Raw genomic sequence first — 62031 nt, 5'->3', positions numbered from 1 at the left:
AACTGTCAGGGTGGTCAAACACTGGAATAAGTTGCCAGGGGAGGTTGTGGAATCTCCATCACTGAAGATATTTAAGAGCAGGTTAGATAAATGTCTATCAGGGATGGTCTAGACAGTGCTTGGTCCTGCCAGGAGGGCAGGAGACTGGACTCGGTGACCTCTCAAGGTCTCTTCTAGTGTTCTATGATTCTAAGTGCCAGCCCTGGACAAGAAAGCTTTTCCAAGGCATAAAGGGCCATTTAATACCCAGCTCTAAGGGTTAGCATAACGGCATTGCTCAGGGGCAAGAAACCTTCTGTCCTCTTGCAGAAGGGGAGTGTGCATACCAAGGGCAGAACCCCTCCAGAAGGTGGTGTCTGCACTGACACATGAGAACGGAGCAGCTGTAGCATTTCAAATGCAGATGAGCCCTCACTGGTATTCCCTGAGCAATGGCCTCCTCATTTGTTTGCAGCTCCCCTTTTTGCAGCAAAGGAGGGGGTTTCCTCTGGGGACTCAGTGGTTTTCAACAGCTCTTTTGGCCTAGGGGAAGTTCCACCAGCAGTAGCTGCAGCTTCAGGAGGCATCGTAGTAGAGCAGCCTGCAGAGTTCCACGCCCCGCACAAGAGTACAGTGTGCTTTGGCTCATGTGAAAGCAACGGAGCGCAAGCCTGGGCCAGCCTGGATCTACTTCCAGACCAGAGACACCATTTCCCTTCAGGCTTTACAATTTTGACAAGTGCTGAAACTTGTGCTGAAGACCCTAGATTGACACTTACTTTGCTTTGCCTTGGCAGTTCAGACCCACAGAGCATGTGTGACAGGCACATGGTTAACAACTGTCTGGCAGCCATGAGGTTCTGGGTTTGACAAAGGGGTTTTCCTTCTCCTGGGACCCCAAAGCAGCCAAGGCACAATAAATGCGTCCAAGAGCTAAGAGAGAACAGGCACTTGTAAAGTTTTCCACAGCAACTGGAAACGTCACAAACAAAGGATTATTGGAGATGCCAGGTGTGGGGAAAGCCCTAGGAGTGGATTTTGAATAGGCAGAAGCAACCTCAGCCAGTGTTCCTGGAAGTGGGGTGTTTAGCTCTCTCCTGCTGTGGACGGTAAGATGAACAGAGAATCTTAGAAAAAAAAAACTTGCCAAAAATCCTGCATCCTCCAACAAGGCAAGTGTGGGGAGTGGGGAGTTACTGCCGGATTTGCCGGGGGAAAGGGAGGGGGGGTGAACCTGTCTTGAAATGCAATTACCTTGTGACCAGTAAGGATCCTTGTCATACAAATGTTCCTCTCAATTCATCAGCACTGGGAGAGAAATCCACAACAGAGATGGAGAAGGGGCAGATCTGCATAGAGGTTCTTTAGCACATTGCTTCTAGCAGGCACTTAGAGGGCATGACCAGGACTTTTTTGAGCCTTTGTCATTCACAGCATTGTTGTTGGTACCTTCCACAGGATTTAGTGTCGTCTTCATGTCCACCAAGCATAGGCCAAGAAGCAATTGGCTTAAAAGGAGACTGGGGTGACGTGAAGAAAATCTTGCTGACTCTAAAGATAATTCAGTGCTGTAATCGGTGACTGATGGAGGTTTTAGAATCCCCATCACTGAAAATTGTTAAAAACAGGTGAGACCAACACTTGTCAGGGATGGGCTAGGTATACTTGGTCCTGCCTCCCTGCATGGAGCTCAATTAGCTGACTTCTTGAGGTTCCAGCCCTATGTTTTTATGATTCTCTAGTTGCTGCAGGCCACTGAACAAGCAATGTCTGGCCAATTAAGAGCAATGGAGAAATTCCCAGTGCCACCTACTGGCACAAAGGAAGAACAGCATCACACCAAATGCAGGAGTCTTATCAGAGAGCCTGCTGGGATCAGACCATGTCTCTGTCTAATGTGGACAATGATGAGTTTTTTAACTGATATTTTCTTTCTTGGCAGATTTTATTTTTAATATTTTGGAAGACTGAAATTGGCACACAACAAATACAAAGCAGCTGAACAATAGGTTCAGTGTTATTGTTGTGTTTAACTTCAAACATTCAGAATCACCTGCTTTTTCCTTTACTTATTTCACTAGGTCTTCATGGGGTGTTATTGACTCTAACCTTTACTGACTCACTTAGAAACAGCTGCTAATAATTTAGCCTAAAGTCCAAACAACTGATCATAAACTTCAGAAAGTGAGAAACCTTGCTGGTTTTTTATGGGCTTAATACTCAAACTGTGTCAGTCAATGTCACCCCACTGAAAGCAATGAGATGTTGAGGATCTGAACCTTTGACAATGGTAATAATAAAGCTTCTTTGCAAGTCCCCAAAAGGATCAAACCAGTCCCAGTGAGTTTCTGCCATCCATAGGGGAAGGCTGGGAAAGCTCTTTCAAGACATAGGTGAAATCAATTACCTGCAATGTGTGTCAATTCAGTTTATTATTTATTATAATAGAGAAGTTCTAGATATCCTAGAAGCTACTACTGTTGGGACCTGATCCCAAGCCCAGGGAAGTCAGTGGGAAGAGTACCAGTGACTTCAGTAGCAGGCCCCTGTGTCATTACAAACCTTTAGGCATAGGCTTAACTTGATGTGCTCTGACCAGTTCCATTGACTTCAGTGGAATGATTTGGCTGGGTGAACTTAGCATGTGCGTAAGTATTTGTGGGAGTTTGCCTCAGTTCCTAATCAGAGAATACCTGTTGAGTGGCTGATGTGGGGGGGGTTTTAAATCTCCACTTTTAATTAATGTTTGCTAATTATCCATCACCACTATGATGTGAGGAGAATCTCCTTTGGCCTTCAATAGGTGCACTAGAGAAAGGGATGGGTTAGGATTAGGGTTGAAGTACATATGGTTAATGTCACCCATAGACATGTGGGCTCACAAAGGGTGTGTCTTTCATCTGCATTTCCTGTTTCCCTTTATCTGTCTCATCTACCATTCCTTTGTAATTGGCCCAGGTCAGCTTGGCTTCCTCCTGCCTTACAGCTTAGGTTGGGACTTAGGTTGTTTGTGAGCCTATTGCTGGAGTAAGCCTTTTACAAATTCTGGGGTTAAAAGATGATTTCACTGATAATTTTGACTTATTGCCAGGGAATGAAATCCATGTGGTTGTGTGGTTGTGATAGTCTCTAATTGTCCTTGGTTTTTCTCCCAGATCCTTGAACTGGCCTTTCCCACCTCCTGAATTATTGTAACTAGTTAGGACTAGCACCACTTTGGGAAGGTGTAAGATGTAGTGTGAATGATGAGCAGTATTCTAGAGGCTTCAGAAACATTGCTAGACTCTAGGCAGTTAGAATTAGTTTGTGTTCAGAGAGTGAGCCTAACCTGTTAAATCTGTAGTCTTCAGTTCTCCTGAAAATGTCAATTGCCAGTCTGGTTTGGCAAAGGGGAGGAGTTTTCCTTTGGGGGTTCCTTACTTTTTAGATCTCCCCACTGTGTTCAGGTTTGTAACGTCATTGTGAAAACTTTACTAGCCCAAGCAGTGTCAATTACTTCTTGATCTGGGCTGACAGGGAGGGGTAAAGGGAGAAGATGTGCCTCTTCTCATTCTCCCTTGCCAAATATAAAATGGCAAGAATAGTGTCTCAAGCTGAGCCTTCATTACAGGTGCATACGTAAACTCCCTTTATAAAGGCTGTAATATGAAGGGGGGTGGAAAAAACCCTTTGTGCTAATCTTCTCTGGCTCTGTGACTTCAATTCCCCTGTAGTGTACTCAAGGTGTTCAGTCACTTAGTTTTCTTCTTGCTTTCTCTCTCCTGTTCTTGGCTGGGTAAAAAGAACACATTTGGCTCTCCATGACGTTTAGTCCCTAGGATCTGTCTGAGGCTCAGGTTGAGTCACTTCTGGAGCAGGATCCGTTTGCAGTGGTTCTGGAGCAGAATGAGTTCCCCTCTCCTGCTATCTAGTGCCGGCTCTGAAGAAGAGAAACCCATCGCTGTCTTGTGGGGTAAGGCTACAACTGCTAAGGGGTGAGCAGAGAGGACGTGTTACTTGCGTTGGCAAGACAGTTTGTGTGGCTGGTAACCCCTAGCAAAAGGGGACAGAGGTTGATGGGCAGCAGATGGTGTTCCTTGTGAAGGGGTTGCAGAAACATAACTACTGACTGAACCTCTCTAATCCAGCACTGTCTCATCTGGCAACAGCTGTAATCTGGTATGATTTTGGTTCGCCGATAACCTCTTATCATGGCTATGATCAAGTTTCCTGGGGTCCCATGAAGTTTGTTTCCAGCCCCCAGTCCCGGCTCCCAGTGTTCTGTGCTACTATTTAGCTGTAATTTATCCCAAACAGTCTTCTAAGAGCCTACTAAGCAGTGGAAGTGTTGGCAATGTGCTAGATGATGCTGACTCCCCACCCCCCCCGTGGTGTACCACCCCCTGTGATTAGGCATGAGCATTGCACGTGCAGTCATGCTACCAAAAGAACTCCCCGCCTTGCCTTTCTTCCTGTCTCCAAGCAGTGTGCAATATTGGTTCAGTGTCTCTTGTTGACTTATGTTTAAGTACATGCTTGGCGGCTCCTTGAACTGTACTGGTCTCCTGAGGGTTGGGATTTAGCCTGGGCTTTAACTGCTGCTCAGTGCTGCTGGCACGTGACACACTTAGCTTCCCAGGATCCATGCTGCTAATTCCATTCCAGCTTCACAAATCCAGCCTTTCAATCCTCCTTGTTTGCTTTGGCTTGGACTGAATGAAGTGAGGCAAACCAAGGCACCAGATGCCGGTGTCATCTGTATGCCCTGGCCTGTCGTTTCTATGTATGTGGAGAGATCCGTGAGGAGCACAAGCAGTAGAGATGGGAATTAAACTAGCTGTAGGATATCTCCCATTCCTCAGCTTGTGTTTTGCAAGTTGGTGTGTGGGCAGGACAGCCCATAAGGTGGGGTGGGCAAGAATTTTTGATGTTGGGGGGCGGGGCACTCCAAGAACTGGAAAGTGGTCAAGTGCCACACTCTTCTATGATGATAATGGAGGAGGTGTGGGGTCTGGGATGGAGTTGAATGCAGAAGGGAGCTTGGGCTGGGGGTGGGGGTGCAGGGTGTGAGAGAGGGCGGTGGCCTTTGGCCAAGGGCCACATTTTTCTGTGGAGTCTGTGTGGGGTCTGGGATGGAGGATGGAGTGCAAAAGGGAGCTCACGTAGGAGATTTGGGTGCAGGAATGTGTATGGGGTCTGGGAGGGAGTTTGGGTGAAGGAGCGCGTTGTGACCTGGAGGAGGAGGGGGCAGAGTCTGGGGAAGAGTTATGACCTTGGCACCCAAGTCCTCTGTCACCCAACCTCCACCCCAGATCCCACACTCCACCATTAACAGCATAGAAAAGTGCAGCTCTTCGTCAGTTACCCCACCCCTGAACTAGATACTCACAGTGGTTCTTTCTGCCTTGATGTTTCTGCCTCTGGGAAATGCCTGTCTATACCTCCGACCGGGGCATGTGCATGTTCTGGGACTAGAGGCATTTCTTAGCTCTAGAATTTCCATTAGCACCTGCCGTTTTCCCTCTTGCCACTTGCAGGGTTTGTTCAGGTCAGTAATACCCCCACAAATCCAGCTGTGTTCTCCCCATAGGCTGCGAGCTGAACACCAGAACCAGGAGGTGTGTGGTGGTAGAAGATGAGGACTTCTTGGAACACCTGGTCTTACTGAAAACAGTAGGTGGTGTCCCCATGTGCAGGGGTCCCCTCGGCCAGGCAGGGCCTTGTTTGCGCACTGACTCGCACCTGTTTGGTGGAATCCTTAAACCGGCGCATGAGTGGATACTCCAGTTTTTGTTTGAGGGACTTCTCTTGGTTTAACTTAAGCTGATTCCCAGCCAATTTAGTTAAGCCAAAATGTTGCCCCTCATACTGTGGCTGGAGATGCCACCTGGGAAAGGTTCCCTCTAATGTTTTCCATCTATGGGCAGAATAAATTTTATGTACACTGAGGGATGTGCAGATGTGCACCATCAGTAGAAACACAGGCTGACAGCTGTTGGCGATCTGTTAATCGGCTGGGTGGCCCCTGATTCTCTCCTGGGAGGCTGCGCAAGTGCTCAGCTGAGAGGGAATGCTGCAGCTCTGGCTTGGTTGCTAACAACACTGGTTGAAATCCTGCTGCTCCCCCTAGGGTTAAACTGGTTCCACTCTTTCATGTAGGTGAGGCTTTAGGGTCATTCTGAGAGGGTGCTCGGCTGACATCTCAAGCATTCCCAGCCTTGACCCCAAGCCCAGCAAAGGTGCTGTGCTTGGATGAATACAGATCATATTTTCATTTCATCCTGAGAGGCAGTGTTTCCTCAGGTCAAGATAAAGCGCCTTGGGGAGGGAGATCCTTTGCTCCCACCGCCCAGCTTAACATGAAGGTGGCCAGTCCTCTGGATTGTTGACTGGTGTCTTTAATCAGCACCAGATCCCAAGACAACATTTAAACACCCCTAAAGGCTGCCTGGGACTGGATCACTGAACATGGGGACTGGGCAGCCTTTGCCAGTTGGCAGCTGGGGCTGACCCTGCCCAGGGCACGCTGAAGTGGGCAGGGAGGCAGGCTGGCTGTGAGGGACTCAGCCTGCAGAAAAGGCAGCTTTCTGAGCATCTCTTTTGTTTGGCCATTGCAGATCTGCCTCGGTGAGGAGGCCAAGGACGAACTGCACGTGGTGGCAGTAGCTTCAAAAAACACCTACGGTGACAACAGGCCAGTCCCCATTGCCTCACTGAGACTCTCCGTCCTACCCATGGTAACTCCGACAGGAACTCTGCTGCATAAAGCCCAGAGAGTCACAAGGCTGCCCCAGAACAGGCTGTGCCTGGCAAGCAGCTACTCCTGGGGAGTTAGTGTGTGCGTGTGTTCTGTCGGGTGCACGAGTGGATTGTTTCTCTCTGTTGCCTGGCAGAGCATTCCACTGTACACTTTGACACCTCCAACCTGGGACAAAAGGTTAACACCTGGCTATGGTGACAGACGGGGCATAGTGGGAAGCTCTCTGGCGAGGAGCCAGGTGCATCGCATGATTCTCTGTAGCCCCGGTCAAGTCTCTTAATCCACATTTGGAACTGAGCATTCTATGGGAGGTGCCGGCCTAGGCAAGCTTTCTCCAAGTACAAAGAAAGGCATACGCACTGCCAACAGAGACACAGGCTGCTGGCTGTGGGCACTCTGCTAATCAGCTGGGCAGCACCTGAATCTCTCCTGGGTGGGGGCAGCTGCAGCTGCCCAAGCACTCAGCAGACAGGAAATCCTGCAGCTGAGAGCTGGTTGCTAACCTCTATGTGCCAAGCAAAAAGGTGGCTTGTCTCACAAAGTTGCTGGAGGAGGGAGAAAAATTGTTCCCCTTGGCCTCTGAGAATAGGACAAGAAGCAATGAGCTTAAACTGCAGCAAGGGAGGTTTAGGTTGGACATTAGGAAAAACTTCCTAACTGTCAGGGCGGTTAAACACTGGAACACATTGCCTGGGGAGGTTGTGAAATCTCCATCGCAGGAGGTATTTAAGAGCAGGTTAGACAGATATTTGTCAGGGATGGTCTAGATGGTGCTTGGCCCTGCCACAAGTGCAGGGGACTGACTCCATGACCTCTCAACATCCCTTTCAGTTCTAGTGTTCTAGGAAGCTTAAAACTAAAAAGCACGTTGCTATATAGGACACAATTTAATCTGGCCTAGAAACACCTGTTTTATTTTTCCCTCTTGGACTCAATGGTATTGCTGGTCCCAATAGAATAAAGGCATAGGCCAACTTTCAGCAAAAGTAACTGCTCTTCTTTGGGATGAAATCCCACTCCCTGTACTGCTTCAATTTTCTGGCCAGCCATGGAAATCTGATGTGTTGTAGCTGGCTGAGTTGTACTTGTAAAACAGTAGAAATCTTCCAAGGTGAGGAAGGGGCTGTGGTTACTTTCCTGTTGAACGAGACCCAAGGTATGAAGCATAGGCTTGGAGCTAAGCACAAAGCTCATAGGAAGGTAATATGCATGAACCTCTGTAATTTGGCTACTCTGGGGAAATAAGGATGCTAGGTTATGGAGGGTGGTGGGAGTGGGTCTGGGCATCAGGAGGATGGGAGAGGGATGTTTACTGGGCTCCCTGCTCTGGGAGCGCACAGGGCTGCACGCCTCTAGCCACTATGGGAGTGGTGGGGGAAAAACCTCCAGAGAAGTGCAGTGCTGTGTTGCCACTACCCATCTGGGGGGCAAGGGGATGCAGCAGTACATAGAGCCATTTCCTCCTCTCCCTGTTCCTGGATTAGGGACCCCTGGATTACAGAGGTTCAAGTGTATTGTCTTTGTAATTAAAATATTTTGGTGCACTCAGTAGCTTAAGTCACACTGAATACACACCTGCTGCAAACACCATCTGAGGAAAGTGTCCTTGTGCTAATAATTAACTGAGAGATGCACTGGATTTCAGAGAACACATTGTAGTGTGGCTTCCCCAGCCAGGAGAAAAAGTGAGCCTGAAATTGTGCCCTGCTCCTCAGATCTGCCAGTGATGAGTCAAAACAGTGCGGTTTATCAGTCTGCTTAGGAAGGCACAAATTAACAATTCTACTAACTCAGCATTAGTTTTCCTGGCAATGTAAGTGTGTGGGGGCTGGGAGACTGTCTCCAAACTTTGTCCTTGGTCACACCTGAATGACCCCACTGATGTCAATGCAGTGAGGGGTGTAACTGAGGGCAGAGTTTGGCTTGGGCATTTGCCAGCTTTTCTGAAAACAGGTAATGAACAAAGGAATCCTTGTAAAGCCCATCCTCCAGGGAATGCCCCCCAGCAGGCTCTGCTTCAGCTGTACGCCTCATGTTCCTGCCCTTTCTCTTGAGCTACCGGCCGCCTTTTCAGTATTTCAGTGATTTTTCTGTTTTAATGTAAAATGTTTTTGTTCCAGATCAGTCTGGATGGCTTTGAACTTATCCCTCCTGTTGCCTTTGAATTAAAGTCTGGAACTGGGCCAGTTTATCTCAATGGACAACATCTGATCTGTGAGTAAAACTGGTCCCCTGCTATCTGTGGTGAACTGAACCGACAGTACCGCTTAAACAGAAGGAATGTTTGGTGGTCAAATCATAGCCAAGGAGGCAAACCACCAGAAATCTAGTCACACGTCTGATGCTGGCTTGGCCTGTGGGCTTGGACAAGTCCCTGCATCTCTCTCCGAGCTCCTTCACTGGAGAATAATAATGGCCAAGCTGAGGTGTTGACTTGGTTTGTTCATCGCTGTGAAGTGCTCTGGACGTACCATAAGGGAAATGATCCATGAAAGTCAGCAGCTCTCCATGCTCTCGTCTGCTGCTGTCCTGTGTTTGCTGGTAGATTTCCCTTTTCCGCTTCATGGCACAGAATTCTTGGTGCGATTCTCTACCAGGAGCACTCTGTACTGGTCCGCAAATGTTGCAACCAAACCTATGTTGCCCATGAGGCAACTTGAGGGGATTCGCAGCTCTTTGTAGTGTTTTGGATGCTAACATGCACAGCTCCTTTACGAAACAACTGCTATCAGTGGGTGCAGCTTTTGTTGCCTATGACTTTGCTCTTGCCTCTTTCCAGTGGAAGATGATGCAGCATATGAAGCAAGAAGAGGATGCCTAGCAGAGGAGTCATCATCCTCTTCGGCTGCAGTGGAAGAAGACACAGTAACTAAACTTTTAATGATAGCTGACTTACATGTGGTTTGTAGTTAGTGAAAATAAGAGGGGGAAAATAACCATCTCCTAGTTTTTCAAAGTATTTTAACCCCTTTCTAAGAACTTTAGTTTTTGTTGTTTCAGTCCAACGCTCTGTGCAGTGCTAAGGAGAAGCTGTAGATACCTTGACTCCATGGATAGCTATCTAAAAGCAACATTCCTGCCCAGTGTTACTGCTGCTCCAGCAACAGCCTGTATCTCATTTTGATTACCTGAGGTCTGTGGTCTCTCTCCCACTTGGTTGCCTGCTGTTGGGCTCTGAAATGTTTGTTCCAGGTGGAGAGATCCAGTCAAATATCTCTCTGGTGTTTTTAATGCTTCTCTGCTATGGCAGCAACAGATCTTGGAGCGAGGATGTGCCAGTGGTTCATAGAGATCTGAAGCTGGAAAAAGGCCAGCTCAGTTCCCTCTCACACAGGCTATTCCTACAACACAGCTTCTCATGGTATGTCCAGTCCAGTTCCCACCTCTCCTAAATGAATGGGCTTCCAGCACTTCCCTTGGGAGAGTACAACAATTCCAGGGCATAGCAAGATTACCCTCTAGCTTCACTTCCTTGTCTCGTACTCCTGCCCCTTCCCATACCCTCATGCCTCCCAAGTTGCTCCATTGGAACTTTGCCCCATTTTGGAACCCTCCAGCTCCTTCATCCTACCAGCCACTGGCTTCCTTTAGATGCTCCTTGGAATATTCATGCTCAACTTTTCCAAAGCTCCTGGTTATTCATCAAAATAAGTGGCTGACTTGTCAGGAGGACTCAGCGGAACTGGCTCTGAGCTCTTCCTGAAAATCTGGCACTTAAGTCAGGGCAGTGTCAAGGAGGAGGTGTTGGTGGGCTGAGGGATGCTCCCATATTGGTCTGAGCAGGCTGGAGTTGGTGACCCCTGATTCAGTGGTTCTCTTCTGGTGCTCTTGTTTTAGAGGGTGTACAGCAGGAGGCCTTGATGCATCATTGTCCTTCACCTGCCTTGCTTTCAGAGCTGGCTCATGTTGTGGCCCTGAGGGTGAGCTAGTTCTACCTTAATGCTCTGCTTTCCTTTCAGGACACATTGGCGGAAGCTGTCCAGCCCCCTGCTGCAGCATGTGTGGAAGGTACCTGCAGGTCTCTGCCCCTGGAAAATGTCCACCTCTAAGCCAGGCTGTACCACCCTGGGGTGGGGTTAAGTCTACTGTGATAAAACTGATGTATCTCCTCACCTCCAGTGGCGGCTTCTTTGCTGTATCAAATTGTACTTCATTCCCCAGATGCCAGAACAGAACCATGCATCCAGCTATGCTACCACCCTGCAGCTTCTGCCTGGGCTTTTCCTTAGTCCATCAAATGCACTGCACCCATCCAAAAGCCTGTAGAGGAGGATGGGGGGGACTGTGTGGCACTAGGTGCAGTGGGATTGGGGTAGGATAGTTCCTGAACTGGGCAACTCTTGTCCCACCATTCCACTGCCTGGAAGAGCTTTAGGCTGGTAGCAGGAGGACCTGGGTCTTTCCCACATTAATGTATTAAAGGAGACAACCTCCCCCCGCCCCCAATGCTTGGTGTAGCCACCCCTTCTGTTCCATGAGCACTCCTCTCTCTGCCTTTAGGGGCCTTCCTGCATGGCCACAGCCAGTTTCCATTGTTACCTCAGCTGCTGTGCCTGAAATGCAGCATCAGTACTTCAGCTGTCTAACGCCTCTCCACCAAACTTGTACTGTTCTGCTTGCCTCCCCATTCAGGGTATTCTAGGGGCAAGTCCTTGGAACACTCACCTGAAAGGCAGCAGAGCCTGTTCAATGCCCTTCTCCCCCTCAGGAGGGGGAGGGAGGATGTCTCACAGCAGGGGGAGCTCCTAGCCACTAGGCTAATGGTTACAATGGAGGTGGACAACCTCCTTCCCCTGGCTCTTTTGCATGTGTACATATCTAAAGGCTCTGAACAAGGAGGTGACCTCTGCTCATGCTGGCTGGAGTGGGCCCCTATATGTAACACAAGCAGAGGAAGACCCAGCTTTCCTGGCTTGTAAATCACTGTGGGGTTTGGCTGGGAGTCTGGGCACCTAGCAATATATCCCCTCTTTTCCCTTACATGTAGAATAATTTTTCCATGTGCACTGATGCAAGTGGAATGCACACCACCTGTAGAAACAAAACATCTAGCTGTGGTTGCTCTGCTAAAAAGCTAGGCCGTATTGGAGTTTCATGAGCAGCCACCCATGCACCCAGCTTACAAAGAACGTGGGTGTACGTGTGCTCTGAAGACCTTAGGTGCCTAGTGAGTTTATGTCCCTGCAGGGTTAGGCAGCAGCCCAGCAGGAAATCTGTGGGTCACAGAGGTACCGAATAAGACTGTCGGTCCCCTTGCAGCATGCCCCCACACTGCTTGCTGCTTCAGGCCAGGGAACGTTTGTTCGGCTGTTCAGAACACTCAGCCGGAAGCTGTTTCCTGGCAACTCCTGTCCTAACATTCCACAGCCTGGCAGAGCCTGGGGCAGTTGCAGAGTTGCCTTTCTCCCAGCAGTGGCTGAGTGAGTCTTTGGATGCAGGCAAAGGACCAGAGCAAACACTGCAGGATCCTGTTGCCTCTTTCTAGCCCATGGCTGCTCTGTCTCTCTTTCTTGATGTCCCGCTCACCAGTGAAGCAGACTGGCTCCTGGATGCTTACCAGCAGGATCCATCCCCTCACAAGGTGTACCTCAACCACTGGGGTAGGACTGGCTGGTTAGGGGCCGTGCCCTTGGGATAGCACTCTTTCCCCCACCTGATTCTATCTGACTGAGGCTGGCGGGAGAAGCCTAAAATGTGGGTCTGTGGTCAGTAATCACAACTTCTAAGGGTGTGGTACATTCCAGCTCAAGGAAGCATAATCATGCAAGCACTGCTCATGCAACTGTGCACAACAGTGTGACATGCAGCAGGACTAAGCCACGCCCAGGACATACCTAGCACCTTGGGTGGGTTTCGTATGCAAGGCAGCTAGCCCTTCGGCTGCTTTGGCCCCACTGTCTTGTTAGTACACTAGCTTGCGAGCCAGGAATGACGGTCCCGGCTGGCAGTGTGGATGTACCCTAAATGAGATTTCCAGCTGTAACTGGAAGGGCCAAGTCCTGCCAAGGGGCTTCTCTTTGCTGTGGCTAGATCATGTCTGCTCGCTTTCCCAAAAAGCAGTGAAAGCCTGGCCCTGTTGAAATCAAGGTGAGTTTGCTGTTGATTTCAAGGGGATGCAGGACTTCATGCTTAGTATTTTAACAGTCAAGATGACAAATCTCCCTTCTGACTGGGACACCATCAGCAGGAGTGATGGCAATCAGGAGGAGGCATGAAGTCCAACTGACCCTATTGCATCAGGGCAGGGGGAAGTCACGTGTGGTGAAGCAAAGGTACAAATGGGACAGAGAAATAATGTAGGGAGGTGACTTCCTGTACAGGCCGTTGTCTGACTCTGGCCTTCTGGCACATCTTGCCCATGTCTCTGGCAGGTAGGGTGGTCACGGATGGTATTCTCCTGTTAAAGAATGCCCCCCCCTACGTAAAAATGCAATGAAACAAAAGTTATTTCTGGTAGAGTTGGGGAGTCCTGCAAGTGGGGAGCTACCAAGCACCTGCAGTGCACAGCCTCTGCTGTGGGTACCTTGTCCTGCTACTGCTGCAGCCACTGGTAGCTGGCGACTACAGGTTGAACCTCTCTACTCCAGCACCATTGGGACTTGACTGGTGCCAAACCAGAGAATTTGCCAGATCATAGGAGGTCAATTTTATCTACCAGCATTACCTATATTTCCACTGCTTACGGTTCTCTTAGTATATAGGGATAACTTAGAGGTAAATTATAGCACTTCATGGGACCATGGAAACTTAGCCATCTCCATGATAAGTGACAAGTATCAGAGACAGCAACGGAGGGTCCTGTGGCACCTTGTAGACTAACAGAAAAGATCTGATCAGAAGCGGGTCTTTGCCCATGAAAGCTTATGCTCCAAAATATGTTAGTCTGTAAGGTGCCACAAGACTTCTTGTTCTCCATGATAAGTGGACATCCAGCTAATTAAAATTATGCTGGACCACAGATGTTGCTTGAGCAGTGTGTTGGACTAGAGAGGTTCAACCTGTAATGTAATCTGGCTCTAGCTGTTGCCCAAACCTGTGGGTGCCTGTGTTCACGAGCCATCTTCCCTCTTGGGTGCAGGTTGAGGTTCTGTAGTACATATGTGGGAAAAGGAGACATTGGAAGTGCTGTTGGCTGGGTACCTTGTCTGGAGCTTGGCAAAGGGCAGGAGTTTCTAGTGCTGCAAATTCGTGCCTCCAGCAGCAGCTGTGCCGTGCAGAACTTTAAAGGAAAGGAATTTAAGAATTGCAGAAAGTGTGTAAAGGTGAGGGCAGGGGCTCTGAGGCCCAGGTACAGAGATAATGGACTGTTGTGTCCCTCTGTAGGACACCAGCAGTGAGAATCAGTGATTTGTGCCACACCATCCTCTGCCACTTGAACTAAAGGAGTGACTGCATAAGTCAGTAGCAGTGGGAGACCATTCTCTCAGGGCCTGGCCATTATAAAGGAACTGTGATGCATGGGCCAGTCATGGACCACTTGGCTTGCTTTTTCTTCCTGCAGGCTGTCAGACTGAAACTGGCAAAGCATGGGTCTGTCCTGCAGTGAAACAGAGCCTGCTGCAGATCACCAGTGACCCGACCCTGGACCATGAGTACCTCCCAGTGCTTGGGCTCTCTGAGTTTACCAGGGCAGCCACGGAGCTGGTGCTTGGCAGAGGCAGTCGAGCCATCCTGGAGAACAGGGTATGGATTCTGCAAGCTGATGGTGGCTGCCCAAGGCAATGCTGCTGAAATCTTTGAGTTTGGAAAGCCCTCCTAGAAAAACAACCCAGCCCTCCTCTCTCCCAAACAGGCGGGCCAGCCCCATGACTTACATCTTCTGAGCCCTGGCTCAGAGCTTCTCATGGTTACTTCACTGAGGCTTTTGGAACCACCCCGCCCAATCTATACCTGCCCCCTTGCCATTAGGGCCAGTCCACACACAGCTTTTGTACCACTATAGTTGTCAGTGAGTAACCAAGGTGGTTAGAACGCTACAGCTCACTAGGGTGGGGGTAGTTACACTGTGCAAGGGCTGAGTTGGCTGGAGCTGCCATAGATCAGGGCAACAATTCCCTCCAGGAGCATCACCAGTTCCTGCTTCTAGCTGCATGCTGATCTCTCAGATACTAGCCCCAGCAACCCAGCTGTAACCCTTTAGTATGACGGGCACAAGTCCCCTGCTCCCCGGCAAGGTGAAGTGGGGTTCGTCTTTATGTTTCCTATCTGGGACTATTGAGCTCTGGGGAATTAGACCTATTTCTGCCCAGCTTTTGCCAATCCATAGCAGTGGATGTGACTCTTGCACAGTTTGCACCTCTAACAGCAGGCTCTAGTGGCATGTAGGAAGGGGTTGTGAGCCCTCCTAGGGTGTTATCGAGAGATGGGGTACAGAGAGGGGTTGTGACTTGCCAAAGGCCCCACAGTGACCTACAAGGAGAGGCTGAGGGATCTGGGCTTATTTAGTCTGCAGAAGAGAAGAGTGAGGGGTGATTTGATAGCAGCCTTCAGCTTCCTGAAGGGGGGTTCTAAGGAGGGAGGAGAGAGGCTGTTCTCTGTAGTGATGGATGGCAGAACAAAGAGCAAGGGTCTCAAGTGACAGTGCTGGAGGTGTAGGTTGGATATTAGGAAAACCTACTTCACTGGGAGGGTGCTGAAGAACTGGAATGGGTTACCTAGGTAGGTGGTGGGATCTCCTTCCCTACAGGTTTCTAAGTCTCGGCTTGACGAAGCCCTGGCTGGGATGATAAAGATGGTGCTTGGTCCTGCTTTGAGCAGTGGGCTGGATTGATGACCTGAGGTCCCTTCCAGACTTTGGATTATATGATTCAGGTGGAGAACTGAGTGTCTTCATTCCCCAGCTCTTATTCCTAGCTATTAGCTAAGTTGCTGCCAAGAAAAGAGCCATTGAGCTTTCATCTCTGGGCTGCTTTATATAGCCTTTACTGACCATAGGACTCTCTTTGTAAGACATGGGGAGAGGGGTTTGCCACTAAATGCTTGGGCCAAATGTCCACTTCCTAACTGCAGGCTAGTTAGCCATCCCCTCTGAAGACTGCCCTTCTGCTTGTGGGTCTGGCATAGCCCTGCAGAGATCTGGCTTGGATTTCCAGCTCTGCCTCAAGCTCCATGTGAAAAGTTATTTCATCAGTCCTTACCTTGGCTCACCCACCTGTAAAATGGGTTAATAATCCTGCTGTATCTGTGTAGAGCAGTAGTGGGCAACCTCCGGCCCACTGGGGCTGCACCTGCATCTTACAGACCCTCTGGCTGCTGTCCTGCTCCATGTGTCTCTTGTACATCAGGGCACTGAAACCATGCACTTCTCCCTTACAGGGCTTTCAGAGCCACGAGTTGCCTGATTCAGGCTCTGTCCTTGCACCTCTGTGCAAATGCTGCGAAGAGCTGATACGCAGCATTCCAGCTAGGGAAGGAGAGGGGATGGGGCATGGGGGGAGGAGTGGCCACAGGGCCGCAGGTGGAACCCCAGCCCACTGATGTGAAGGAGGGCCACTCATGCAGCCTACCCATGATTTGGGGATGCCCATCCCAGGTATAGGCTGTAAGGTCTGCAGACAGGAGCATGTGTCTCCTGGGGTGTCTGCAACGCTAAGTGCAATGGGGCTTTCAGACCCTGCCCAACTGCCATTGCAAAGGAAAAGATCTCGGCTTCAACGGGGAGGGGGATAAAATGATTTATTCTGATTTATCTACCATTTAAAAAACCTGTCTCCTAGAACCTGGGCCCACTGACACAATTTAAAAGCCACACAGAATCCTACACCACCAGTTCTGACTGGAAAATCTCAGTCCAAGTGAGAGGAAAAATAGCATTAAAAATCATGGCAATTCTGGGGAGATTTTTCCCCTTCTGCTCTTGCCTCCTGGGTGAGGGGGTTTTGGGGTGAGAGAGGCCCTAAGGCCAGAAGAATAAGTTGCCTAGGCCATCATTGGAGCAGGTCAGACAAACACCAGTCAGGGATGATTTAGATGAGGGGTCAGCAACCCCCGGCACAGGTGCCAAGAGTGGCACATAAGCCACTTTTCATTGGCATGTGAGGCAGGACCTCAGCCCTGCCCATCCTCCCCAAGCCATCGGGAGCTTGCTCAAAGCCATGCCAACTGTGGAGTAACAAAAGCCCAACCGCCACCTAAATGATAAAGCTCTGCATCTTTCCTTATTAATGAAGCTGTTGTAAGTAGGACTATTAGAGACTTTCAAAAGTATCACCGGCACTTGGCCTGTACACAGAAGGTCAGAGGTCAAATTTCAGCACTCTGCCTTGGAAAGATTGCTGACCCCTGTTCTAGATGGTGCTGGGTCCTGCTGTGAGGGCAGTGGGCTGGACTTGATAACGCTTCGAAGTCCCTTCCAGTTCGAGTGTTCTGTGCTGTGTTCCCAGTCCAGGTAGGGATTTTTCCTCTAGTTTGGCCTCTTGGAGGAAGACGCATGTTGTCACTCTTGAATTGCAGTGCTGGGGTTCTGTGTACTCCGTGGGGGTGGTAGTGTCTGGCGCAGGCTAGTTTGAATGTGTGGGATGCTAAGCCAACTATGAAGGGGTATTCTGCCAAACCCAGAGCAGCACTGGTGGTAGTATTGTAACTCGTCTCTAGCAGGGATTTCTTGCTTCCTTCTGGCAGGAAGCATGTGTTCTAGTTCATCAGAGGTGCAGTAGACACAGGCTTGCCACCAATGGGTGGGGCAGAACAAAGGGGGCAGTTGCCACAGGCCCAGCATTTCAAAGGGGCCCAGAGCTCCGGCTGCTGTCGCAGCTACTTTGGCCTTTTTGAAGTGGCAGATCCACACAGCCCTGTGTGTTTGATGGGGGGGCCCAGCACCACATCTGGCTGGCGCTAAGAACTGATGGCTCAAGGCCATGCCCCTTCTGCCCATGGCTCCGCCCCTTCCGGGGGTGTGGAGCTTTGCCCTCTGTCCCTCCTTGCCACCAGGCCTGCAGTGGCTGTCGGACCCTCCGAGCAGGCCTGAGCCCTTTGGCCTAACTGGCAGTTGACGTTAAAGATGTTGCCCTTTTGTCTCTATACAAGTCAGGCAGGTGGTGTTCACACAGTAGGAGGGACGGGAGCTGTTCGGATTGGAGCTGAATTCCTCCAGGGCTGGTACAACAGAAGCAGCCCGGGTCCCACAGCAGTTTACATTGCCTTGCCACAGTGGGGTAAGAGCTTGGGCACTGGCTCTGCTGTTCTATGTGATTCTGGGAGGTGGCGGCAGCATCTTACACGAGAAAGGACTGTTTGGAAGCAGGGCGAGACGGCAGTGTGGTTGTCTTACACCAGACAACAAACTGCATTTCTCCGTGCAATGCCAGCTCTGCAAAATGGCCAGAAAGGGCAGCAGTGAGTTAATGCGCAGGTGCAGCGCAAGAAGCCCCATGCCCCATTGACCCCTTGGCCTCTTTGCTGAGCCTGCTGGTGAGGTAGGGTGGTTTGTAACCCCCCAAGACACAGTGGGCAGCTCCAACTGTCCCTATGATGGGTGAGATTTTGGTGTGGACAGGACACCTGCTCCACAGAAGGAATTTGGCTGGGATCTCCCTGCCTTTCCCACAGCTATTGCTTTTCTCTGCCTGGCTCAACAGCAGTTTGAATGGAGCCCTGGAGAGCTGCAGCTCTTCACATGACAATGACAATATGAGAAATTACCATGGGTCAGTGTTCCCTGCAAGCTGAGCACTTAGGCAGCCACCCAGGGGAGAATCCGGTGCTGCCCAGCTGATTAGCAGAGTGCCCACAGCCGGCAGCCTGTGTGTCTATGGGTGGTGCACATCTGCACATAACAAAACTTAATCTGCCCACAGATGGAAAATAGACAAGGGACACGACAACATGGTTACAGGCCTGTCAGGCCAGACCAGGCCATACCACCTGCACACTGCTGCTCTGACTCCATGTGAGCCCAGTGAGCAGCACAAGTAAATCAGAGTAACTCACAAACTATTTCCAGGGCAAGTACCCAATTCCCGCCCACCTCACCTGCCCCGGTTCCTGTCCCCGCAGACAGCCTCCAGGGCATATTCCAGGATGCCGGCTTTACGGAGATCCGTCCATACCAGTACTGGGACACCGTCAGGCTGGCTGTCGCCATAGGCAAATTCCTGGAGGCACTGGAGGTAAGGAACTGGCTGGAGCTTTGCCAGGTGCCCCTCACCCTCAACCCAGTCCCATCTCCCAGCTGCTTGGTGGCTGCCCAGCTCAGTTGGTGTCTTGCTTGCAGAGCGCCCCAGACAGCTCCATAGTTGTGCTCCATGCTCCAGAGGAAACTGGCCTGACTCCCATGCAGTGGGAAGAAGTTGCCAGGGTGATGGGGGTAAGTGAGAGCAGGGAGACGGGGCTTTTCTCCAGCTCTCATTGGCGCTGGCCTGGCTTGCCAAGCTGGACAGAGACTCAAGGCGTGCTTCTTTACCTGCTGTGTCCCTAGAGGAAGCACCTTTTCCCCTTCTTCAACATCCTGGCTCAGGGGCTGGCCTCCGGTGACCTGGACAGAGATGCCTGGGTGTTGCGACACTTTGTGGCCCGAGGATTCGAGCTCTTCTGCGCCCAGTCCTTCTCGAAGACCTTCGGCTTGTATGGTGAGTCCCTGGCTCCCAGACGCATGTGCAGTGGGTGGGGGAGAGCTGGGAGGGGCTGCCTGGACGTTCTGAAGCAGGGTGTTTAATTTGGGAAGTTCCTGCCTGCCACTCGCCCAGCCTGGCCTCCCGCCTGAGGTGCCTGCTAGGAGCTTTTGGAGGCTGAGGTGAAGGTCCCAGTGGACCTTCACACCTCTGCCCCTCTCAGGGTGATGCAAGCAGGGGCTCCTGTGTGTCGGCCAGCCTGGTTCAGTTCGAAGGGTGCTGGGGAAGCGAATAGCAGTGGGTGTGGCCATACCCCAACTAGCTGCACTCTTGCAAAAGGAGCCATGAGGAGGACGTAACTGCGTGAGCACCAGCGAGGGCACACCTTGGTGGGGCTGGAGGGCCTGTGCAGCCCAGGCAGCAGCATTCTCGTTGTAGCTGGAATGCAATTCGCTGGGTACCCCTAGGCCAGTGGGTCTCACACTACAGCTCACTAGTGGCCCACGACCACCTTGGAGTGGGCCACAGGCTTGCAGCTCACCCTCCCCCGCCCCGCAGTGGTGTCTGCCCACTCACCCCACGAGGTCGGAGTGCTAACATGGGCTCCCTGCTGTCAGGGGATAGGGGAAGGATAAAAAAGCCCCAAGCCTCGTGGGTGCCACGAGGTGCCACTCCTCCTCTGGCGGCTGGGAGAATGGATGCGCTGCCAGGAGGCCATTCCTGGGGCATGAAGTTTGGTAAGCTCGCATGAGAAAGTGACATCACCATGGGGCCTGCTAGCCTTCATGGTCCCACTGCCTGCTGGCTTGGCCAGCCCCAAGGTCCCACCACCAGCCCAGGGCTCTGTGGGTGCTCCAGCTGTGGCCCCCAGCCTGAGGCGGTGAGAGCTACCAACTCTCCCAGATTGGGAGCCATTGAGCAATACAGTCTGGTCGGTCCGGTCCAGGAGAGTTGGCTACTAGCTCTCAACAGGTCCAACAAGGTAGAGGGGAGAGGGGAAGAGGTGTGCAACCAGCACTCCCACCCAAAAATAGCTCCAGTGCTGCTGCCCCCCCTGCATGCAAAGGGGCCCTCTCTGCCCCCACAGCCAGCCCTACCCTAGGCTCCGCCCTTCACACCCCCAGCCCTTTGCTCTAGGCATGACCTCAGATACTGCTGGACCCCAGAGCAGGCACTAGGTGTCACTGCAGACAGCAGAAAAGACACTGGTGACTGGCCATGAACTGGCTGCAGATGGTGGGGTATGCGGGCTGTGGGGTGGGAGGGGCAGACACCATGGTGACAGGACTCTGAGGGCCAGCAGGGCCCTGGTGTGCTGGCAAAGTGTGTGGGGCCAGCAGGGACCCAAGGATGAGGGAGCCAGCAGTGGGGCCAGCCCCCAGGCATGAGGAAGCTGCGTGCAAAACCTGGGGTGTGATACACAGACCATGCTACTCTTGTTGCTTTGGACAGGCGAGCGGGTGGGGAACCTGATCGTGGTGGCGAGGGACAATGAGACGCTGGTCAGGATCTGCTCTCAGCTGCACAAGCAAGTGATGGTGACATGGGCCACTCCTAACAACCTGGGCGCTCGGACCATCGCCATGGTGCTGAACAACCCGGCCCTGCGGAGTGAGTGGTAAGGGGAGAGTGAGCAGCTGCTACGGTGCTGTGTGCGCCAGGCTGGATAACCCTGGTGGGTTCTGTGCATTCCAGCGGGGGTACAGCTTCAGACACACCCGCGGCTCCTCTCGCTCTGCCGCAGCCGAAGGTGCTTTGCAAATTGCAGCCAGCTCTCGGGTGGTGGAGGGGGACACTTGTGAAACCCCCTCAAAGTGCATGCTAGATGTATAGCACCCCCTTCTGCCCAAGGATGGTACTGATTAAATCTGCCTCAATTTCCCCTTTACTCTGGCTCCCGTAACACTCCCACCACCACCCACCCACACATGGTTCAGCTATTCAAAGCGTGTCCCTTTCTGGTCTGCAGTTTATTAAATCCTGCACAAAGTCTTTCAGTACAGAACTCGGACTTTCAGCCCAGTCCCAAGTGGGATCTCCTGCTCCCGGAGCACCTGCTGGTCTTCCACCATCTTTGGCCTCCTCTGCTGGGGTCTGCTCCCTGCTGAGGCAGGGCCCTCCAGGGGCCTCCTAACTTCCTGCAGGGTTTGCAGGCATCTGCCCCTCCCCTGCAGCAGTCCCCCCGCTTTATAAGACCCAGGAGCGTTCCATGAGCCTCTTTGGGTGGCTGGTAATCAGTTTGGGAGAACTGGCTGCTGCTTCTTTCTTGCTGGGGCTGGTCACCCTGTGAAAAACCCTTCTGGGGTCATTGCTGAGCACCCAGAACAGCCTGGCCCTGCCTCACCAGCACCCAGAAGGCAAGGTGAGCTGGGGTGGGGATGTCCCACCCCAGCCATTAGCACAATCTCTGTAAGCCTATCCCTGGGCTGTGTAGGAAGCAGAGTCTTCGGATGCAGGTGGAGAAGATCATGCTGATCCGGGAGAAGTTGAAGGAGAAGCTGCGGCTCCTGGGCACTCCTGGCTGCTGGGAGCACCTCACGACTCAATCAGGGACACGCAGCTTCACTGGGCTGCTCCGTAAGTACCTGTCCTTCCCTTCTCCTCCAGGCCACACTGGGGAAGCCAGAGTCCTGGGTGACAGTATGCATCTGGCAACTGCCCTGCTTCTCCATTCCTTACTGGGGCAGAGAACAAGCGTGCTGGAAAAGGCCTTTCTGCCCCAGAGGCTGGGCAACAGTCTGGCCTTGCTCCTGGTGGTCACTCATAACACAAGGCACCAGCCAGGCTGTCCTGTGCTCTTCTGTTCCCTTTAGAGCTGAGCCCTTGGCTCTGCAGGACCCGAATGGGCTGGGTTTGGAGATCCAGGGGATTCAACACCCTGGTGGGGTCACTTGTTGGAGCCTCACCAGGCTAGGGCCAGGCCTTTCTCATGCACAGTATTCCAAAGCCAGCAGGAGGCATGAAGGAAGGCTTAAAATTCCTTCTCTCTATAGGCATGTATATGGCCCCACCAGTGTTCCCTGTAAGCTGAACACTAGGGAGGCTGCCCACTGCCAGCAGCATGTGTTTCTATTGGTGGTGCACATCTGCACATGCCTTGCTGCACATAACAAAATTTATTCCACCTATGGATGGCAAAATAGTAGGAACCTGCTATTCCCTTTTAACAGATAGGGAAACTGAGTCATGGGGACTTGCCTAGGAGCCCTTCACACTTGGCCTGCTCTGAGTTTACTTGGCCCCACCCCCTGCTCTCGGCTCAGGATGGCAGGTGACTGATGAGACTTGTCTCTCCTGCTAGCATCTCAGGTGGCTTTCCTAGCCCAGCACAAACACATCTATCTTCTCAGGAATGGCCAGGTCAGTGTCTGCAGCCTCAACCCACGCAACTTGGACTATGTGGGCCAGAGCATCAATGAAGCAGTAAGCAGCACAGCACAGGGAGTGCCTGGCCCAAGCTGGGCGGAGATGTCATGAGCGTGGGGCAGCTCATACAGACACCGTGGTGGTGGGTACATTGCTTTGTGTGCAGCCCTCGGCCCTGCTCTCAGCCTGCCCAGTGCAGCCATGCTGCCTGAATAAAGACCACTGTGAGGATCTCTGCTCTTTGCCCTGTCGCAGCCTGGCCCCAGCCTCTCAGAGCTTGCTCCTGGGGCACTGAGATGGAAGTGATTCAGCCAGGGTCAGCCAGCAGCACCGTGCCAGGCCCACCTCCTGGGTCACTGTCTGGGTGTAACAAAGGGCTGGTGAGTTATGACGTCCCTCCCTCCTCTGCTCAGGCTCACCAGTCGCTCTGCCCACCCTCTCCTGGGTTACTCGCAGCAGCTCCATGCGCTAATCCGGACTCAAAGGGAACTCTCTGCTTCCCTGGCCCAGGGACTGAGCAGCCTGAGTTAGCAGGCAAAGAGCTCCCAGCCAGCCCTGTGATGGACATGCAGATGCCCAGGAATGGGGAGGTGATTCAAGCACGTCCAGCTGCATGCCCAAGGGAGCGATCACGGCCAGGTGGGTTATCAGGGATGACTCATGTCTTGCTGGGAAGTGCCACTGCCTTGTGATTAGCACAGGCAGTGTGGAGTTGGGCTCCTTGGAAGCAGCCCAGGTCCCCACAGCTGTTCTGGCAGTGCAGCTGGAGGGGTCCACTCCTTTGTGAGCCCAGATGAAACTGGAGCTCTGTCCTTTTCAGCTGACTCCTGGGCTGTAGCAATGCCCAGCAGCAGGCATTTTCATTGCCTCCCATTTCCACTCTGTGGAGCATCCCAGCGAGAGCTACAAACTGGATTTTCAACGACCCAGTTGGTCAGGAGGTTGATCCATGAAGGTCCCCCGCTTGCTGACAGGTGTGTCACCCATCCATTGTCCTAGACTAGAGCACAACCTTGCCGTGGGCCCTCCAGCTCAGTGCTCCTTAATCTCTCACTTTAACGAGGCAAAGACCCACATTCCCCCTGGGTTATGCTTGTGCTTCCTCTGCCTGTGTTCTGCAACTTCAGCCTCCAGGAGGTGCTACCCCAACTCTCCATCAGCACAGAATGTCTCTCATGAGCTGTGTATAGAATCTGCTCTTGGCAAGAGCAGCTGATTGAGATCTGCTTGCCCCCGGCCCCCTTAGGCAGCACACAAGCTTCACCCAGTGCTGATCAGGAAGCCCCACTAGGAGAAGGAAATCAGAGGTGGGAAAAGTTACTTGAGTAAAAGTGCAGCTGCTTTCACTTCTGAATACTTGAGTATAATCGAGATATGTGTGCATGCTTTTACTCAAGTAGTTTTCTGGGGTATGTGTACGGTGGTTTGACTTGTACCTAAGTAAATTCTCCTCCCCAGCTGTACTTTTATTCAAGTAACTTTTCAGGTACTTTTCCACCTCTGAAAGAAATGCCAGCGATGCTCTGTTCCTCCTTGCCCTGCTGCAATGAGACCCAAAGGGGTACCTGTCAAAACAGTCCAGTGTTTGCCGCCAAAAAATGGTGTTGAAAATCCCAGGCCAACGTGTAGGTTTGCTGCCCAAATTGCCCTTTGGTAAACAGGCCTTTTTGGTGCAGACAAGAAGTTGTGCTGCAGCTCTAGCTGCAGTGGATGTGAAGGGGTCAGCTGCAGCCCAGGCCAGTCTTAGGGTCAGGGCTGAGTTTTCCAAAGCATCAGGCTTGGGGACCTAGTGCCCTGCCAGTTGCATTGTTACTATGGGGCTGTGACCATTCCCTGTACACTTCCTCCATCCTGGAGCCTGGAAAAAATTGGCTTTCATGCCACCCTTGGCACCTGTGCCGGGGGGTTACTGACCCCTGCCTTAGTAGTAAGTTAGTTAACTGAAGGGCTGAGATGTGTAAAAAAGGGTAGTAGCCATCCCAGCCATCACACCTGGGTTAGCTAGTTATGCGGTGCTGACTGCCAGAGTTTGCAGAGCCTGCGTGGTAAGGTGACCAACAGTCCCGTATTGGGCGGGATGGTCCTGTGTTTGGGACACCAAAAAGAAGGGACAAATTGTCCTGTATGTAGGCCCTCGGTAGCTGTGGGTGGGGAGCATCCACAGCCGCCACTTTCCCGGCGCTCTGGGGTCAGGAGCATCCACGGCCGCCACTTCCCCGGGCCTCTGAGTGGGGAGTGCCCAGACCTGTCACTTCCCTGGGGCTCCAGGAGGGGAGTCCCTGTGGCTGTCTCTTCTCTTGAGTGTGGTGGGGGCGCCAGCTCCCTAGGACTTGGTGCAACCAGGAGGAGCAGTCCCTCCCCCCATATCTCCCCAGATGGTCACCCTACTGGGCCGTAGTGATGCAGTGGGAGCTCAGCCCCTGCTCAAAGTGCCAGAGGATGCAGGCACTGGCACACCAAAGGGGGACAGCAGAAGCAAGAAGCACAATCGTGTGGTTACAGTACCAGCCTGGGACTCAATCTGCATCCAGTCCTCAGCTCTGCTTCAGAATCCTAGGGTGATCCCAAGTCACTTTGTCAATTTCAGAATCCCTCTGTGATCTCAAGTCACCTCTCTGTGTCAGTTTCTCCATCTGTAGAAGGGTGCCAATACTCCCAGCCTCATGGACAAAGCCATGTGCAGCAGAGGCTTGGGCTATATTAGGGAGTTAAGTTGCTTGCAGATACGCAGTTCAAGCTACCACAGTTAGGTAGCTAGTCTTGACTTATCTGCAATCAGCGTTCCTGGCTGTCCTCACAGAGGGAGGTTGATGAGAGAGGTCTCCCTCCACCCCCCTTACTCCTCCCCATAGGGAGGAGAACAGAGGTTGACTGCCGATCCCTGATAGCTCTATTTTGCATGTCTCTACCAGGCATCTGAAATCGAACTCTGGAAGATTGAACCTGACTGGTTCAATTTTCCCAGTTCTGTCGACATACCCTGAGAGTTGTCACATCCTATTGAGATGGGGCCTCTTCAGCCCCTTAGAAGCCCCAGCAGCTGCAGGATTAACCAGAATGGGGCAACTTTAAAATGTTCCCACTGTAAACTAATTTCAGCAATTAGGCCGCAAACAGTCTCATTGACAATAATTTTGTTCCCAGACTAATTGCACTGACAATTGCCTGTTTATCTGACAAAAATTAAATTTTGTTCCCGCACTGTGTGATGGGCGAGGGAAAATACAGTAAAGGGATCTTCCAAAAGAGTACTGACAAAAATAAGGTAATTAAAGCTCCTAATTGAGAATAATTGGCCAAATCCATTGGACGCATGATATGAGCAGCATTCATTTCTTTCTAACTTGCTACACTGAGTTCCCAGACAGAGTGGGGGTGAGGGTGGGCAGGCAGGGCTTAGATATATTTTTTTGTAATCTTAGACTAAAATAAACTAAGACAATTTAATTTTTGATTTTCCAATAATCCCTAATGAGAGGCAGGAGATGGAATCAGATGAAACCGATGCCGCAGTGGGTTCTTAATGAACCAGAGTTTTGTACTAAGCACACACAGGTCAAAAATAGCCAGTGTGATTGTGTCTGCTTTTCACAAATAGAGGAATCCAAGCTATATGAAATGACCTGTGCAGATAGACCCTGGGCATGTACTTTGCCCTGAGCAGCATCCACTGTAAGCTGAGTGCTTGGGTGGCCACCCCAAGGTGCCTGATCCTGCCAAAAGGGCAGGGGACTGGACTCGATGACCTCCCAAGGTCCCTTCCAGTTCTATGAGCTGTGTATCTCCATATGTTATTATTATTATTCAGATGCTGCCCAGCTGGGTAGCAGAGCAGCCACAGCTGTCCAAAGCCAGCCATGTGTTTCTACTGGTGGTGCACATCTGCACATAACAAAATTTATTCTGCCCATAAATGGAGAAAAAATTAGAGGGAACATTGGCTCTGAAACTGAGTCCCTAGCTTTGGCACCTCTGTTTATCTTCTTGGGCCCTTCAGCTGGATCTAGTGGAGCTTGGATCCCGGGTCTGACTGTCCCTTGTGGGAGCTCTGCCCCCAGCAGATGTTTACAGAGATGCAGGACAGCCTCTTAAAACCAAGACAGCCTTGGTTAGGGCTATAGGTTGTGGGGACATTTGGCTGGAATGGGGAAGTAAAGGACATATGCATGTTTCTCACCTAACTCACCTGCATCGCACCAGTGGGTGACAATACAAAAGTGAATGGAAACACTGAGTTCTGCGGCATAACAGGAATACAATAGCTCTTTCCCATGTTCGCCGCACACCCAGCTGCTCTTACTACTCACTATATACCACAGCCATTTTGCAACATTGCCTATGAGGGAGGAAGGGAGTTCCTGCCTGAAACCTGCAGCAATGAGTCGATTCTTTGGACTCCAATATTTGATTACATTTGAATGCTTCTGATGGCCACTGCGCGACATACCCTGGTATTGGGAGAATATCAGTAATACATTGTCCTTCTGGAGTGCCTTTCTTCCTAGCATTAAACAATGTTTTACTAACATTAAGTACAAGTCTCATAATCCATCCTGTTCCCCTTACTGAAAGGACTGTCTGTCTGTCTGTCTACTTCCCTTAGTGAAGGGACTATCTATTTATCACCTACCATGGGCATGCCACTGTTTGATTTTTGCACTGTTGTGTCCAGATAGAACAACCAGAAGTATTTAGGAAAGCTGAATGTCATCACCAAGGACTGACTCTGGAAACCCTGTTCTTACAAACGATGCTACCACCAGCTCTTTAATGACTCAACCTGCTTCCTGGGCATCTGTCGTACATTTAGTCTGAAAGATGGCCCCTATTCAGCCATGCAGCTTGTCTCTGTGGTTTTCCCTTGGCTCTGCCTTACATAGAGTGAGTGGGTGCTGCCAAATGTGAGTCCTTTTTTACTCAGACCAGCCTTTAGTGGCCTTCCATGGACTTTAATGAAGCACTGGAATAGTCAGTCCCAGAGCTCATTAGCAGAAGTCAAGATATGCTGTGCACAAACTGGAGCTTTGAAGAGACTGCAGGGGTGGAAAAAAATGAAGGGAGCTAGAAACTGGTAGCAACACTTCAACAAATAATTCAAGTTGCGTGTGCCTCCAAGGCTGTTTTGCTGGTAACTCATCAGAGACTTGATTGGTTTTCCTCTACTGAGTGATTCATTTTGCCCAGGGTCAAACAATCCTGTCCCAGGGGCATGTTCCCTGGCACCCCCATCATATGGAGATTCTGCTTTGGAGATGTATTTGGGGGAGAAACGAGGGCTTTTTAGTCACTATGCAAATGAGCTCCTCTGACATGCTGCCCCCAAGGGGGCTGAATGAATAATGGTATTTCAGCAGAAAGCTTCAGGAAACGAGTGAGCAGCTCTCCATGTGACTGTGTTCCTGTTGTTCCCACTTCAGTTCTGATACCACAAAACACCAGCGGCATGTGGCTCAGGCAGGAACGGGCCAGGGACTTAGAGTTCCACTTGGCTGCCTTTCACTCTGGAGACAGACCCCTTGTGGCCTACACTCTTGCGTGCGGTGCCCTGTCTGGACCTCCTCTGCTTGACCCACAGCATGTGGGGACCTGCAAGGCCCACAGGCTGCTCCAAAGTGCTTCAGTGTTCCCTGTAAGCTGAGCGCTTGGGCAATCGGCCAAGAGAGATTCAGGTGACACCCAGGTGATTAGAAGAGTGCCCACAGCCAGCGGCCTGTGTTTCCATTGATGGTGCACATCTGCACATGCCTCAGTGTACATAAAGTTTATTCTGCACATATAAGAAAAAAATGAAAGGGAACGTTGATCTGCTCCCTGTATGGCAATCATGACCCTAGCTCAGCCTTCAGTCAGGGGGAGCTCGGGTGCCCCAGGCTGTTTCTTATTTCCCCCAACCCTCAGACTGTGGTGAGCTCTAAACAGCTTAGGTGGCTGGTGACATCGGTGTGCACAGAAGCATGGAAAAGCAGTCTGTGTCCCTGCCACAGACCTGGCTGGCTAAACTTGCCACGTTGTCAGTGCCTCAGGCCCAGGATGAAAACACAGAGGGACAGGCTGTCCCTGCTGGAAGGGGCGCAGGGCCTGCATGTGGCTGGTGCCTATGTTTACCCTTAAAAGGCTAGCCTGAACTCTCTGTGCTGTGTCTCAGTGCAGTGGTGGCAGGGGGGCTGGCCTGGTTCCAACCAAGCAGTCTCTGCACCAGGTCGTGCCAGATAAATCAGCAAGGAAGCCATTCTTTAGGTGGCTTGGCTGTGACTTGCTGTGCCTGCAGCTGAGCTGTGCGACTGTATCACTGTATTCCTGCTCCCCTCCTTCTCCCTGACCCAGCCTCTCTTACAAACCATCACACACCCCGGCTGTGTCTTGTCTTCAACCAGTTCAGAAATCCTATGTCTGGGAATGGTCCTGTCTGTGTGCTTGGGCAGCACCTAGTGCCAGGCGGCCATGCTTCTGCCCTACTTCTCTGGGCAGTGTCAGGAAGTTGCCGTCCTGCCTTGCTTCTCTGGGTGCTGCTGCCCTCAAAATGCAGGCAGCTGGGTGGCTGACTTGAGACCTTCCATGCAGCTAGCTGAAATCTCATCAGCACGTGCCTCTGACTCCCCTGCCCCATGGTAAAACCAGGGTCCTGGGTGTAGAAAGCCTGGAGCGCTTTTTCTTGCTCCACAGAGTGAACAAGAACCACAAATCAATGGGACCTGGCACAGCTCAGATCTAAACCAATGCAATGATAGTTTTATCTCCCTGCTTTGATTGCGTGACACAGGTTCTCTGTGCTGGGCTGAACTGGCCAAATCTCCTGACTCCTTCTACGGTTTCTTCTGTCAACCTGGCGTGTTTCATTGAGTGTTAATGACCCACAATTGCTTATGACGGACTATGGCTGATTGCACCAGTACGGTGGGCTGATGCACCCATGGGTGATTTCTGATTTCCATCTCTGGTGCATACCCGCTGCAATCAGTCTGGGGTTAGCTGGGAGATGGCTTTATTCCATCGCTGCCTATTAACAGTGTGGCCGGTGCACAGCAGTGATGTATAAGCTCTCATCTCCGGCAATTAACCTGTGGTTACAAGTGTTCCTTAATTGCCATTTCTCATAATTATTTCTGATGAATAAGTAGGAGGGGAGTAGGAAGTGGCTACTCCAATGCCATGTGTTCATGGAACAGTGATGGGTGGCAGCATTATTACCTTACAATCTCCTGCAACTCTAAATTCCTATTGCCATGGCAGCTCCTGGAGTACAGATGGTTGCCCTCGGCAACCTGCTGCCATGCGGACCTTGACAATAGCAATGACTAAGCGGCTCTAGGGTGGATAAGCCATGCTGGCAGTAGGCCATCCTGGCTTTTCCCCAGCCTCAACAGAGAATGGGCAACAGTGGGGTTAAGTCCTAGCAAACCATGCCTGTGTCTTGGAAGATCCCTTCAGCAACACTGAGTCTCCAAGGCCCAGGGGTTTTGGTGCTGGCTCAGCTGCCCAGGGTGCTGCTTGCCATGCAGGATTTTGCATCTGCTCTGAAGAGAGATTCCCCTTCAGACAGGTCCCCTATTAGCCCTTGGTTAGGATGGGCTGTCAGTGCTGCATATGGTTTATGGGAAATAAATCAGAGCCAACTTTTCAAAGGTACTGTGGTTTCTGCATGAGTAGCCGGCAGCAGTGCATGGTAGCTGCTCCACCCCAGACAGCCCCTTTCTCCTTCAAGTGCTTGATCGTTTGCTAGTTCGGCTAATGCACTTTCCCTGATGCACAGACAGGCATCCAAAAAGATATTTTCCCTGTTCTGTTTTGTTCTCCAAAATAGCATCTCTCTTGACTTCCTGGAGGCCTCAGTCTAGCATTCACCAGCTTGTTTGCGATTCTGCATCTCTGTGGGATGGGAATGAGCCAGATGGTAGCAGTAATGAACAGGGAAAAGATGGAAAGCTGTTGCTCCAGTTAGGAGCTTTGAATATTTATTGCTATGCTGGAAAGAAAATAATCTTTCTTTTGGGCTAGCACATGGCTTCCACCTCTGCCCCATGCAGGAAACCCTGGCCCTTTCAGTATGCATAGCCCCACCCTAACGGATAGCATTTCACCCTTGAAAGTCAGCTGCTGCTGGGGGCTTGGCCACACTGCCACTGCACTGCACTGCGCTGTAACTTTCTCACTCCGGGAGCAAACCCTCCCTCCATGCACAGCAAGATACAAAAGTGCCAGTGTAAATAGGCTCCCAGGGCTGTGGGCTACTCTCCTCATGGAGGTGGTTTACCTCCAGCAGCATGAGTGTTGGGAGATCTCTCTCCTAGCCAGTGCTGCAGATGAAGTGGGCTCCACCCCAGGAAAGCAGATGCCCAAATAAATAGCCTCAGTGGGGTGATCGTGTTAGTCGGCAGCTTCACAAAAACAAGCAGTCCTGTAGCACCTTAAAGACTAAGACATTTATTTATTAGATACTGAGCTTTCATGAGTAAGATCCACGTCTCTGGGTTCCAAATAAATGTTAGTTTCTAAGGGGCTGGGGGACTCCTCATTGCGTCTGCTGAAACAGATGAACACTGCCCCCCCTCTGAAAAGAAGCCATCATGTCCAGCCTCTGTCCTGCAGCTTCTTTCCTGGGCCTGCCTGGGTGAGAGGCTGTGAGGTGTTCAGCTGAGAGCTTGGGGTTGGATCTTATGTTTATATTTTTCTAGGGGGAGGATGAATGAGCCGCCCACACCTCGAGTGCTGCAGCAGACTGCTGCTCACTGCTCCCAGCAGCAGAGGGAGTGTGCAACCTACCAGTGTCCCTTTTCCCCTCTGCTCCATCTGTTGCCTGACTTACCATGGCCCATCAGCGTTTGTGAGTAACACGCTCCTTTGTCTTGCCCTATACCAGCCATTCAGACTCGTACTATTATTGCCACATAGCAGCCACTGAAATGGATTGTAATTGCAGCAATTCACATAAGTGCTTAGTTGCTCGCGGGAGAGATGTCATCTCATGTAATTAACCTTCTGCTGCATCGCAGGAGCTGGTGCAATTCCCAGGAGTTTCCTTGCAAGAGGGTCTGACTGTGTGATGCGTCTTCCTTCAATTTGGCAAGGTATCTCTCCCCCGCACGCTCTTTGTGTTCCCATGTAGCCCTGCCCAAAGCAGTGCAGATCACAGCTGAGCAGATAGGTTTGGAGCAGAGCTGTGGGAGGGGAGATGTTCTGATAATTTTTTTCTCCATCAAAGAAGCAGATTCAGGTCATTGTTGGGAAACAGTTTTGGCTGGGAAAAAAGATAGAGAAATGTCTGATTTCAGCTTACTATGCATCCTAGGCAGGGTTCTCTGTAAGGTGAGCACTTGGGTGGCACCCAGAAGACATTCATGTGCCGTCCTGCTGATAGCAGAGCATCCATGGCCAGCAGCCTGTGTTTTGACTGGTGCTGCACATCACACATGCCTCAATGCACATAACAAAATACATTCAGCCCCTGGATGGGAAAAATTGGAGGGAACATGGATTCAAGGGTAAGAACCACAGAGTTCAGAACCACATCACACACTTACAGGTCTAAGTTCCGTTGGATGTGTGGTGAGTGCATAGAGCAGCGGGTGAGCAAACTTTTTGAGTCAGGCCTCACTTTTTAAAAAGAAGACATGTAACCTGCCTACACCTCCCTGCAGCCTTGAGCTGCTGCCAAGGACAGTTTTATTGTGTGGTAAGTGTCTCTGCCTGGAGGCAGCAGTATTCAGTAGCTAATACACCTTAAATCTGCACCTCGTTTATTGTGCACCAGCTTCCACTTGCAGACACACCCTGGTGAGACTCTTGTTGCTAGGTGCTGGGCTGAGAATGTGGTGTGTAAAATAGAAGTGGGGTGGACGGGAAAGTAGTAAGATGGAGCTGAGTGGCATATTCCCCCTCAGAGCTCTCTCCCAGAGTGACCATATGTGTTCAAACACTCAGGTGTCTTCCTGCTGGTTGAGAATAAAGAACTCATGTGTTACAATGAACATAAACATCAGTTGAGCCTTAAAGTTTTTCCTCCTCACCAGCAATTGCTGTCAGATAAACCACTCAGAAGGCTTTCTGTGTCTCTGTCCTAATTTGCTAGACCCATAGCAAGACAGGGGTGGAGGCAGGGATAGGACCCAGGAGTGCTGATGCTTCTGCTCCATCCTGTATCCCATGGTGACAGATACAGGGAAGAATTGTGCTTGTTTGGCTTGCCTGCAGTTATGTTTTTACCTTTACCATGTGCATGCTAACGGAGAACGCTCTGGGAAATGAGATACTTCTTCCCAAAGGCTGGGGTGGGAACTGAAGCAGCTGTTTTTGGGAGCTTGCATAGAGAGGCACTGGCACAGGCTTGCAATGAACGGCGGCCATGTTGTGAGGGATACAGGGGCACACACCCTAGTAGAAGCACAGAGACCCCCTCAGAGCCAGCTAAAGCACAGTTGTAAATGTTACACGAGGGGGTTGCATAACAGCCCCAGCACTAAGCAGTGCTCACTGTAGGAGGAGCTATGAGGTGAGCCGATGCCGAGTGGGGGAATTACAGGGCAGTGATGTTTGCAGGGAGCCGTAACTCATTTTGCTGGGAGACGTTCTGGAACAGCTCCGCTGGGTCAGGGCTGGCTGAGGAGCCTGCAGTCCCCTCTCAGAACTGTAATATACAAGGGGGAAAGCAGCACAGCGATGGTAGGTAATGTGCCCTGCAGTGTGATGCTTTGAAATGACTCCTGGGTGATGGCACCCGGGAAGCTATGATGAGGGGTTTGTTTAGATCACTTTTATTTGCGAGACCAGGACAGCAGTGTTCCCGCTAATCTTTTCCATCCGTGAGTGGAATAAACTTTTTACATGCACTGAGGCATGTGCATATGTGCACCACCCAGAGAAACACATGCTGCAGGCTGTGCATGGCTGTGATGCTCTGCTAATCAGCTGGGTGCCACCTGAATTTCTCCTGGGCAGCTGCCCAAGTGCTCTGCTTACAGGGAACACTGGTGCTAGGGGAAAGAGGAGGAGTTAAGAACTTGCTAGGGGAAGCTGGTGATTACACTCTGAGCAACCAGATGTGATGCTGAGCCCTGGGAAGCAGGGAGACCGTGAGAACCCGTCTTGAATCAGGATGAAAAGTCAAACTCTCAAACTTTCACGAACCAAACATCTAATAGTTTTTTCAGTTCCGGTCAATCAAATTGTTTCACTTTGGGATCTGCCCAGGCTTAATTTTAACAATAATTAACAATAATTAAATTTCTAAGCAGAAAGTTGCTGTGACAATAAGAGTGGAATTTTTTTTAAAGTCAAAGTAAAATGCTTTGGTGCTTTCAAGGCTTTTTTAAAAAAATGTTTTGAGTTGAAAAATTTGTCCAAAACAACCTTTTCCTGTTAAAAGCTCCTGTTCTGAGGAATTGGCATTGGCTGGCTGAAAAACTTTTCCTGAAAATAATCTGAGCCAGCTCTAGTTAACAGGAGATGGGGAAAGTTGTCAGCATTTTCCTCAAATCCTCATTACTCCTGTGCTCTCAAGCCCCCACCAACCAAGGGAATTACCATTTCCTTCCCCTGAGTGGCACCAAATAAGGAGAAGGAAATCAGGTCCCCTTTAGTGCTCTCTTCTTGCTGGAAGTTTCTCCTCCATACGGTCTCTGCTGAATCAGGAGACGAGCTCAGAGCTTGTGCGGACGTGCACTTTCGTTATTATTCAGCAAATAAACAGCAGGCAGCAAAACTGTTCTTGTTGCTGAGGTAGCTGCCCACAGGCAGACTCGAAACAGCAGTTCTATAGCTCGCCCGAAGGATCCAGAGACACCCACTGACAAACTCCTGGCACTTGTAAAAGTGCATCTTGCTGAAGAGGAACCCAGGGAGACAGACTGATGATTTTTTATCGGTTTTGTGACCAGACCTAGGAATCCCAGCCAAAATATGGGGCTGAGGCCAGCAATGGGTTTTGTACAGCTGGTGAGAGGGCCCATCATTACATTAGTCTGGGTTATTTAAAACCCCCTCTTGCGTTACTTAGGATGGACTAAACAGGCCCAGAGCATCACAAATGTTGAATGCCCATGTCACTGTTGAACACTAACCCGCTAAATGCAGATTGCTCAAACACACTGAATATTCGTGCCAAAGCTCTGGGAATGCAAGAGAGAAATAATCTGAACCAGATACAGTAATCCTTTGATTTATGACCAGGTTGCGTTCTGGGCAGTGCCTGCATCGAACCTCATGGTAAAGACCTACATTTCATTTCAGCAACAGCATCTCACTAGAGCCCCAGTTTGCTAGGACCATTAGGGGCTTGTGACATGGGTGGGTTTGTTTTTACTCATTAACTTTTTTGAAGTCGTACAGGTAGGGTGGCAAATAACTGTCTAAAGCTGGATGGACTCTGATTGTTCTGGGAGATAGCACGATGGCATGTGGGGCCTGATCCTTAGAGGCTGGTGTGGATAGTAAATTGATATCCGCAGCCATATCTGCATCTGCAAAACTGAGCTGTGGCTATCTGCACCTGCAGCCGTGGATGTGGATATCTGCAGATTTGCAGAGCTCTGCTGATCTTATTCTGCTGTGACCTGTGTGTGTCTGAAAATACTTCTCAGCAATAAAAAGCCCAGTGTTGAGAGGGACGGGTGCATTGGAGGAAATTATGTTAGCTGAAGGCCATAGTGCCTCCTTCATGGGCCAATGCTATCAGCTGGAAACTGGTAATTAGTGCATTTGAGGTTATGAAGCTTCTCCCACTGGTATTTTTAGACATACAGAGGTGCTCAGTGTTTGCAAGCCACATCCTTTTGTGAGTCAGGTTGTGATGGGGAGGCAGCAAGAAGATTAAATAATACACTAAATTAACTCCCCCATTCTATATGGATCCCCTGTCCTACAGCCCTGTTTCACTCATGGCACAGTGAAACAGGAGTGACAAGAGTGGAGCTTGTGGGGAAAATGAATTTAATGTCTGTGAAAAATGTTTGAGGGGGGAAAAAACTGGCCCTGAATTGGGACTCAGAGCCAAAGCAGCCCCCGGGATTGCTCACAGAAATGAAATTCGGCAATATTTCCTCTTGGAAACACAGGAACAAATTGCAGTGATGCTCCTAATGGAAAGATCCACCCAAAGGACATTTGGGTTCCATTCCTGGCTCTTCGTCTGCCTGACATGTGACCCTGGGCAATATGTTCCCTGGGCCCCTATTCTTTAGCTGCAAAAGAGAGACAACACTCCCTGCTTTTTTTCACCTTTCATCTACCTTGTCTATCTGGGCCAGGAACACTTTGGGGTCAAGGAATGCCTCTTCCAGCCTGCCTGCACATTGTGTAGCATGGGGGTGGGGGTGATCTCAGTGGGGACACTCGGGGTATGTCTACACTACCAGGAACATCAACCTGGTTAGGGGTGATCTTCCAGAGTTCAATTTCACATGCCTGGTGGGGGAAGCAGGAAATTGAACTATTTGGAGTCAACAGTTGGCCCTGTACTCCTCAATATTGTCAGGAGTGAGGGAGGTCGATGGGAGAAATTTTCCCATTCACCTCCCTCCATGCAGTCAGCCAGGTAAGTTGATTAGAGATAAGTAGATTCTAGCTATGCAAATCTCATAGCTAGAATTGCATATCTGCAATCAACTTACCTGCCTAGTGTAGACACTTGGGTGCAATACAGAGAAAGAACAATGAGGAGAGTGAGAGAAAGCTAAGCTGGAGATCCTCCTTCTCAGGCTGCCAACTTGTTCCCTGTGTCCCCTGGGGCTGTTCCCCCCAGCTAGAGGAGTCTCATGTAACTCCCCCAGCTAGGGCATGTTACGACTCAGAAGCGAGGACCTATCACACACCCCTTGTTGATTTCTCAAGTGTTGCCCCAGTTGGTTTTCTGTGTTCCATCCCCCCCAGCTGATCTCCAGGTTTCTGACGTGTGGAGTTGCAGGTGCCCAGCCTGGCTTTGAGCACGTCATTGCTTTAAAAAAGGAAACAAAACAAACTCTGTTTAGGAAGATTAATTAAAGGGTGAGACTTTCCTCCCCAGCCTCACTCTGACAGGAAAAGCAAATAAATGAATAAGACTTGGTGCCAATCTAGCACCTTTCTTCTCTGCAAGGGCTAACTAAGGCACCGTTGCCCTACCGCCTGGGTCAGCTAGAACGGCTGGGGCAGGGGAGTGGCCCACCCCCAGCTCTTGGCTTAGTCTGTGGAACCCATTGCCAGCTGGCATAAACCACCTATGAACTGCTTTGCATTCAGAGCTAAACAGAGACCCCACCAGTTTGCCCAGGACTGCCCATAGGAGCTCACACCAGCACTCCACCAGTATATCAAAGGATTGGGGGCCAGAGGAAGTGATACAGGGACGTGCTGAAGGCACACATGAAAAAGTGCATTATCCGTGTTGACTCTGGGGAGAACCTTGCCCAGGACTGTCCCCAGTGGAGAGTGGTAATTCATGAGGGGGTGGCACAGTCTGAGAGGTCCAGCTGCAACGCGTACAAGGAGAAGTGGAGAAGGAGGAAAGAGTATTAAAAACTGCCTGGCACCCCTCCAACAGCTACTAACACCTGTCGTTTCTGTGATAAGACCAGCAGCTCCAGAATCAGGCTGATCAGCCATCAGCGGACTCACAAACAGGAGGGTGACAGGAAGACATCCCCATTACTGAGTAACCACCAAGGATCCAGTGAGCAACCCCTTAGTCTGCACCTTGCCAGTGAGCAAGGGAGGAAGAGAGGCCATGGATGGGCTGGTTTTCTAACCTACAGGAGGCACTCAGATACTAAACTGATGGCATGGGCATCTGGCAAGCCCCCAGCCTTGCCCCTGTGGCCTGAGGCCCCCTGCCCATGAAGGCCTGCCCCTGCTGCCCAGGGCCCTGTGGGAGGCAAGTGCCCCCCAGACTGTACAGGCAGGCCACCTATACCCCATCAAGCAGTTCATTCCCTCAGCCTTTCCTCCATGCCAGCCCAACAGCACAGGGGAAAGGGAAGGCAGCGTGTGGCTCCAGCCTGCCCTGGTTCCGGCTGGAGCATGGTGGGAGGAGAGCAAGCAGCACCCAATCCCAGCCTCTGCAGAGCTGGCAGCATGGTCCCAGCCTTGGTGGGGCTGAATCCCAGGCAGCCCAGGGGAGATACACTGGAGGGGGCAGAGGCTGGGGACTGAGTGTGGGCAGGGTCGGGCTGGCAGTTGGGGAAGGCACTGCCTTCACCTGCCTATTATACCTGGTGCTCAGGACTGATGGGCCCCAGTGTAACACCTGGGATAGATGGGGGCTGAATTTCCATGAGGGGAGGGAGGCAGATATCTGTAGGGGGGACTGACAGCTAAACGCCCTGTATGGAAGATTAATTTTATGGTCTCTGGTTTGCAGCTGTGGAAACTGGAGATATGAAGTGGCTTTAGCAAAGCTACCGAGTCGGTGGCAGAGCCGGGACTGACTCGAAAGCTTCTGGCTGCAAAGCTGATGTTAATATTATATCGTGCAATGGCCACATGCCCCATAAGGATCCACTGAGAGCCCTCCCCCATCTCAGCGCCAGCTCCACCTGTGGGGTTAGAGATGTCTGGATGGAAGCTTTGGGCCGCTTGCTGCAGCTTTGGTCCAGAGGTGATCTCAGGTGCCTCCAGCTCCATGTGTTTCTCCTCTCCCATGCCCATGTTTAGGTGTTTGTGAAGTCCAAGCTAAGTCTTGCATGGGCCCGTCACAGAGCACTTTGTGATAACCATGGCAACAGGACAGTAATTAACAGAAGATACTCACTGCCATGGAAACAAAACTGCAACAACCACAGCAAGCAAACAGGTGAGCTGGATGGCTCAGGGAATTCAGAAGGGCCTTGTAATCTGAGGTTACCAATTCACATCCAGTTCAGAAATGTCAGTTCTAGGTGTTAGCGGCTGCAGGTTGGTGTCCTACATGACATGGGGGAGGCAGAACTAGTCTCGGTGAGGTCCTTCATAGAGAAGTGTCTGTGCGTGGCACTGATTGGTAGTCTCACCTGAAGCTAACAACGAGGGGCATCATTGCCATGTTGGAAGTTAACTTATATTATTTATTTCACATTGTGGACCAGAGCTGTGCACATGAATACAGTCACAAAGTGTCACATTGGAGCTTCAAAAGAGCGTCACCTGGGTTTACTGCCTGAGGATGGGGTCTGGCAGTTCAGTCATTCTCAGAGCTCAGCACTGGGCAGTCACACAGTTGACTCAGTGTTGCTCACTGCTTAGTCAGCCAGCAACCTGCAACAGCTGTTCTACTGTGTTCCAATTGATGGCCCAGTGCAAAAGGGTTACAACTCGAAACCAGACATCTTTCATTAGCAAGGAATAAAAATTTCCATCTGCTTCCCAGAAATCAGTTCCTTTGGAAGGAAGAGAGTTACAACTTGAAATGCAAGTCTTTGTAGCTAGGGTGACCACATTGCTCTATGGCAAATGTGGGACACAAGCCTCTGAGAATGGGGTGCTGTGTCCCATGTCAGGGCTCCTTGGCAATGGGGGCTGCTGCCACATAGTGAGGCACGAGGGAGAGAGACTCTGCAGCCTCCAGATGAAGTGGAGCAGAGGACTGGGGCATGCAGCCTCCTGGCAGGGGAGTGCTGGGAATAGGGGATCCTCAGTTTCCTGGCAAGGGGGCCCAGGGAATGGGGCAGTCTTCCCACAAAGGAGCTTCCCTACAGCAGGAGCTGCCTCCCCAAGGTGTGGGCTGCCAGGGAATGAGGCAGCTGACCTGTGGTGGAGCTCACCAGCAGTAGGGGCTGCTGCCATGGGCAGCTGCAGAATGGGGTAGCTCCCCCATGGAGGAGCTCCCCTGCAGCAGGAGCTGTGGCCCCAAAGCACAGGGTACCAGGGAACAGGACAGCCACCCCATGGAGGAACTCCTTGGCAGTGGGGGCTTCTGTCCCAAGGTATGAGGCACCAGGGACCTGGACAGCTGCCCTGCCACAGGGCTCCCAGTGGAGGCTGCTGCCCTGAAACACCAGGTGCCAGGAAAGAGGAGTCCTGTAAAATATGGACAATTTGCGCATTTTCTTAAAAATGCTTGGGACATCTGTGAGACAGCTTACATAGTGGACTGTCCCAGTAAAAATGAAACAGATGGTTACCCTATTTATAGCACTGACCAGAAACTTTGTGTACAACTGAAAACAGCTAACAGGTCAGCTCCTGGGCAGTTTACCCTATACAGTACAATTGTGATAGGATTAATGAAAAGTAGGAAAACATTGATAAAAATATGAATTTTTACATTGCTCATTTAAAATGACAAGTAAACAAAGGGGACTTTTCATTCTAGACGTCTCGTTTTTCTCTATATTGAACAGGGGAGGGGAGCAGTGGACAGCATCAAAGTCACAGTTTGCCTTGGGTGCCAAAAGCCCTTGGGCTGGCCCGGCCCGGCGGGGCTGGGGCTCTGAACTGCTAAACCTAGTGCTGCCCTGGGGAGTCCTGGCACCAGTAAAGCACAGCCAGGAAGGGCCAGTGAGATGTCAGCCTTTGCCACCTCTGGGCTGTCTGCACCATCAAGAAATTTTCCCTCAGCTGTTGGCTTCAGAGGAGTTACTTCCTTCTAATTGAATGACAGTTGTGCCAGAAGAGCCTCATACTGGTTCTCCTCAATGCATTTCTGGGAAGGAGCAGAGAGATGCAGCAGCCAGTGGGGGGAGTGAGAGCATGGCTCTCGGTGAGTTCAGCACACAGAGGTGAACATAGTTGGAATACAGAGCCTGAAAGGATCAGAGAGCAGTCTGAATTCTCTTCCTCTCTCTGATCTATAAGCCCCTCCAGGAACTAACACAGCTCCTGAGTGCCTTTCCACCTAGACCTTCCTCTGCACCAGGTCAGTAGAGCATGCAAGAGTTCTCTTATTTGCCTTTACAGATGGAATATTCAGCCCAAATGGAGATGCAGATTTCCCTTTTTCTTTTCAGTGTGCTGTGTGTCTAACTCAACTAGTGAGCAAGAAACGTACCTATCCGATAGTTAGTTGCTATTGCATTGTAGAGGTTACTTAATTCCTGACCACTGGTCGCTCATTGTAAAAATGCTCCAAGTGCACTGAAAGTATAGGCGGCTCAGATGGTATTGTTTTGCTGTTTGGCAACTTCTCAGAAGAAGCCAAGGCTCCTACGCAAAATAATTTGAAGGAGGCTTCATTGTTTTATTGAGACAGCTAGTCCCTTTCTACTGTTTGCATCTGGAAGCTCATTTGGGAGCAGAATGGGAAGGCTTGAGGATAAGTCTGTGATGTAAAATGCATTAAGCTGATACAGTTTCACAAAAATAATACTTTACAATTGCCTGTAATAATGTATTTTTGTTTTGAATACATCTTCCATATGAACAGCATCTCACGTGGCTCCTGCATATATTTGAAAACAGTAGAAATTAACCTAAAATATCTAGTCAATTTGACAGAGTCTACCAAGCTTTCTATAGCATTTTTTGAGTCATCCTATGGAATTCTATAGCATGGATAAACACCAAGAAGACTTGTGGCACCTTATAGACTAACAGATATTTTGGAGCATAAGCTTTCGTGGGCAAAGACCCGCTTCATCAGACGCGTCTGATGAAGCAGTTCTTTGCCCACGAGAGCTTACGCTCCAAAATATCTGTTAGTCTATAAGGTGCCACAAGACTTCGTGTTGCTCTCGAAGCTACAGACTAACACGGCTACCTCTGTGATACTTACAGCAGGGATAGAATTCTTTATTTATTTCTGTAAGACATTTTCTACAATCTATAGAAAGTGTAATTTCTTTTTTGGTTCTATTAAATTAGATAAGACTTTCCTGTAGGAGTTTATAGAGTGTAATACGAGCTGAGAAAGAAATTAAGGGCTTCAGGAAAGGAAAAAAAGAGCTACCTGTATTAGAAAGCTCACTTTTTCATAAAAGAATGGGAGATTAGGCATTAGGAGATTAGGTCAGACTGAAAAATAATTTGAGCTGCAACTCTCAATGCTTTTGTATATTTTAAGAACATAATAAAGCCTGCTGAGTTGGGAAAGCACTTGTGTGTGTGCATTCTCAATAACAGCAGGAATCCATTAATTGTCTCCTACTTATGGAGGCGTGAGAGGTCTCTGGCAATGAGTTGTATACATCCCTGCGTAATGTAAAGCAGAAGTTCTCATGGCATCAACTTTACTGGCTTGAATGCTCTGTCCTTGTGGCTGTGCACTGGGCAGCCAAAACTCCCAGACAGAGAAGGGTAAAGAAGGACCTGAATGGTGAGGGTGACTTTGAGGGATTTGTTTCCAAGCCTGAATCTAATTCTGTGTCCACCGATTTCTGTCCTTTTTCTCCAAATCCTAAGTTTGGCGTCTAGCTCTGTCTTCTTGGAAATGTCTTATTTATCTGAATCCCTCCTCTCCTAAACCTCCATTTTTCCCCATCTTCTTTCCCAGGAACCTGTAGAACAAATCACTTCCCAGACCTTCCAGTCAATCCAGGAAAATGAAACAGGGAAAAAATTCTGAGCAACCGTTGGAGACAAAGGAGACAGAGAACAAGGAGGCTGAATGACAGGGCTGAGGGGAACTGAATTGCCCTCAGTATGCAGTGGGAGCATAAACATTAAGTGAAAATTGATGTGCCATGAAGATATCTCAGTTCAGCCCTCAGGGTGTGACCTGTGAATTACGGAACAGAGAAGAGTATCAGCAGGTAGCACCTCAATAACTGTTCACACAGGGATACTCAAACATAGATGAGTATGAGCTGAGGCACTGAATCAGGGTAACAAGCCACTCTTGACCTGCCTGGAAGTGTCTCCTGCTCCAGCCAGAAGAGATGCCCACAGAACAGACTCAATCATAAATGACACAGACATGGGTTGTTAACCATGTCTGTAAACTGCAAATAAATGGAGTCATGGTTAAGCCCCTGTAATGAAGGTAGCTAATGCTGACCCCTTCTGCTCTCGTCTAAGCTTGTTTCTCTGTTGACTTTAACTCATGGAACCAATTGGGCATTGGGACAAGTTCCCAACCAATGACAGCTTATACGAGATCATCCTCAAGAACAGCTCCAATTCCAGCTCTCAGTTTACAGGAGTCCAGTTGATCCAGTCCTTCAAGCCTCTCATCATACCCTGCTACACCCTGGTGGTGCTCATAGGTATCTTTGGCAACTATCTCCTCCTCTACGTCATCTGCAGGACCAAGAAGATGCACAATGTCACCAACTTCTTCATTGGCAACTTGGCTTTCTCAGACATGCTGATGTGTGCGACGTGTGTTCCCTTTACCCTGGCCTACGCCTTCAACCCACAGGGCTGGATCTTTGGGAAGTTCTTGTGTTACTTTGTGTTCCTGATGCAGCCTATGACAGTCTATGTGTCTGTCTTCACCCTCACAGCTATCGCTGTAGACAGGTAACTGTTACTCCCAACCTGCTATCTGGAAATGATGGTTTTCTCTTATTTGGTGTGGGTGGGGGCAATTTTTAGTATGGTTTTTTAGCCTCAAAACTGCAAATCTTTTAATTAAATTTCACTAAGAAACCTTTGCAATTTCCCTGCTGCTTATCTTGCATTCTCAGAATTTAGCTTTTCATGAAACAAATATTTGCTGAGCAGTGGCTTTTCATTGCACTGGAACATAGGTCTTGTTTTGCAGTTTTGCTTGACTCACTGTGAAAAATGATTTTCAGCAAATGCATAAAAAATGTTCAGGTTTTTGCACAGAAAATGGATCACTGAGATGTGTGTGATGTATGGGCAAGAAATAAAATTTATTTGCCCTCACATAACACTTTTCATCTTCAAATGGACAAATGTTACTACAATAACCCTCACTACATTGTAATGAGGATGGTCATGATTTATTATCCCCATTTTGCAGATTAAGGAAATTGAGGCCTAGAGTAGTGAAGGGACTGTTTGATTTAGTTTTATTAATCGATTTGAATGCTGTTTATCAAATGTGTCTATTGAGAGCTCTAAGATCTGCCACTGTTGGGAACTGTGGGCAAGTCAGAGGGTCAGACTTTCACTGGTGTTTAGGAACACATTTTCAAGCATATAGCACCTGCAGCTGGAGACAGATTTTTAAAAATTCTCTGCTCTCATTGAAACACTTACATCCAGGTTATGAAAAGCACTCTGCATGTTGAGCACCGCGGAAGGACAGGAATTCTCTTTCAAGAAACAGAGATATAGCCATGTTAGTCTGGTTCAGGAAAAACAATGAGGCATCCTGGGGCACCTTAAAGACTGAGACATTTATTAGGGCATAAGCTTTTGTGGGCTGTATCCTCTGACAAACTGAGCTGCAGCCCACCAAAGCTTACGCCCCAATAAACGTGTTAATCTTTAAGAGCCATCCCAGGACTCCTCATGGTTTCTATTTCAAGAAAGGTTGCACCTCTCTTGTCTGGCACTCTCTCATCTGGCAACATCCGTAATCCAGCATGATTTTAGTTAGCCAGATGACCACCTATCATGGGTGTGGCCGAGTTTCCCATGGTCTCATCAAAGCAAATCAGCTCTCACTCTTGGCAGTTCCCAGGCAGACTTCCCAGCCTGCAGGCTAGGGACCAGATGAAGATTCATGAGACTCTGCTACACCAAAGGCAAAGTGAGTAGTCATTCAGCATCAAAGCTAGCATATATGGTACCAGCAACAATGTTTTAACAATGCACGGCATCATTCCTAGCAGACTCCAGGAGACAGCTTCTATTGCTCTGAATTCTAGCACAGAACACCAGAGTTGCCAACAGCCAACCAGCTCCAGCTTTCACCTCATGGTTCAGGGTTGCCCGTTTTAGTAGGAAGTTTCAAAAGAGTAGCAGTGTTAGTCTGTAACTTTGCAAATAACAAGCAGTCTTGTGGCACCTTAGAGACCGACAAATGAATTAGGTCATGAGCTTTTGTGGGCAATACCCACTAAATCAGATGAAAATGGAGTGGGGGAGAAAGAATCCAGCATATAGCATGGGAGGGGGAAAGGAGGAAGTTACCTGTTATTAGTAGGACCAGTTCATGAAGCAAATTGAATTGCATGTGTCTCATTCCTGTGAATATCAAAGGTGGGGAAATTGCTCTTGTAACACATAAGCCAGTTCAGATTTCTGTTCCTGCCAAGGTTAAAGGTGTTGAATTTATAAATTCAGATGTCACCCCCTGTAATTTGTGGTAAAATTCTTTTGCAGAAGAATGGCTATTTTTAAATTCGTTAATGAATGTGCAGGGAGGTTAAAATGATAACTTACAGGTTTATGTGTTGATAGATCGCATCTACACATAAAAGCGGATCAATTGTTTGATCTACTCTCTTGACAAAAGGGCCCCCAGAGTGTCTTGACACCTTTTTTGTAGACAGCTTCTGTTAACAAAATGCATTTTGTGTGTAGATGCTCCCCGAGTTTTGTCAACAAAACTAGCTAATATAACTGTAGCCACAGTGTTTACACAGTCTGACTTTTAGCAACAGGGCTGTGTTAACATAGCCTTAGAGAATGCCTTTTCTGTGGCACAGATATACTCTTATACGGAGACAAGGACAGATCCTCAGCCATGTCACTCCAGTGAAGTGATGTTGGTTTATGCCACCTGGAGGTCTTGCCTGAGATTTTTATGTTCATTGAATAATCTCTAGCACATCTATTCAATTGTTTGTATGCGCAGGAGGAGGTAAGACACCTGTCCTCCTCTTTGTGTCTTGTTCAGCATTGAATACGCTGTCTGCACTATGCAAACAGCAGCATTAGCTGATCATATCAACAAGAAGATTATAAAGGCACCAAATGGAAATTAATCCTCCTCAGAGAGATGAAACAAAACTAGCCTCAGGAGGCAGAAAGGCAGAATCTCCGTGCTGTCCCTCCTGGTGATGTGTTCACTCACTGTTTGCTAATCCTTTGGCCCAATGTTCGCTCTAAGCTGAGCATTTAAGTAGCCTCCCAGGAGAAATTCAAATGCCACCCAGCTGATTAGCATAGTGCCCTCCACCAGCAGCATGTGCTTTTACTGATGGTGCACATCAGCACAAGCTTTGGTGCACATAACAAAATTCATTCTGCACATGGATTGAAAAAATTAGAAGGACCACTGATTTCCACCTGGTAAAGTCAACCTAAAAAAATTCCTTTAGGAGGCAAGCAGTCCTATAGCACCTTGAAGATGAATAAATGTATTAGGTAATGAACTTTCATGGATAAGACCGACTTCCCCAGATATAATATCAGGAAGCGGGTTTTACTCATGAAAGCTTATGACCCCATACATGTGTTAGTCCTTAAGGTGCTACAGGACTGCTTGTTATTTGTGAAGCTAGAGAGTAACACAGTGACCTCTCTGAGACTCTCCTACAGAGGAGAGACTCAGTCCTGATGTGCTCCCCACACACCCTGTTCTGTTGTTGCACCTCATTGCTGAGCAGCAGCACCTGCAGCTTTCCCAGTCCTGGGCTTCCACTGAGCAGAAAATACCAGCTGCGGACTACAGCTATATGGATACAACTAGACTCGAGGATGAGGTGTAATGAGTGGCCCATGGACAGAGGAGGTTTGCCAGGGTTAGCCCCTGCTGGGCTGACAGATATGTTATTTATCTGCGTGTCTGCAGGTATGGCTGCTCACAGCTCCTGTTGGCTGTGGAGTGCCATTCCCAGGCAATGGAACTGTGGAAAGTGGTGCAGCTTGGGACATTACTTCCTGCAGCTCCCATTGGCTAGGAACAGCAACATGCCCACAGATCAATAAAGCATCTGGCAGCTCACCAGCAGCTAACCCTGGCGAACTGCATCTGGGCTGCTAATTGCGCACCTCTGGTCTAGGATGAGAAAGAAACAGCCTGTCTTCCCCTGTGCCAGGCCTGGGATTTGAACCCAACTCTCTGTTGCCTTTAGGTTGGGTTACAGCAATTTTCTGACCCAGCTGGAAGAAGAGCTTGTTATTGAGGGCATTGACATGAAGTCTCTGTGGAGCCCACTAAGCCTAAATTAAGCTCTGCATGTCTTTTTTCATTCGATGCTGTCTGCTTGGTGTAGAAGTGGGAAACCTATGTAAGTTTAATAGTGTGATGGTGACATGACCAAACATATCTTCTGTGCCCAGACAAGACTTTCCACTAATAAGCTTTTTAATTGCTTGGAGCTACTGCAACAGTGGTTGTGAGAATCTGATCCAATAACTGAACCTACATAATTGCAAACAGCAATTCCATTTCTTTACTGCCTTCTGTACTTTGTCCTGTGGCTTTGGGTCTCATCAGGGTCGGAAAAATGCTATGACATGGTGAAGACTAAACCAGTGCCATCATGTCAGAAGGTTCCAATTTGTGAAGCAAACACAAGAAGAATATGCTCCTCAATCCCCTTCTCTTCATGTGAGGCCTATTTGTGTCCTGTGCTTCTTTCCCAACAGGCAGAGATCAGAAAGTGTTTCCCTGGCTTGTAACTTGTGGCCAGCTGCATTGCAAAATTAGCAAAGTCCACATCCCTCCACCTGACCAGGAGGGCTAAGCAGCTGGCATGGGACAGGAGATGTAAGAGTGGTTAGTTTGGGAAGGAACTTCCTACCCCTTTTTTTCCTATTTCAGTTCTACTAAATCCAGGGCATCCACCACGCTAGCCACAAGCCACATGTGGCTCTTTGGCAGGCTGAGTGCAGCTAGTTGGCTTGAACAATAAATATATTTTCAGAATAATGTGGCCAAGGCTTCAGAACTGGTTGGACACCATGGCACTAAATGATGACGTCCCTGACTTCTGGTTCTGCAGAGCACTAGGCATCCTTTCCTTTAGTTCCAGATTATTTATACCATGCCATTCAAACGTGTGCCAGACAAACTGTTCTGATGGGAGTGATCCCTTCCTACATGGACACAGACATGGGATCTGGGCTGGGCTGGCAGTTTTGGAGGGATGTTTTTTTCAACGCTCATGTTGCCTGCAGCTCCAGTGGGGAATGGAAAGAAACAAGTCTATTCCAAAAACGAAGCTCCAGATACAGGAGCATCTTTAATGCAAACAGTACTTATTTTCCGGCAGAACAAAACAGGCACAGCGGAGGCAAGGCAGATTAGACGAAGAAAGGGAAGATTTAGCCTGGACTAGCAGGAAAGAATCCTCTGACAGCGAGGTCTCTTAGGATGTAGGACGACCTGCCAGGGGAACATTGGAAACCTGATCAAGGGGACTGAAACATAATTGATAACTGCGCTGTAGGGTCTGATTCTGCATTATCTCATGGAGGGTTGGCCTAATTATTTTCCCATCAAGCTTTGAAGTTGTTACTCTATTCGTTGCATTTAGGATAGGGCTATTCCCCCATTTTAAAGGGGAATCCAGATGAAAGAAGCTACAGCTTTCATAACTCCTTGAAAACTGCACACTTACAGCAATGTGTTCAGAGAGCTCTAATTTGAACTCCTTCCCTTCCTTCCCTAAAACATTGAAAACATCCCCTGGTACATCGTAAGGTCCAGAAAGCAACATTCGCTTGGAATGGAAAATGTTATTACTGAAAATATCTGTCTCTGTTATCATAGATGTTCCTTGCATTCCCATCACCAGCTGTCTTCAGGGCTGCATCTTTTTGATCTATGTAAGGCCTGATTCACCACTCTGTCATGTAAAACAAAACAGCAGAAATTGTTTTGTTGGAGTGCAGGCTAACATGGCTACCTCTTTGTTACCACTCTGTCATGTGTGTTTCATACATTTTACTTCACTCATTCTAAATTAGTCACTCTGGGTGAATTGAATGGATTGAAATGGTGAATTAGGCTCATGTTGTTCAATGAAACCTGGCCTCTATGTAAATGGTCCTCCATCCCCACTCTTGTGAGTTTGGGCATCTTCCCAGGAATTACAAAATCTGTCAGTACCCTTAAGTTCAAATGCTGGGTTAGGAAATTATGGTGGAGCAGAAGAATTTAGTTAAAACACTTAGGAGAATGTCTAAACAGCAAAGTTATTTTGAAATATTGACTCCTATTTTGAAATAACTTTGCTAGCATCTACACAATGCAACTGCTATTTCAAAATAATTTCAAATAGCGGATGTTTTATTTTGAAATAGGTAAACCTCATTGTTTGAGGAACAGTGCCTACTTTCAAACAGGGGCTGTGTAGACAGGGAATGGAATCTATTTCGAAATAAGCCATAGTGGGTCCAATGGCTGTATTCCAAAATAGGCTGTATTCTGTGTAGACACACTATTTCGGAATAAGGTTTGCTTATTCCAGGGCTTCCCTGTATCGTAGACACATTGTTCTGTGGTGTCTTGTTTTGGAGTAATAACTCCAGAATAAATTATTATGGAATAATTTTGCTGTGCAGACGTACCCTTAGTTCTCATTTTCAAAGGCACTCTCTCAGATAGGGTGAGGTTCTTCTATGTGCAAAGAGATCATCTGAAGACTATTTACTGCCCGAGTTCCACATGAATCCTTAAAGTCTTATTTAGAACTTATGTGGTTTACTGATTTTGTGCTGGCTGTTTGCATGGCAGGAAGCTGAAGAATTTCACTCTCTTACATTGCAAAAGAGACGTATCTTTTGTGAGAAACTGGCCACACTGCAGCTCAAGAGCATCCAAAATGGAACAGCCTTTAAAATGCTTGGAGCAAGTCACAGAACCTTCACATTTTGTGTCAAGCATCACCTTTGAAACACAATGATTGGATACCATTCAGTTCAAAAGCTCCCATTTACACGAGAATTAAAGAAGTCCCTTGCACTTCTGAGAGGTGAATCAGGAGTAAGGCTCTGATCTTGCAAAGACAGGCGCATGCTCAATCTCAATGAGCTACTAGTGTGTAAAATGAAGCAGAAACACACATCTTTTATAAGCCTAATGCCTGTGAACTGCCGTCCCACTCATTTCATGGTGCAGATTGATCAGAATCTTTGTTCTGGGAGGTTCATGTGACAGATGCAAGCCTGCATTCCTATCTAGATAAAATATCTTATGAATATCCATCAAACTTAGGTCTATTGTTGCTCAGGAAAAATAGTACAATTTCTGTGAAAGCTTGTTCTGCTCAAAATTCATTTAACTTCAGATGCTTCTTTTCAGTCCTTATTTTCCACTCCAGTCTCAAATGTTTGGTGCAATCTAGTTATAAAATATAAGTAAAGGGATAAAAAAGTCACAATCTACTATATATTTAAGAGAGTTTGTCTGTCTGTTCAAGAACTCCTTCATATTTGGTATACAGCTTCCTCTTCTCAGAACTTAAAATCAGGTGAGGGTTTGGTTGTACCAGGAAAATAGGATGTGCCTGGAATGGGATTGTTTTTCATAAAAGGGAAAGGGATATATTATGACCACTTGGGGGCAGCTGGGTATATGGGATGGATAGCAGGGACAGTTATATCGTATGATAACCACAGGGGAGCAGCCTGGGGCCAGAAACAGGGAACTGGCAGCTGTGATGCTGTTTGGGCAGCTGGGCACAGAACAGGAGAAAGGTCTGCTATCTGCAAGATATTTGAGCTTCTCATAAAACTGTAGAAAAAAGAGACAGAATCACCAGGCAAGTGAAAGGGGCTGGCTGAGGGTGACCCCCGCATCCAAGACTGCCCCAACCTTTCCACCACCAGCTGGCCTATTAGACAGGATGATGGGGGGCTGAAGCCCCCCTCCCTGATTCATACCGGAATATTGCTAGCTATTCCCTTTTGTCAGGGAGATGGGGAAAATACACCATTTGTTGCATTCCTCACTCAGGCTGTGGAGCACAGGGGGCAAATGAACCTGGATTTGCCCCGGCTGGGGGACATACTCCCCTTCCCAAGCTGCATGGGTTGAAACAAAAATTAGTTGAGATAAGGGCCTGAGCAATGCTGGGTAAATCTTTCAGTTAAAAATATAGATAATCTGCACCATATCTAATTGAGGTTATTTATTACTGTGCTAGCTGAAATATAGGTTGGAACACAGCTAGACCATTTCAGCCAAAATTCTCTCCAGCCCTGACCCAGGGTACCACATAACCAAGTGCTTGAGTTTTGAACATGGGCTTAAGTCTCATTGACTTAAAAAGGACCTAAGCACATATTTAAAGCTCAACACATGCTTAAGGGCTGTCTTGAACAGATATGCCTTCCTGAATGTGAATGAAAATCAGTTACACAGGTTCAAACATCAAGATGAAACGTGGGCTGTGCATCCCTACCTAGACAGATGGGGATATGCAGGGGGTAGCTGAGCCTGCGTTATTGAACACCCAGTGTGGGAAAGGTGCTGCAGAAAACCAAATTCCATTCACTGAAAATGGCTAGCAGGAGGCTCAGCTCTTTAATCATAAGCAATAGTGAGGAAACCAGTCCAATGCACAGAGTGAAGGAAAATAGAGATTAATTCAGTGACTTTTTTGTTTTCTCTTTTTTAAAAAAAAATGTTGCCAGAAGCTCCCCAGTCTGATTCAGATTGGTTGGGTGGTTGAGAAGGCACATTCTGATAGGCCAGGAATTTCTGGAGACAATGAGACCCCCACTGTTCAACACAAGGCCTCAGGATGGAGAGAAGAAAAGCCTCCATTATTCCATTCTTCTGCAATAAAAGCTTTTTCCCAGAGGTTAATTCAGTGGCTGTGCTTCAGCTGGGATAATTACGGCTTTTTGGGACTAGATGCTTTTTTGCATGGAAAGGGTATCATTTCCTGCAGATTTGACACCTCACGCCTGGCCTTTTGGCTGAATTTAATGCAATAGAAATGGCACATTAATGAATCATGAAAAAGCAGCCCTTAAACGTTTGACTAACTGGAAAATGACAGCCTTGGAGCAGAGGAGGAAAATCTCCTTTGAATCTTTTGTGCTCAGTCCTGGAATTTGCTGGTGCTGCTGATTAGCTGACTGACAATGATTTCCCTTGGTTATGAAGTGGTTTATCAATGGAGGGATTAAAATGAAGCAGGTAGAACTACAACAGAACAAGAGCCCAATGTATCTGATAGCTGGTCTCTGACGATTGTCAGTGCTGGATGCATGGGGAGATGTACTTTGCCCAAGTGGACAGGTCTATATAAATACATATTAGAGCTGGAAATGCTTTTATTACATCATCAGTTGTTCAGTTTAGACCCGCAAACAAGGTTGATAGTTCTTGTAATTATTCCTTAACTCATGCAACCCCTTTGCCTTAGTAATATCCTGTGATGGTAAGTTCCAAAGGTTTACTACAGAGCCCATTAACTATAATCTCCTTTCATCAGTGTAGAAGATTGATGCTTTTTTAAAAATTTCATTTAATTTTTAACTTAATATCCACTAATGCCCTTTTGTTTGTGTACCCTGGGATGAGTTAAATAAATAGGAGAAACCAGCTGACAATCTCTGTATCTGTAGAGACCTGCATCCTATACTGATTGGCCTTTCCTTTTCCTGTCATTCCTTCAACCCAGGTAATATCAATGCAGCTGATCAAATATACAGTACACGTAACTCTGTGGTGCAGTACCCCAGGATTCATAACATGGATGGGAGCTGTACCCTTGAAACCATGTTCCTCTGACTATAGCAGTTAGTAGAGGATGATGATCTCCTTCCATACCGGCTTCCCTGTGCATCAATTGTGGGTGAAATGCCCCCCTGTAAAGAGGAGCCAGTACAAAGCCTAGGCACCACATGGGGCCCTTTAGGGCTGTATCAGGAGGATTTCAGAGATGCATAACACAGCAGTCTTCTTGGAGAGGGGTTTGGCCTCTGCAGGGAAACTTCAACCCCATACAAACCTTGAAACACCTAGACCAGGGGCTTGGAGAAAAACTAAGAGCAGAGTTCAAAGGCGGAGCAGGGAGACAATTCTGGGAAAAGAGCATCACTGCTGTTGTACATACATGAGTGCAAGGACAGCAGCAGAGCATGTGCACATTAATAGAAGATGGTCTCCATGTTACTCACGATACATCACTGGGAGCAAGTCTCACTCTCTGGGAGCATAATAGGGATGTGCTTGGCTGGTGGCAGTGAGGCCGACAGGCTCGCTGGACCCCTGGGCAAGGTGTGTTTTGGGGAGCCTGACTCTGTGTTTCTGAAAGGGGAGTGGCCTTGGTCAGGAGGGGCGGTGCTGGGGGGCAACTAGCCATCAGCACCATACTGCATCACCTCTCCCTTGGCCAGCCCTTTGGGCTGCCTAGAGCACACCCTGCAGTGATTTAACAGGCCCTGGGCTCTTGCCGCTGCCACCAGAGTAGCAATGTGGCAGCTGGCAGCCCTGGACCATTTTGAATCATTGGGCTGCAGGGCAATTGTCCTATTTATCCTGCCCCCACAACAGCAGGCCTGGCTGGTAGTGACCACTCTGCCCATGCAGTTGGTTACCAGACCATTTGTTTACTCTCCAGCTCCACCTTTCTTTATTGGTGGTGCTCATTCTCACATGTGTCAGTACATGCAAAAAAATTATTCTGCACATGGATGGAAAACATCTGCCTGGGGATGGAAAAAGATTAGAGGGAACAGAGGGATAATGCTATTTAAGAGAGAGCCACAGAAGGAGCTGTGACTCACCCCTTTGCTTTCCTTCTCCTTCTCTTTCCAGGTACTACGCCACGGTGCACCCCCTGAAGAAACGCATCTCTGTCCCCACCTGTGTGTACGTGGTGGGTGGAATCTGGCTGCTGTCCTGTGCACTGGTGGCCCCAGCCATCGCCCACACATACCACGTGGAGTTCCAGAAGGAAGGCTTTGTCATCTGTGAGGAGTTCTGGATGGAGGAGGAGACGGAGCGCCTGGCCTATGCCTACAGTACCCTGATCATCACCTACATCCTGCCCCTCTCAGCTGTCTCCCTCTCGTACCTCTGCATCACCGTCAAGTTGAAGAACCATGTGGTGCCTGGTCACCCAACACAAAGCCAGGCTGAGTTCGACCGGGTAAGGAAGAGGAAGATCTTCCGCCTCATTGTGCTGGTGGTGGCTGCCTTTGGGGTCTGCTGGCTCCCCATCCACGTCTTCAACATCATCCGTGACATAGACATCAATCTCATCAACAAGGACTACTTCCTGCTCATCCAGCTGCTTTGCCACTGGTTCGCCATGAGCTCCTCCTGTTGCAACCCCTTCCTCTATGCCTGGCTGCATGACCGCTTCCGCGGCGAGCTGAAGAAAATGTTCACCTTTAAGCAGAAAATCATCCCCACCAATAACTGCGTAGCTGTGAGTGTGATGCTCTAAGATCTGCAACCTGGGCACTCTGAGGGTCTCACCTTCCTCTTGCCCTGTGAATCTGAAAGGCATGCACGGAAGAATCAACGCACCCATCTCCTGAAACACTGGCTCCTTGGAGGTGGAAGACTGCGACTGTTTGTGTTTAATGGCACCCGAGCACACTGCACAAGAATTCCAGGACCCAGAGTGAAGGGTGCTGTGAGTCCACCCCAATTGCAATGGGACTTTAAATTATAGAAATAGAAAGTGACCGAGCTTGTGCACAAAGTGCCAGTGAGTCTGTCATGTGTGAAATGATGGGATCCTCACAGGTTTCTGCCTCCTCTGCTCCAGCAGGATCATGAAGCTCAGTTCTTCCTCAGAGGAAAGAGCACAGCGTGTCTCCCACATCTGCATGGGCCTAAATGTCACCCTCCATAGAACCATAGAACACTAGAACTGGAAGGGACCTTGAGAGGTCATCAAGTCCAGTGCCCTGCCCTCACGGCAAGACCAAGCACCAGCCAGAGTCTCTAGACTGTCCCTGATAAGTGTCTCTCTATCCTGCTCTTAAATAACTCCAGTGATGGAGATCTCACAACTTCACTAGACAACTGATCTTGAAAACCAGAAGTGCTTTTTTACCCAAAGCATGATAAGCCTGGGGAATTGCCCTCCAGAAGGTACCTTTGAAGCACAGAACATAGCCCAATACACTAGACAAGACCAGAATATCAAAGGGATGCACGCTGTCATGCTAAAGCCAAACACTATCTGCATGGGATCAGGAGGGCATTTTCCCAGAGGTGCTGGCCTACGCAACTGTCCCTAATAGAGGTTTACACTTTTCTCAAATGCTGCTAGCATTGCCACTGTGGGAGACAAGACTGTGAACTTGCTGATTCTCTGTCTGGTGCAGTCTGGCAGTTCCTATATTTGTACAGCCTGCTTGGATGTGACACCATCACAGCACAAAACAGTGTTACTTCAAGGGAACAGCCTGGGGAAAAAACAGATTTGTGTGTAATGGGATGGGAGGAGGGGCATATTTGAACAAATACAGCACAATATTCAGCCCTGCATATATTGGTGAACAGCCCCCACCTCCCCCAGTTAAGTTATATAGGAACTGCTCTTGTAGTGGGTCTGTCCCACGAAAGCTCACCTAATAAACTATTTTGCTAGTCTTTAAAGTGCTACTTGCCTGCTTTTTGTTTTGATAGTGTATAGACTAGCACGGCTTCCTCTCTGTTACTATACATCAGTAGGAATGTAAGGCTGGCCTATTTTGCATTTTTTCTTTTGCTCATTCTTTCTTTCCACAGAAGAATGACCTGGTTGGCCCTGGGATGGGCTGCTCAAATCAGACAGTGACTTGGAAGAGTGAAGTGTAGGCACAGGTGTTTGGAGTTGAAGTGTAAGCTTGTCTAAGTTCCTGAGTCTAATACAAAATTCTTTCTTTCTTGTAGCACCTTAAAGACTAACATTTATTTATTCGATAATCAGCTTTCATGGGTAAGACCGACTTCACGAGAATACGGTGGCTACCCTTTTGGGACTCTTTCTTTCTTGTCTAGCTCAGAATGAGGTTTGGTGGCTGGAATCTGTAATTAGTACAATAAATATAAAAGAATAACTATGTCAAGATTCCAGTCTCAAACAACGAGCTTGGAGGAGATCTTCTTTTCCAAAGTGTGGGTGTTGCAGCCCAGACACCTGCTGGGAACAGAACTGCAATGAAGGACATCTTTGTGAAGTGTAAGTTACGTGAGGCTAATGATTCCATCCCTTGTCTGCAGTTGAACCCATGTTTTCATCCAGACTTCAGTGCACCTGGAGAAGGAAGAGTTGGCAGTGAGGGAAGATATTTCCCAATGGCTTTAGATCAGGGCAAACAGGACTCCTGGGTTCTTCTCTTCCAGGTTTTGCTACTGTGAGGCCTAAACAATGAGGAGTCCTGTGGCATCTTAATGACTAACATATTTATTTGGGAATTAGTTTTTGTGGGCAAAAATCCACTTGATCAGATGCAACAATGCATCATGCACCTGACAAAGTGGGGTTTTGCCCATCAAAGCTTATGCCCAAATAAATCTGTTAGTCTGTAAGGTGCCACAGGCTTTCTTGTTGTTTTTGCTGATACAGATGAACCCTGACTACCCTTCTGATACTTGTGGGGCCTATGAACTTGCATAGCCACTGCACATCTCTGGGCCTCAGATGTGGTCCCTAAAGCTTGCCTATCGCACAGGAGGGATGCGTGCCTAACCAATGCTAGGGATATGAAGGGATAGTATCAGGGAAATGGTTAGGCAATGAGTGAGAGGAACAGATGCTGCTGGGTGAAAAGCCTCTTATGTAGCCCTTGTTCCATTTCCTTGTTATTCTTTCCTGTTCCTGTCCCTTTGGCCTCAGGGCTCATTGACGTTTAGCTAGTCCTGGACCCAGATTCCCCACCTGCCCATCCTCATCCTCCCTCTGCTCCCAGCCACATTCGGAGGCTGGCTGGAAAGGGCCTTCATTAGTGCACCCCAGGGACCCCTCTAGCCCTGAGTGAAGCTGAGCCATCATTACTCTCTTTGCAGTGGGATTTAAGGGGGAGACACATTCGTAGCCATGGGATTTTATGTTGTGGCCTTTCTCCTTTCTGGAATCTTCCCTGACAATCCCCTGGGACAAAGAGAGACAGCAGGCTGGCTCATATCACCCGGCCAAAGAGCACCGCAGAACTGCCTAGTCACCCAACCACTTAATAGCTAGTCACCAGCACCCATCAAAGATGTACACTGGCCTCAGAGAACTCCTTTGTGAAGGACTCTACCTTAGCCCCTGTAACGCCAGATCTAGTGGGAGCTCACCCTTATGTGCACTATCTGGAACATGTTCTGTAGGGTCCCAAAATGCAACCCCTTGTTGTTCCGCTCTCTGAATCCTCAGAGTGAAGCCTAGGGAGATCAGTTGCCAATTTCTATGGCTTTGATGTGACGAAGCCAAGCCAATGCGGTGGCTGCACTGTATGCACGTATTTTGGTTGACCAAATGCATATATGCAGAGTTGATGTGGCTCATTGGACCCACATGGATCTCAGTGTCTGTCAAGATTTGGGCAGACCGAATTCCTCCAGGCTTGTGCCAGCTGAGAGTTTACTGACAAGGATGCAGCACTAGCTCTAGATATGCAATTCCAGCTACCACAGTTGCATAGCTGGAAGTGATGTACGTGAGATGGACTTATCTGGCCATCTTCACAGAGGGCAGTTGAGAAAAGAAGCTCTCCTGCTGACCTTCCTTACTCCTCATGACAATGAGTTGTACCAGCATCGACTGTCAAGCCTTGAGAGTTTGATTTTGTGCATCGCCTCCAGGCGTGTGAACTTGAACCCCGGAAGACTGGGGTAAGTGTACACATAGGATCCAAGTAGGAGAAAAAGGAGGCAGTGCGGAAGGAAAAGAAGCAGAAGAAATGCTAAGCTGGCATAGCCGAGACTGGAGAAGAGTAGAGTTCTCTATGGGGAGTTCAGTGCAGCTCTTCAGTTGGGAAAGAATTGTTTAAAAATGCCTCAATAAGTCATTTTGCTTGAAAATGTCAGAGTAACTCCTACAAGCCAGTCATTCCCCCTGGGATGTATTTTAAGCATCTCGGTATGTGAGAAGGGAATTTAGTCTTAAAAGAAAACCAGCACCAGAGGAACTGCAAAGAGAAACATGCTTCTTTTATCAGGAAGCAAGAAATGCTGGAGCCCATGTCCAGAGCTTAGCAGGAGATGGGGCCCACTCAGCACTCTGTAGGCCCCATCCGATGAGGTGCTGCTGGCCTCTTGAGGGGTGCTGAGCACCGTTAGCTGCCATTCAGATCAAACGAGAGCACTCAGCACTTCTCATGAGAGTCTTGCCAGCTTGCAGAATTGGTCCACTTTCTCTCATCTTCAAATCTTTGCAGTGTGGGGGAGGAGGTGAATCTGACAGAACATCAAAGTGATCACTCCCTCTTGAAACTCATTTTGTTGCTTAATAAATTCCAGGGAGAGACACAAAGCTGCTTTGGGCTTTCTCAGCCCCTGCACTTCACAGAGACTGAATTAGCGCTAGCAGGAAAAAGAGCTTCTCCCTCTGGATGCCAGAACAGCCCCCTCCTTCCCTCAACAAGGGCACATGGGCAGCTCTGCTCCCCATCTCTTGCCAACACTGATTTTCTCCATGTTTAGTTTTCCTTTTCTGGACCCTAAACAAACTTACAGCAAAATCCCCTGTGAACTCCTGTCTCAAAAACCTCTTGTACACACTGCTTTGATTGTCTGAGAGAGGATTTAGACATAGGTTCAGCTCATGACTCACTCAGACTCAGTAGGAACACAGAGGTGATCTGCTTCCCAAGCTGCTGGTGCTCTCCGAGCTGCAGGTGTTGGAGAGCTCGCCTTTTGCCCCCTCATTGCACGGCCTGTAATCCTGGGGTATGCATTTGGTGGGGTGCCTTGTTAAATCTGCACAGTGGTGGCTGGCCTGCTAAGCACTGAAAGTTTTTGTAGACAGTCAGGGCAACAGTAGCTCTCCCTCAGAAAAACCTAGGCACCCAGTGCTGGGCAGCAAGGTGACAGAAAAGGCACTGTGGGGCGAGGCCATATTGCCTTCTGCCACTTTTCTCCATACTCCTACTGGTTAGGCCAGTTGGACCTGTTGCCTTCATTTGTACTGACCACTGCTGTCCTTACCTTTGGAACATCAGCAAATTCCATTGTCATGTGCATGTAATGTCCCAGCTAAGTATACACTGCTGAAAGCACACACTGTCAGGCTTACTGATCCCTGCAGCTCCTCCAAAGTTCCCTCAATCCTTGCTCATGAGCATAGGGATGAAATTCACACCTGTCCAGAAAGGGCCAATATTAGGCCTCCTTACCACATAAATTGCTGAAAATGGGCCTTGAAATTGCCCATTGCACTGGATGAGTTTCACTCAGAGTCCCTTGAAAGCCAGTTCATTAGGCACTACTACAACTTCCTCTCCCATCTGGTACCTCCGTCCTTTGTGCTGTTGTACTCTACTCTTCTTTTTTAAATCACAGGGAGACTGGGTGAGTTTCCCTCCTCTTCTGTTTGCTACTTTGAATATGAAATCTGATTATTCATGATCCAGAAGGGGAAATGAATTGCCTGCAGGGTGGAAAAGTTCACAAAGACAGAGGTGGGGACCTTGGCTGCTGGTGGGTGCTTAGCACCCACTGATTTTTCAGTGGTGCACCAGTCCTGGAGCATGGCACAAAGGCAGCTCCTAGACCTACTGGCCCCAACCAAGAGTGTGGGATGCTGAACAGACACACACTAAGAAAGTGTCCTTGCTCGAGGGCTAAAAAGTCAACTTAATGCAGTGGAGAAAGGAAGGATTATTACCCCCATGCTACAGATGAGTAATTGAGGCTTAGTAGCTATGTCCGCACTAGATGGTTTTGTCAACAAAACAACAGGAAGTTCAACAGAATGCAGCACTTCTGTTGCTAGCTGTACCCCACTTGCCACAAGGAAGTCTTAATTCTTTAACCTCAAACTTTTCTCACCTTGAGTGGAAGAATACAACATCCTACATAGGTTCTAGCATCTGGTGGCCTGGTCACATGTCTTTGTAAGCCAACTACTGCTTGGGCTTACAGGAAAAACAAAACTATTTACAGATCATTGCCTTGAGCACTGGACCATTATGTTTCCAGAGTAACTCTAATGGCCCTTATTAACACAGCTATATTTAGCAACAGATTGCCTCATAAACATGAATGTGTACACAGGAATAGAATACACACATTAAGCTGATTGAAACTTTAAAATGATGTGTTACATGATGCATTTTGCCTAGATCATCGTTCAGTTATGCTTATTCATATTCATAAGCTAATTTTCATAAAGAGAGGATGGGAATATGAGATGCATGACTCACAACTTTAAGAAGGCACTTCTTGTGTGAATTGAACAGCTTGTCCCAAATCTTCCCTCCACTGTCAGGTACAGGTACATGTGCCACATATATTACTTGTACCAATGAAAGCTGCTAAGAATGTTTTAGAGGGTTTTAAAACACTGTACTGGGACCATATGTTGCATGTGCCCCAGAAAGCCAGGTGCTTACCGTTGCTTCAGATATGGGGGTGCTCAGAGAGCGTTGTGACACAGATTCAAATGAGGAAAACAGATTTTTATGCCCCAAACCATCACGCCTTTATAGTTCCTTAGCTCGGGCCCTTCTAGTTCTGTCAGTAATATGGCACTGGTGGGTCCTGTTGTCAGCACCGACTCATTTCTCCCCAAAGAGGGAAGGTGAGTGAGGTATATCTTTTATTGGATAAATTACTATTGTGAGTGAAACACACGTTCAGACTTAAGCAGCCCTCTTCTCCACCCTGAGATAGGTACTGGCACAGCTACTTATGGAGCGGAAAGGTTGTTTAGCATAAGTAAGGTGACCAACCGTCCTGTATTGCGCAGGATGGTCCCATATTTGAGACGCCAAAAAGGCATCCCAAGGTATTTTTTAAAAGGGATTAATTGTCCCTTTAGGTCCTCGGGGCCTGGGGGTGGGGGCGGGAGGGTCCGCAGCCGCAGATCTCCCGGGATTCCGCTGTCCCGGGGCTCCGATCTCCCGGGGCTCCGCTGTTCCGCGGCTCCGCTGTTCCGCGGCTCCGAGCTCCCGGGGCTCCGCTGTCCCGGGGCTCCGCTGTTCCGCGGCTCCGCTGTCCCGGGGCTCCGAGCTCCCGGGGCTCCGCTGTTCCGCGGCTCCGCTGTTCCGCGGCTCCGAGCTCCCGGGGCTCCGCTGTCCCGGGGCTCCGCTGTTCCGCGGCTCCGCTGTCCCGGGGCTCCGATCTCCCGGGGCTCCGCTGTTCCGCGGCTCCGCTGTTCCGCGGCTCCGAGCTCCCGGGGCTCCGCTGTCCCGGGGCTCCGCTGTTCCGCGGCTCCGCTGTCCCGGGGCTCCGAGCTCCCGGGGCTCCGCTGTTCCGCGGCTCCGCTGTTCCGCGGCTCCGAGCTCCCGGGGCTCCGCTGTCCCGGGGCTCCGCTGTTCCGCGGCTCCGCTGTCCCGGGGCTCCGAGCTCCCGGGGCTCCGCTGTTCCGCGGCTCCGCTGTTCCGCGGCTCCGAGCTCCCGGGGCTCCGCTGTCCCGGGGCTCCGCTGTTCCGCGGCTCCGCTGTCCCGGGGCTCCGAGCTCCCGGGGCTCCGCTGTTCCGCGGCTCCGCTGTCCCGGGGCTCCGCTGTTCCGCGGCTCCGAGCTCCCGGGGCTCCGCTGTCCCGGGGCTCCGCTGTTCCGCGGCTCCGCTGTCCCGGGGCTCCGAGCTCCCGGGGCTCCGCTGTTCCGCGGCTCCGCTGTTCCGCGGCTCCGAGCTCCCGGGGCTCCGCTGTCCCGGGGCTCCGCTGTTCCGCGGCTCCGCTGTCCCGGGGCTCCGAGCTCCCGGGGCTCCGCTGTTCCGCGGCTCCGCTGTCCCGGGGCTCCGCTGTCCCGGGGCTCAGCGCAGGGAGCACAGACGGCTGCCGCTTCCCCGGGGTTGCGGGGGGCGAGGGGCCCCGGCTCCCCCGGGTTTAGCGCAGCCGGTAGGAGCCGCCCCTCCCCGAATATCTCCCTGTCCCGTACTTGGGACAGGGAGATATGGTCTCCTTAACCACAAGCAGTTAACACATATTTCAAGGGACCACTTGAGGTGAAACTGGCCCGTTAACACCCCCTGAAGCACAAGGGAGGAAAGGAAGGGGAGGAGGAGGAAAAAGGGCGTTGTGGATGGGTTATAAATGGCTGTAGTCAGCCATACATCCACTGTCACGATTCATGTCGTTGATGGATCACCATTCCAAACGGGTAAATGTAGTGCCTTGCATGTCACGATTCAGTCCGTGATATTTAATATCTAGCACAGGTATGACTTCAAGTCCCCAGACTTATCTTTTGAAAGAGATGTACAGATGCCATTTGAGGATGGGGACGGACAGGTCAGCCGGAGAGCGCTCGCTTTTCTGGGCGAGTTCGTTCCCAGCGTAGCGATTGTTTAGTTGCTGTTGAGGCATTTCGTTTACCCAATAAGACACAGCACCTGCTTATGGCCTCAAATGGCCAAGAGACCGTGGACTTTATGACATTTGTAACTCTTTTCCTCTGAGCCTTTGGCTTGGTGTAAATGTGGGGAGAAATCCCACCCGCGGGAAGAGGCATTGCAGCACTACGCTGACTCATTTGTTTAAGAAATAGCAGCTGTTTGATGGTGCTCAGGCTTTGGAATGTTGGAATGAGTCCTAGGTCAATGGATTAGTGGACAGAGGGCAGTGAGGCAGCCAAAGGTGTGATAAACTCATTCGTTACATAGCCC

The 62031-nt window shown here is 49.4% G+C and overlaps 2 protein-coding genes across 2 annotated transcripts; both read left to right on the top strand.

The window, feature by feature from the left end:
- The first annotated feature begins 3500 nt into the window (after window positions 1-3500).
- Window positions 3501-53172, top strand: GOT1L1 (glutamic-oxaloacetic transaminase 1 like 1). Its single transcript, XM_074981705.1, has 15 exons — window positions 3501-3931; window positions 5549-5631; window positions 6576-6695; window positions 8839-8932; window positions 9498-9583; window positions 10678-10726; window positions 14220-14401; window positions 17748-17871; window positions 18713-18825; window positions 18930-19022; window positions 19134-19284; window positions 20719-20884; window positions 21701-21843; window positions 22568-22774; window positions 53093-53172. Exons 1-14 carry the CDS (start codon window positions 3865-3867, stop codon window positions 22741-22743), a joined length of 1647 nt encoding a protein of 548 aa, XP_074837806.1. The 5' UTR covers window positions 3501-3864; the 3' UTR covers window positions 22744-22774; window positions 53093-53172.
- LOC142004128 (prolactin-releasing peptide receptor-like) lies at window positions 42551-53733 on the top strand. The gene is made up of 2 exons (XM_074981563.1): window positions 42551-42969; window positions 53033-53733. The coding sequence occupies exons 1-2, from the start codon at window positions 42551-42553 to the stop codon at window positions 53724-53726; spliced, it is 1113 nt and encodes a 370-aa protein (XP_074837664.1). The 3' UTR covers window positions 53727-53733.
- Window positions 53734-62031: the final 8298 nt, after the last annotated feature.

The sequence above is a fragment of the Carettochelys insculpta genome, chromosome 31, assembly GCF_033958435.1.
Source record: "Carettochelys insculpta isolate YL-2023 chromosome 31, ASM3395843v1, whole genome shotgun sequence".
NCBI classification, from domain to species: Eukaryota; Metazoa; Chordata; order Testudines; family Carettochelyidae; genus Carettochelys; species Carettochelys insculpta.
This window is presented reverse-complemented; position numbering and strand designations above follow the sequence as displayed.

What these genes read in the sequence shown, in the direction of transcription:
- GOT1L1 (XM_074981705.1), top strand. Translation starts at nt 3,865, where the DNA reads ATGAGTTCCCCTCTCCTGCTATCTAGTGCCGGCTCTGAAGAAGAGAAA. An exon ending in GAGCCATCCTGGAGAACAGG is followed by an intron (nt 14,402 to 17,747) that starts GTATGGATTCTG and finishes TATACAAGTCAG; the next exon opens with GCAGGTGGTGTTCACACAGT. An exon ending in CATTGCCTTGCCACAGTGGG is followed by an intron (nt 17,872 to 18,712) that starts GTAAGAGCTTGG and finishes CTGTCCCCGCAG; the next exon opens with ACAGCCTCCAGGGCATATTC.
- LOC142004128 (XM_074981563.1), top strand. Translation starts at nt 42,551, where the DNA reads ATGGAACCAATTGGGCATTGGGACAAGTTCCCAACCAATGACAGCTTA. An exon ending in ACAGCTATCGCTGTAGACAG is followed by an intron (nt 42,970 to 53,032) that starts GTAACTGTTACT and finishes ATGCTATTTAAG; the next exon opens with AGAGAGCCACAGAAGGAGCT.